This window comes from Schistocerca nitens, chromosome 6 (genome assembly GCF_023898315.1).
Source record: "Schistocerca nitens isolate TAMUIC-IGC-003100 chromosome 6, iqSchNite1.1, whole genome shotgun sequence".
NCBI classification, from domain to species: Eukaryota; Metazoa; Arthropoda; class Insecta; order Orthoptera; family Acrididae; genus Schistocerca; species Schistocerca nitens.
The window spans coordinates 363517371-363589459 of record NC_064619.1 but is presented as its reverse complement, the minus strand read 5'-3'; positions in this window follow the sequence as shown (position 1 = coordinate 363589459).

The following is a 72089-nucleotide window of genomic DNA, read 5'->3' as shown; positions in this document are numbered from 1 at the left end:
TAGCAACAGCAATTGAGAGATTCATACCTCATAAAGTGGTAAGAGATGGAACTGATCCCCCATGGTACACAAAATAGGTCCGAACGCTGTTGCAAGGTCAACGGAAAAAGCATGCAATGTTCAGAATAACGCCAAATCCCGAAGACTGGCTAAAATTTACAGACGCGCGAAATTTGGCACGGATTTCAATGCGAGATGCCTTTAATAGGTTCCACAACGAAACATTGTCTCGAAATTTGGTAGAAAATCCGAAGAAATTCTAGTCGTATTGTAACCTCCCCCTCACTTATCGACCTTAATGACAGTGAAAAATTAAACCGTGTGTACCTAATGGGAAATTTGGGAAAGCAATCGTCACCGAAGTTAATTTGTCGGTAAAGAGGGAGGAAAGGGTTACATCTTAATGAAAGGAAAAATGCAAATGAAACTGGTGGAAATTAATTTTGAAACGGGGTAAAGTTAATAAAGAAAGTAAATGTGCGGCCGTTACGTCAACAATTAACTAGCGGTAATTAGATATTTGAGATTTGGGGGAAATCACGGTCGCCTGTCCTAAGGACAATTACTATAGTAACTGAAAAAGAAAGGTTATTACACATATAATTAGCACTAGAAGCGTGGCAACTGAAGGTTGACACGTGTAGTGTGAAAACTGAAAGTTTGTCAGAAGTAATAAATTTCGTTACACTCTGACTTAATTTAGCAAAAGAATTAATAAAACCGGAAAATCGAAAGTTAATTTAGTGACTGAAGTTAATAGTGAGCTTTCTTTCTGAAGCACATCGAAATCCAGCAGAATACGGTTAGCCTTGGACTACCTCAACAATCATTTCAAAAGCAACTTGACTCTACGCAATTTAGAAACAAGAGATTTAACTTTGAACTTGAATTAAATGATTCTGAATAATTAACAATAGTAAAATTTAGTACGTAACAAGCTGAGCTGCAGTCACAGGTAAGCTAAAATATGCTAACAAAACTCGCACTCTTAATTTGTGCTTGTGTAATCTAACTATTGTAGCCAGCTATGCTTTAACTGCACTTGGAAACTAAAGTAATGAAATGCAATGATAGTACTTTAATGCTGGCGTCTGAATTTCAACGACACTCGGTTTCATTTCGGAAAAGGAAGGGACCCTGCTTGGTAATGCAATTGGGACAATGAGCAACAAAGGTTCATGCTGAGTTGCTGTAATTTTGCGAGGCAAACGGAACAATTAGAAAAGCTGAGGTCTGCCATACAGTTCTGAAACTTTACGTGCTTTTAGTCTTCCTTGTTGGTTGATTGAAGGTTTGAAGCCGTCGATCGAGGAGGTGGCGACAGTCACTCATTGTCGGCCGTCGCTGTTGCAGAAGCTGGATGTTGGCGCGCGTTCTTCTCAACACGGTCACCAGACGAAACGGGCTCTTGATGTGCGCCAGCTAATGCTTCCCGTCCGCGACACCATGTCAGAAACTATCATCGCAAGTCGAGCGCAATTACATGCTGCTAAACCCCGAAAGCGCGGCAACTCGCGGGAACGTCACACCACACACCTGCTCCACTCGCTACTCCAGCCAGACTCCAACTGCTCTGCCCGCGCTCCACGCGGCAGAGTTAACACTACCAAAGATCCTACACACTTTGATTCTTCACACGACCTATCGATGTAATCGTTCGATAGCAGTTTTCCCTAGGCAAGACCCAGCGTAAAAATACAAATAATATTTACGAAACAAACCAATTATACACCGACATATATATATATATATATATATATATATATATATATATATATATATATATATATATATATATATATACAAATAGTAAAACAATTACAATATATAAAGGCACAGAAATGTCATATATTCAGGTAACAAATTAAGGAAAAAACTTACAGTACAACAGATGGAAATAGGAGGATATGCATTTCCGGCGTTACAGTATGTAAAGTACATAAGCGGCAAGACGCAGTCAATACCTTCGCTGCGCAGTGCCGATCGTACTGTTACCGACGACTGTGCCGCTAAAGCGGAGTTATTGAACGCAGTTTTCCGAAATTCCTTCACCAGGGAAGACGAATGGAATATTCCAGAATTTGAAACACGAACAGCTGCTGACATGAGTTTATTAGAAGTAGATACCTTAGGGGTTGCGAAGCAGCTCAAATCGCTTGATACGGGCAAGTCTTCAGGACCAGATTGTATACCGATTAGGTTCCTTTCAGATTACGCTGATACAATAGCTCCCTACTTAGCAATCATATACAACCGCTCGTTCACCGATAGATCTGTACCTACAGATTGGAAAATTGCGCAGGTCGCACCAGTGTTTAAGAAGGATAGTAGGAGTAATCCATCGAACTACAGACCTATATCATTGACGTCGGTTTGCAGTAGGGTTTTGAAGCATATACTGTATTCAAACATTATGAATCACCTCGAAGGCAACGATCTATTGATACGTAATCAGCATGGTTTCAGAAAACGTCATTCTTGTGCAACGCAGCTAGCTCTTTATTCGCACGAAGTATTGGCCGCTATCGACAGGGGATCTCAAGTTGATTCCGTATTTCTAGATTTCCGGAAAGCTTTTGACACCATTCCTCACAAGCGACTTATAATCAAGCTGCGGGCCTACGGGGTATCGTCTCAGTTGTGCGACTGGATTCGTGATTTCCTGTCAGGAAGGTCGCAGTTCGTAGTAATAGACGGCAAATCATCGAGTAAAACTGAAGTAATATCAGGTGTTCCCCAGGGAAGCGTCCTGGGACCTCTGCTGTTCCTGATCTATATAAATGACCTGGGTGACAATCTGAGCAGTTCTCTTAGGTTGTTCGCAGATGATGCTGCAAGTTACCGTCTAGTAAGGTCGTTCGAAGACCAGTATCAGTTGCAAAGCGATTTAGAAAAGATTGCTGTATGGTGTGGCAGGTGGCAGTTGACGCTAAATAACGAAACGTGTGAGGTGATCCGCATGAGTTTCAAAAGAAATCCGCTGGAATTCGATTACTCGATAAATAGTACAATTCTCAAGGCTGTCAATTCAACTAAGTACCTGGGTGTTAAAATTACGAACAACTACAGTTGGAAAGACCACATAGATAATATTGTGGGGAAGGCGAGCCAAAGGTTGCGTTTCATTGGCAGGACACTTAGAAGATGCAACAAGTCCACTAAAGAACAGCTTTCACTACACTCGTTCGTTCTATGTTAGAATATTGCTGCGTGGTGTGGGATCCATACCATGTGGGATTGACGGAGGACATCGAAAGGGTGCAAAAAAGGGCAGCTCGTTTTGGATTATCCCGTGATCGGGCAGAGAGTGTGGCAGATATGATACGCGAGTTGGGATGGAAGTCGTTAAAGCAAAGACGTTTTTCGTCGAGGCGAGATCTATTTACGAAATTTCAGTCACCAACTTTCTCTTCCGAATGCGAAAATATTTTGTTGAGCCCAACCTACATAGGTAGGAATGATCATCAAAATAAAATAAAAGCTCGAACAGAAAGGTTTAGGTGTTCGTTTTTTCCCGCGCGCTGTTCGGGAGTGGAATGGTAGAGAGATAGTATGATTGTGGTTCGATGTACCCTCTGCCAAGCACTTAAATGTGAATTGCAGAGTAATCATGTAGATGTAGAAGTAGATGTAGATGTAGACTCTCGTACTGTAAGGCAACCAGCCGCCTATAGTTTCGCGTCGTAACGTCTCTAAAATTTTCAGTTGTTCTTGCTGTTCCGATCAATAATGCGGCTCTTTTGAGGGTTAGCTGTGTAGTCCATGCTTCTCAACCGTAAAAAACTTAGTGTTCTCCTTGCAAAGCCGTTGTGGGTCCCTAGTTTCGATAGGAGGAATTTGACGAAACAGTAAACAACGTTCCTTTAAACGGGGATTTTGTGCTCTGAATTACGTTTAAACTTTCTGGATTGTTACTAGTCAAATATAACTTGGTTCAAACCAAAACCAGTAAATTTTGCTGTAAATTATTATCGCCATTGATTTTGCAGGAATATAGTCCTCTTGGTGCCGATGTAGAGCAACGATTGGTCGAGCTCTGATCTCAGTGGCGACAGTGGCGTGCCCTAACAGCCACGTTACCGGCGCTCCACTAGCAGTGTCCCTTTCCGCTGCCCTCGTGGCAGAATCCCACAGGACTGGGTCCCGTAGATGGTCCGCTCCGAAATCTGCGCAGCACTGTTCAGCCGCGAGGGAGCTCTTAAATATCCCCAGGTGTCTCTCGGGACTTTTGCCGCTGCTGTAGTGGGTGGGTTAGATGGGGGTGGGGGGTGAGGGGGTGAGGGTAGAGGTGGGGTGGAGGAGAGCGGTCACGCAGCCAAACGGCGGCGGAAATGAGGCAGTCCATCTTGCGGCGCGCCGCGGCGCGGGATTACGTTATCAGCGCAACAGGAAGGCTGCGCTGTTAGTGCACGCGGCCATCACTGCCGCTATTTGTTACGCAACAAATAACTCACATTTTTCACCTGAGAATTCAGAGCGAGGCAGAACTCATTACGTGAGATCAAGAGAATGAGGGATTTGTATTTTTTTTTGTCCGTATGTGGTTACAATAGAAAAGAAAGTTAAGCAAAACGAAAAATCAAACTCACTATCTCCATCAGGGTCTAGCGTTTAAGCACTGTATTACATTGCTCGGCATTACATATATAACGACCTGTCTTTCCAGGTGACCATAAAAATATACTCATCTTCATCTACATTGTTTTCAGCAGCGCCCTTTTTAATAATTCATTAGGTGTTATTAACAAGCTATCACAGTTGCAGTACATATGTTTACCGACTAGTTTCTAACCAGCTGATTCATTCTGAAGCAAGGCCTACTGAGGCTACAAAAATTTGATTCATATTTCTCATTGAACAGAAAATGCACAAGAGTAAGTACAATATTAACAATTTAAATTCAACAGAATTAATTATTTGAGTCCAGACATATCTGCACAGTAGGTGCCCGAGCTTATCACAAACATAAAAATAGCGATACATGCTTCACAAATTGTTCGCAGATGACTGTGAAAATCAACATGCACCTACTTAGCAAAGGAGAAACTGTCTGGAGGCCGCCACTGCCAACAGCATCAAGAAACGTCCGCAGGCACCACTGTCACATCTTATGTACAAGATCACGTCCGCAGGCGACGTGCTTGTCGCGGTTTAAATGTGGATGCGTTGAACCACCTTTATTAAGTTTTTAAATGAATATAAGGGATCAAATGCACAAGTGTTACACAAATACAAATAATACGACTATGTGCTGTGTCGTCCGAACAAGACATAGCCAGTGAAAGAGCACTACAGGCGCAAAGATGTGAGCTGGGCCACTGCCATAGAGGCTCGCCACTTGTGCGAGTTCTACCAGCGCCACAGGCTGCAGTGAGGATGAGGACACCGACTTCACCTCTGCCAGTGGCCGGTGGAGTACAATCCGCCAATGACCGGATGACAACGGTTAGAAGTCTACTCGGGAGATAGAAAAGCAGCTCTCGCCAACTTAGTCATAGATCATCGTTCAGGCCTGACATAGAAAGGGAACGTCGTTTAGTGAACCCTTGAAAGCGAACAGACAATTGTTGTAAACTGCATTTGCTATGTACTGTAAAGTTTGGCACTTTGCCATTGGCGGTCTTTTTTGTGTTATTTTACATGTAATGTTGTGGACATCGTTATTCATTAAGTCACAAAGATAAGTAAACCTGTATAATTCATACGTGTGACTTAGTTGCTAATTTTTTGAAATGTAGTAGAATCCTCATTCTCGCAACCTCTTATATGACCCTGGGGCATACCTGTGTAATAGTGGCAGGGAGAAATCCTCTTAGCGATGTACATCATCAGAAGCCGTTTCACTAACTCACAGACTGAGTCTACCATAACAACAGTGGCAAGTTGGCCTCCACAGCAATAGCGACGAGAGCTTTACAAAACTGGCGACGAAGCTTTACAAAACTATGATTACAGGACCAGAAAGCCACTTTAACATGTATCGTGGAAGGACTAGGCCCAAGGTTATGACATCATTCATTATTTGGCAAGTGATTCATATTTATTAAATAATTTTTTCAAAAAGCAACAATAGTAAAACACAATTAAATAATGTTTCAGAAATCAGCAGTTCTTAAAACAGTGAGTGGAATGTTTAAATTCGAGGCAGCAGAATGGCTTAACCAAGTTAACGATCGCAAAATATTTGAACAAATGCGACATCTTAAATGTCGCAGGTTAATACAACAGTTTTATATTACAGAACGAAGACTGAACAAGGTCCTTTAAGAGACCTAAAAAATTTAAGCAAAAATTTAGAATATCAAATGTAACAACGACTAGAAGAAATTTAGTAACAGGTGAAATGTTTAAACAAATTTAAATGTCCCAAGCCAACAGAATGGTCTTAAATTAGAAACCAAAATATAATCCGGTCCTTTGTGAGACCTGACAAATTTAAGGCAAGATTTTTTTAAAAAACCGAAATGTAACAACGACTGGCACGAACTTAGTAAAAATATGTAAACAAATTTAAATGTCCGGAGCTAACAGAGTGATTTTAAATTAAAGACCAATATATAAGGTGAGAGAGCTGATAGAATGAAGCAAATACAAGGGAGCAAATGGTCCGGCTGACTAGGAAACACTTTATATAAAAAAGGGCACGCCACCAGAAGGTATCCATATCAAAAGGTAAAAAGAGGCGAACTCTGAATGGATTTAGGCCCACGCGAACCGGTGAAGAGAAGATTTAAGTTAAGCAGCAGAGTCACTGCGCTTCCCACAAAAATGCCGGCCAGTGATACCGTGCCGCCGGTGCGCTCCTCCTTGTCGGGCCTATCAATTGCACCTGTAGACTGGAGAAACAGTAGCTGACCAATCAGGAAACAAAAGTATGCTCGTAATGAAGCGTCGTGCGACAACAAGTGCCTTGAAACAACATTCAGGTCAATTACTACGATAGCACACTTTAAGCAAGCAGCTGCCTGAACAAGCAGTCCAGAATAAGGTACAACAACTACAACAACAGCCGACAAACGGCGATGAACAGACTAAACTAAGAATTTCAAGAACGGTACATTTCAACACTGGAAAGAACCACGAAGAAGTATATTAATGTAACCAAGCTACAAACGTAGTTTAAGTAGACTTTAAATAAATATTTCGAATTTCCGTTCAATGTTGGAATACAGGTTCTGTTAATAATACAGGGTGATTCAAAAAGAATACCACAACTTTAGGAATTTAAAACTCTGCAACGACAAAAGGCAGAGCTAAGCACTATCTGTCGGCGAATTAAGGGAGCTATAAAGTTTCATTTAGTTGTACATTTGTTCGCTTGAGGCGCTGTTGACTAGGCGTCAGCGTCAGTTGATGCTAAGATGGCGACCGCTCAACAGAAAGCTTTTTGTGTTATTGAGTACGGCAGAAGTGAATCGACGACAGTTGTTCAGCGTGCATTTCGAACGAAGTATGGTGTTAAACCTCCTGATAGGTGGTGTATTAAACGTTGGTATAAACAGTTTACAGAGGATGGGTGTTTGTGCAAAGGGAAAAGTTCTGGACGGCCGAGAACGAGTGATGAAAATGTAGCACGCATCCAGCAAGCATTTGTTGGCTGTTCCCTCAGCTCGAACAAGAAGCACAACAATTCATATTTCAGCAGGATGGAGCGCCACCACATTGGCACTTATCTGTCCGTAACTACCTGAACGTCAACTACCCGAGCCGATGGATCGGCCGCCAGGCAGCCCGTGACAGAGCACTTCATCACTGGCCTCCAAGAAGCCCTGATCTTACCCTCTGCGATTTTTTCTTATGGGGGTATGTTAAGGATATGGTGTTTCGGCCACCTCTCCCAGCCACCATTGATGATTTGAAACGAGAAATAACAGCAGCTATCCAAACTGTTACGCCTGATATGCTACAGAGAGTGTGGAACGAGTTGGGGTATCGGGTTGATATTGCTCGAGTGTCTGGAGGGGGCCATATTGAACATCTCTGAACTTGTTTTTGAGTAAAAAAAAAACCTTTTTAAATACTCTTTGTAATTATGTATAACAGAAGGTTATATTATGTTTCTTTCATTAAATACACATTTTTTAAAGTTGTGGTATTCTTTTTGAATCACCCTGTATAATGGTCAAATACCAGTACAGAACAGCCCGCGCACCCCAGTCGCGCTTCAACAATCAGGTAAGGAATCTCGCTTGTCAACATAGAAAATCTCACAGCTGTCCAGCAGAGCACACGGTGTACTAGTAGATCAGAATATGGAACATAATTAAAAGAGCACTTTAGCCATAAATATTCGTGACGGCACAAGTAGCACCTGCGACCTCCGTCACATTCCCACCACTTGCACAGACTGCGAAACTAATAATGTCAGGCATCCAGAATGAGATTTTCACTCTGCAGCGGAGTGTGCGCTGATATGAAACTTCCTGGCAGATTAAAACTGGTTCGCAGGAGAGCTTCTGTAAAGTTTGGAAGGTAGGAGACGAGGTACTGGCAGAAGTAAAGCTGTGAGTACCGGGCGTGAGTCGTGCTTCGGTAGCTCAGTTGGTAGAGCACTTGCCCGCGAAAGGCAAAGGTCCCGAGTTCGAGTCTCGGTCGGGCACACAGTTTTAATCTGCCAGGAAGTTTCAATGTCAGGCATCGTCTGGCATGGAGAACCACTATTAAGGAAGAAGGTTGGCCACGGCGAAAATAGCTCAGTTACCGGAGGTATCTTAAAACCAAACAGGAAGGAACTATCACCACCATCGTTACACCGGGCGATCACATTTAACTTAATTTTCAAGAAAGGAAAACCTGGCGCTCAGCGAATCCTGAGGTGGCAGGCTCAAACAGACCACACTAACGGTGTATCCAAACTTCCCGGAAACCACAAATCCACAACTCTTGGAAGAATCACATGGGGAAGGGCAGTAACAACGGAGCCAGCTAACGCCGCCAAACTAGATAACACAACACGGCTCGACAACAGGATAGAGGTGCCGCTTCAACACACCGGAATCAGGTGATCGTAACCAAAGTCGTTCCAGTGGCCACGGTTCCCTCAGAGCGAATCACTCAAGACAACGACAACCGATGCCTGAGAACACCGACTTTCTTTCTACTCGTCCCAGATGACTGTCCGTTCATCGCTCGCCCGCCTCGCAAATGTTTCAACACGGAAGAGTCGGCGCAAGATCGACACTCGGGGAAAAGAGGGAAAACGAAATACAGGTTCGATGTGCAGACCGCAATCAATACCAGCCGACACGGCTCATTATGTAATGTTTCTAAATGCTTTAGGTATGCAAACTTCTTATGTATATAAATTTTAGATGACAAAAATCTCTATGTATGGCGCAAAATTTGTAATGGAGCTACAAATGTGATTTTATTTTTATTGTATTTTTTACTGATTTTGATGGGTTAACACAGTGCTGAGAGTCCTCTCATTAAATTCGGTGCGCCTATTGGCCAGGGACGCGTACCGAAAGATGAAACTCTTGGCTCATGTTCATATATGTAACGTGTATACACGAAACGACTATCTGTATTTGTGCAATACTTGTACTTTTGCCATTGCCATTCGCTATAGTGATGAAAACGTTTGATAAACGTGCTCCAACGCATTCACTTTAAAACGAGATACGCTCACTGGCTGCGAATGTGAGTCTGTACTTGAGGCGTGAGACTATCGCCAGCGAACGTTTCCTGGTGCTGCTGGCGGTGTTGGCCTTCAGTTTGATTTCAATTACTAGCTACGTGCTTGTTGAATGGGACAGTCTTCTGTGAATATTTTCTAAGGCATTTATCGTCATTTTGAAGTCTGTGATTAAGATCATACACATTCTGAGCCGGTATGTCTGAATTCAAGTACTTAATTTCTGTTCAATTTAAACAGTTTATAGTGTAATTCCACGTTTCTATTCTCTGTTCAGTGGCAAATTTGTACTTTTTTGTAGCCTCAGTAGGCCAGATTTGAGAATGAACGACCTGGTTCGAAACTAGTCGCCAGACATATGTACTGTAAATGTGACAGATATTAATAAACGCTTCTTGAAATATTGATGCCGGTTCTGAAGAAATAGTCTAATGTCATGAAACTATAAATGTAGTGCATGATTCTGCAAACTGAAATGACGGTACCGGTACACAAAGTGGGTATCACACACGCAAAATATATTTTACGAATTACCACATGTGAGTGAATGGAAGAAGTGAAGCGGTTCTCTTGGTAGGGCGTTCGGAGCACAATTTTTGTTCGAGCATACCTTGAGTAATCATTCTTCCTACATTCCTGACTAATCGGCTATTAATAAAATATGGAACAGGAAGGACGGGGATCGCAAGCAACGCACCTTTTCACCCAACCTGAGCAACTGGACCTTCGCGGGTTAGAACACCTAAACACCTAGCATGACCCTATAGCTATACTGCAGATGCCGTCGAGGACGCTCATCTGGGCCAGTTTTGGTGCTACTTCCATATCTACTAAACGTGAGTCAACACAGGATACTGCAAATGTCCCTACGAAGTAACTATGTGGCTAGTTCGACGTCATATGGTCTCTTAGATTTTTTTATAGTAGGGAGACGATCAAGTAATGGAGGGAAGGAGTGGATACCTAATGTGGTCTGGGTCAGGATCTTATGTCCAAGGATGAAATGGGTAACCGTAATTCACTTTTAAGACAAGGTGCGTTTTTATAATTGCTGCAGATGGTTCAAATGGCTCTGAGCACTATGCGACTTAACTTTTGAGGTCATCAGTCGCCTATAACTTAGAACTAATGAGACCTAACTAACCTAAGGACATCACACACATGCATGCCCGAGGCAGCATTCGAACCTGCGACCGTAACGGTCACTCGGCTCCAGACTGTAGCGCCTAGAACCGCACGGCCACTCCTATAATTCCTGCATTCAGCATTTAAAAAAGAAAAGTTTCCAGGGAACTTCTCCTTTATCCTGACCTTATCCCGTAATTTCACAGATCGGCATATTAATGTGGATTCGGAAACGCTCGTGAGTGAGTGTGACCCCCCTGCTCCGTAGCATGGCGTTCATGCACCCCATTTCTAGTTTTATCCTATGTGAATGTGTATCAACGTTTCTAAAGTGATTAAAAAAACACATGTATATGGCGGGACATGAGTTCCAGCCCGGTATTCATCAGACAGGTGTGGGAAATTACCTATGAACCACAGCCACTACAGTGTGGACTAGCCCACCAGCCCTTGACATTAATCCGCCAGGCGGCAGTGATGCAGCGACGGAGCACCTTACCGAATCCCGGAAGCGGCGAGTTAATGCGCTCGGATATATGAAAGGGTGAAAATTTGGTAGGAAAGTAATATTCCAGTAACTAGGGTTTTCATAAGCGGAGTAGATACGAGTGTTTCGCACCCACTGCAGTATAGACGCCTCCACCACTTCGCTACAGTACGTTCTTACACACTGTGCATTCATGTCGTTGCTGCACGTTCCCTTATATGAACAGGCCACCATCAGAGAATTCACCACCTGATTTTTAATTATTTCTTGGAATCCAGAGAAGAACTTCATTGGTCCATATTTGTTGACACGTATCATGCTCACATTTTTTTTCGTTTTAATCATAACTACATATTATTAACTTGCTGCAGTATGTTTATTTGTTTTGTCATCTCCTAGCTAATGTACTCATCAATTTCTGGAGTCAGTGTTTCAGTGTCATCAATGAAAACCGTTAGTATTCAGTAAGGCAAACTTTCCTTTTCAGTCACATACAAATTTTCGTTTTCAGTGATAACCTATATTTAGATCCACCTTCAAAGACCCTTTATTACGCAATTGCACTCGATAGTAATGATTACCCTTGCCAGATTCATTCATTCACATACCGTGTTTCGTCATTCTCATCACGAAGGAGATCTTCAGACGAGTCATGTTATACACTACCTGAGAAAAAAAGCGAAGCTTCTAAAAAAGGAGGAGGAGAGTAAATGATACTTCAGTTGTTGGGAAGGTGCGTGATTACAAAGTTGTATCAAATTTACAAAGGACTTGGTAATACGAGCCCCCTTCTCTCTGAATGTGTGCACTGATTCGATTGGAAAGGCTGTCACTAATGTTTTATATGCACACCTGAAGCAAAGCGGCCCACAGATCTTAAAACAGGTACTTCATATTCTCACTACTGGCACTGGAACAGAGTTGAAGTCCTATCTGGTCCCACAAATATTCTGTTAGAGAGATTTGGGGTTTGGGACTGGACAGTATCATTCAGATAGTCTACGGGGACACGTGCCATGTGTGGAAGAGCACTGTCCTGTTGAATAATGGCACCATGATAACAAAGCATGAGGACACAGGATGGCCATGACTTACCCTTGGGACATCTCAGTTCTCTCAATCACATACCAGATGGTTTTCCACAACATGATTTCAGGAGCAACATCGCTGCACCTCTCAACAACTCACTGCAAGAAACGTGCCGTTCCCTGGGTCGTCCATATATTTGTCGACAATTGTCATCTGGGGTAGAAAAGAACAGCGATTTGTCACTCAACACAATGCGGCGCTTTTCATCAGCAATCTATGCTTCCTGGACAGGGTAACACTCCAAACGCAGCCGTCTGTGTTGTGGCGTTAATTGCAGCCCGTACACTGGAGACAAATTCAAATGTCCCGTTGCTGCTATTCTCTGACCAATAGTGTGAAGTGGCACAGACAGTCCATTACTTGTTGTAGAATAACAGGCACAGATCTGAAGCGACTGCGTAGTGCTTAGCGCACAATACAGCGATCCCCCTGGTGGTGGTCGACCAGAACCTTCATGAAGAGTTTATCTTCCTTCATAGTCCCACTCTTCCTTACTAGCTGTTATTATCTTAATACTTCACCCAAAGCATTTTAACATTATAAAAACAACAATTATCGGTCTGTATACTGATAAAATCAGGATCTACCTCATAAAGATCTTAGCATTCGGCGGGATTTACATTTCTGAGCCAAAGTTTCGGATATTTCTTTGTTATTTATCACCATGCTCCCTTACAATAATGTCCTCCTCCATAGCTGAGTGGTCAGCATGGCACAATACCTTGCAAGGGACCCGCGTTCGATTCCCTCCTCGGCAAAAGATTTTCTCTGCTCGGGCACTAGGCGTGTTGCCTTCATCATCACTTCATCCTGATCGACACACAAGTCGCAGAAGTGGTGTAAACTGAAAAAACTTACACCAGCGAACCGTCCACTCGACGGAAAGCCCTCATCACACAACATTTCTTTTATTACATTATTTGTAATATTGCATGTTTACTACCAAGTTACACACAGAAAAAGGATAATTATAATGAGTTACAGTTGTATGTATGAAACGTAATCACAATAGAAAACTTCTGTCTGACCGATGTATCGTTTCCAGATAGAACATGATAAAAAGTATACTAGGTAGAACATCGTCTTTTTTAATTTTTAGTAACATAATCATTCATGCGCTGGGAAACGTTATTAAACTGCAGAATGTGTTAAATTCGTTCATGTGTAGCTTTACTAAAACTAATGTATCGAGGGGCCAGCTGCCTCCATTTTCTGTATTACTCTTCCTTAGGGCATCTCCGTCTCCACTACGCTCGCGACACACCCGTAACAGGTGATCTACTGTTTGATGCCCTCTCCGCACGTACAAGAGCACACTAGTAAGACAGTCCGGTTAACATTCTTGTAAGATTAGATGAATGCGGTAACTTCATAAAAGAGGACGTAGAAAAATCAGAAAACATCTTTCGTGATCGTCCCTTTCGTAGTTTGACCCCATTTTTCTTTCGAAGTGCACCTCTACTTTCTTCTGTTCACAGACGAAGGGATGCTGTTGTAGTTTCCTGTTGTGTTTTTGAGTTGCATGTTTGGTATTGTAGCAATTGATAATGCAGCATTCTTCTACATCTTGTTGCGATATGTAGAAATTATCAATATCCTGCATTATACACACTAGTAAGCTGATACAGACTTTCGCCCCAGTATATAAACCTCCATTCTGAATCCTAGAGCAATGCATACTGTACATGAAAATTTCTTCTTCTAGTCCTGTGTTTGTGAATTGCCTTTCTGACCCAAAATTTATTCTACTTATTAACCACGAATATCATTATGAAGTAAATGTACTGGCTTGTAAGGGTAAGAACCTTTATGTCCCAGAAGAGGCTTCTGCAATATGTTCGGTTATCAACTTTGCTCCTTCAACAAAACAAACAGTATCTCACTTAACAGCAATGTGAAAATTTCCCTCGAGTATTTTAAGCTCCATCCAAGTTTTTCAGTTGGATCCTTAATCCAATACAAATGGTACAGCTGACGTACAGTATAACGTACAGTATATTGGTCAAGCCTTTACACCGGAGACTACTCTAGTTAAGAAGAAATTTTCTTGGATTACCTTAGTAAAACGGTACGTAGGGTTTCGTCCTTCCTGTACCCTGTGAAGCTCTCGTAGATGATGTCCCCTGAAGTAGATCTCGTAGCGCACTGGATTCCTAAAAAAATCCAAGCAGGCCACCTGCCATTGTAATTAGTCTTGCCGGTAGCTAGTTAATGTGAAATAGATCATGGAATGTAATTACGATGCATTCATTTGTGACTACCATGAAATAGTTTAATATTGTGTAACGATTTGTTTCACAAAATTAAAGTGTTCCGACAGCATGCTAAAGCCAAATATTATATCGGAATAGAATCTGACTGTATTCCATCGCCGACTGTCGCATATAAACAGGCTCAATGTAAGATCTATCGCCGATTGGCGAGCTTGGCGCATAGCCGAAATCTCTTGTTTGGGTCGTAAATCTTCGTAGCCTTTCGTACATAACTGTTAAGTTAACAATATTCATTTGTTTGTTGTATTTGCGGTATTACTGCTTATTGTTATTATTGTAGTGAATCCCTGGTGACCATTAGGCTTTTCCAACTACCAGTAATGTCAAAATAAGTTTTTAATCATTAATACTTAACAAAGTAAAACCGGTGCTTCGCGAAAGAGTGCTAGTGGTTCCCCTACGTCTTACAATGTCGACTAAGATGCGTTCTCAGTGCATCGTTCCCTTTCCACTGTTTTGGTTCATCGTTGCGCCATATGGTCTGTCTCTATGGGAATTGGCTTGCTGCTCATTGCCGGCTTATTCTGCAGCACTGCTGAATGCTCTGTGCGGAATTTCAGTAAACGTAAAATCTGAAAAATAAATATCTCCCAAAACAAGTAAGACCCCACAAATCCCACAGCAGATTTTATCACAGAACAGAACTGAGTAAAAACATGCAAAATATTATAGTAATCTGCAGGTCAACACAGTGAGACACATTTCCAAGTGCGAAGCAGGCAGAACTGTTTTTTGCTTAAAGTGTGCACACAATGTACCACCTCGCTTTGTACGGCCAGAACCTCAATCAGTGTATGCACACTGAGTTCTATATTTGTAATGGTTATCATATGTTTATATATAATTCAAAGTTTTTGGCTATGATCCAGTTGTATGGCTTTGCCATATACAAACACAAACAATAAAATAGCAGATGTTTTCAGATGCGTTTGGTTACTTCAAAAACTTTATTGCTTTTTGCAGTTTATGGATCTGAAAACTACATCTGGAACTGATGAGTACCGTTTTTTTCCGTAGAAATTTCTTCCATAATTCAATTTTTCGATATGCTGACTTCATACTTATTGCTCGGTCCTCTTATTTCGCTTCAGATTTGATAGGTGTTGATCACCTTCTATGCACTTCAGAAGCCCATTTGACCACTTGATTTGTAGAATTCCAATATTTTTAATGTGCTTTTGATCACTGGAGTGAATTCCTTTTGTATCACTTTGCCTTCAGTTTCAGTCATTTCTGACGTATCGCCATCACTTCCAGGTGCCTTTTACATTTTATCTGGTAATGTCTACAGACTGTCATCATTCTCGTCAAGTATTTGTGTTTTTGATTCATACAAAAAGTTAGCAACTTTTCGAATGCTCGAATAAGTACTTCTTTGTTACAGTTAATCATATCAAGATCTCAGTTCTAAGCAATAGCAGGAAACAATTTAGCTGTTTTGAGAAACTGTGCAGCAAAGATTCAGTAAAATCTCGCAAACAACATTTCAAGAAGATGCAATGTGATTTTACTATTCAGGTAACTCATAGTCTGCAATAACGACTTATTTTTAAAATGGTAAACCCGAAACTAAATTTTATTCTTAAATTCCGACAAAGGGTACTTATCAACGTTTACTTCCTGACTGAGTGCATTTAACATACATAGGTTAGCATATACTTAACACTGTTAACTAGCTGAGTGAATTAACGAAGCTTTACGGTGAAACGTCTCAAAAATACAAATTTTAACTTTCCAAAAAGAGTCAGTTGTGTTACTAAGATTTAAATCAACAAGCTATGGGGCTCTTAAGTATAACGACCGCAGAAGTAATCTGTGTTCCAGCATAATATAAAAGTAACCATAGGAAGCACTTTCTACAGCACTTTAACATTGTTGAGAAAGGTCCATGTCATTTGTACTATTATCATGCCATGTAAATTCAGTGAAACATTGGTAAGGGACACAACTTAGCACTGTTTACTTCCTTAGCTAAACTGTCACATTTACATGATTAGCAACATCTTTTGAAGCTTATTTACGTTCAGGAATACATTCAGGATCTTTGCAGTTGTTCACATTATTCTAGGATTGGTACAAATCATTCCTGAAAAGTAAATTCCTGTCACGTATCCCTACAACTCACTGCCACGTTTTTGTCACTAACCACTGCTTACATGCTCGTAACTTGACTAAGCTACCATTAACGAGAATCTGAAACTTGAGCTGGGGCTGGCGTCTCTAAATTCATCGTAGAGCAACCAAGTAATACGCATAACACACATTAGTTACTATGTTTTACATGCAGTAACTCTTTCTCTCATCGGTTGCCCTTGCCACAGTTTGTAGCCCTTATCTTCGTACAATATAATGCAATTTTTATACAATTATAGTGAAATATATTCCGTGTGAAGCGCTGTTCCCCAAACGACCACAATGACGTAGAAATAATGATTTGGAGCTAAAATGTAAAATGCTGCTCAAATTGTGTTTTTGTAGCAGTAAAAATTTCAGGATTTTAGTCGCATTTTCAAGTTTAGTGGAGGCTGTATCAGTATTGTATACGATGTCTGCGTACTTGTTATGCCTCTTTTCTTTCCCTTCTCTTTATTTTTATTTTCTACGGCTATTGTTCGTCCTTCGTCAAGTTGAGATTCACTGTCTCACACACAACGCATCATTCATATTCTGAAACTATAAGATAGTGCACACTATATGATTTAACGTAAACGTAGAACGTAAACTACGTGGTTTGTTTGTGAGAGTGAGTTTATGGTTCAAAATGGTTCAAATGGCTCTGAGCACTATGGAACTCAACTGCTGAGGTCATTAGTCCCCTAGAACTTAGAACTAGTTAAACCTAACTAACCTAAGGACATCACACACATCCATGCCCAAGGCAGGATTCGAACCTGCGACCGTAGCAGTCTCGCGGTTCCAGACTGCAGCGCCAGAACCGCGCGGCCACTTCGGCCGGCAGTGAGTTTATGGATGATGAAGGAGGCACACTGCCTTATGAAGAAAGGCGACTGACAGGAAGGACAGGAAGATCAATACACCATACGCAACTTTGAAAACATTACTAACATAGTTCGAGAATATCAAAAAAAATGTCGATTACGACGGATTAAATAAAAATATTAATATTACTTAGCAATGGACGAAGAATGTTGCTACAATCTGAAGTTGCAACTGTATTAGAGAAGAGTGATAATATGATCTACAACATTAAATGAGAACGGATAAAAGTGATTCAAGGATTAAAATTACTAGGCTGATCTTCATATCTACATTTGCTCTTCTCTAAGACAGTGAACAAATTGGTCTCTGTTTAGCGTACCGTACGTCAACTATCTCGCCATACAGCAATGAAGTAAAAAACGATTATTGCTCTTTGCATAGAGGTGCGTTTTACGATCTTCCGTTACGCTTGTTTCTCAAATCAGAATTCAGAGACTTGTGCCGGCGCCATTATGCAAAGCGTGGAATCAGAGCAGAAGCCTGCCTCCGGAATACGAAAGGTGCGTGTCAGGCTGCGGTTCGCCACCTCTTCGAGCTAGGGGGATACGTCCATCGCGGGACGGTCCGCTTATGGAATGCACGCTCATGCAATATACATAGCGCTGTCCGCCAGCGCCGGCGCTCCGACAAGACGCCAGCCAAACGGGTGCTTCCGCGCTGTCGCCCCTGCATAATGCTGCGCCGCCAAGCAGCGAGGCCGGACGAGTGTCTCCGGCTGCCTATCTGCATCCCGCGGGCAAGCAAGAGCCCAAGTCACGGGAATGACTGGCACGTACGTCTGCTGCGGTTACAGAGCCGGTATCAGCACAGCACTAGCAATGCAACCTGTGCTGTCACAAAAGCGAACTACGAGACACTATTTTTTCTGCCGCGCTGTAATACGACAAAGCAGGCGAAGGACGTAAATTTTGTATTGGTCCTAAGCAAATCACAGGCAAACCGCGGAGCCGGCTTTTAGACGAGCGCACCGGGTAAATGTGCCGCAATCGCCAAAGGGTTGACTACAGCCGGCTGGGATATAATAGCATATTATTATCTAACCAGAAAACTCGTGATTGTTTTTACTTTAAGCATGAAAGACAGAAAAGTTTTAGAAAAGGGTTGAAATAATGCCTAAATTTAGTTCTTTAGCTGCAAGTCGCTAAGTAATCTCATTCTCAAATATTGGGTGAATATAGTGTGGGTATTTTCATGCCGCCAGCTACGCTGCATCAATACAAACACACTGTTTGTAATTATAATACTCGTCTTGCAATGTTCCAGAACTGAACTAGGAAACAGTCTCTGTTACAAGTATTTTACTAACAACAACCGGTTTCGCGTGGTTAGCGCATCTTCAGATTATATGCAATTAGTAACACAGTCATGTTACTACCTATTACCGATCAACAGGATAACTAAGCTAAAGATGAGAAGTAAGGTGAAGTGACTCACTTGTCTCGAAGAGAGGAGACCACATTAGTCATATTTAAAAGCCATTGGTATAATGACGTTAAAGCGAAAATGGCACTCGTCTGTACAGACATATGAAAGCGTGAAATAGCAAGTGAAAACCTCTAAGTTCAGTGCGTGAAATTACATATTAATAACAAATTAAATCAGCAGAAGCGCAGAATGTGGAGCCAAGAAATAAACTCACCGAACCATGGCAGTATATAGTGCGAAGATAAATTAGCGATTACAGCCGTGTACTACAGTGGTAGACAAATTCTACTCTAGACAACATATGTGTTCAGCGGGTGGGCCGCAAAGTGCATTGAAATGAAAATGAAACTTAACTAAAGCCAAGTGGCGCCGCTGTTAGTAAGAAAGGGTTGAAATTTACTAAGTACCAAACATATCCTTTTGTTCTTTCAGGCTTCCCTATGCCGATATTTGACGATTGCGGTTTTCGCTTTAACGCCATCATACCAACAGATTTTAAATATGGGTAATGCACTATCCACTGTTGAAGGCAAGTGAGTTACTTTGCTCATCATCTTTAGCTCATCTGCGGTACTGATTGGTGTTGGATAGGTTCGCGAATAAAATTATTATATGACAAGAATGTTACAGATAATCTGAAGACGTGCTAACTGCTCAAAACGGGTCATTATTAATAAAATACTTGCGACAGAGACTGTGTCTGTTTTTTGAACGTTGAAAATGGTTCAAATGGCTCTGAGCACTAAGGGACTTAACATCTGTGGTCATCAGTCCCTTAGAACTTAGAACTACTTAAACCTAACTAACCTAAGGACATCACAAACATCCATGCCCGAGGCAGGATTCGAACCAGCGACCGCAGCAGTCGCGCGGCTCCTGATTGAGCGCCTAGAACCGCTAGACCACCGCGGCCGGCCTTTTGAACGTTGAACCACAGGTACTGCATGAAGACAAAATGGAGTGGAGTAAAGTCTATTTAATGTAGAATTGCACCTCTTAATTAGTATATTACGACAGCACATTAAACTTTTTAATTCGGGCAATAATTACGCAAAATATTGAACATCAAATTCTTCTTCCATTGCATGCGTTAGAAAGGCAACCTGTAACCGGTATTGGGTTCTGGGATGGCGTATACTATTATACCTTGTTAAAAGTAATATGTATTTTTTGAACTGTATTCGAAATCCGTTACACCTTGGCCTTTGAGAGGGATACTTAGAGTTCTGTGTTTTTCGTACTGTACATGAAGTTGTACAAAATAATTTAAGTTACTGAGATAGGTTTATAGTAGCGTCTATATATATTCAAAAAATTTAAGCAGGGAGTAGAAGTCTTGAGTTTTTAAGAAGGGTCTGTTTTTGTAATGTATTAGTAATGTACTTTTATTATCAGAAAGTAAGACGTTAGCGAGCAATCGTTAACTGAGATTTTATCAATGTTAGCCTTTTATGCCAATGCTTCAAACTGATTCGCAACAAATAAATAATGGAAATCGAAACTTTCTAGCAATTAAAATGAAGAAAGTGAAAAGAGGATACTTGATGGAGTTCAAATAAGGATTCACAAAACTTCTTCTAGTTAAGAAGGTACTTTTTGAAAGTGAAAAAGACAAAATAGAATTTCTGGAAGAAATGACCACTGTTAAATGAATAAGAATTGTTATATAAATTTTGAGGACAGTAGGAACTGATCAGTTTCGTTATAAATAAAATATGTGATGAAATATTGTGAGCTGAGTGCCTCAGACTACCCAATAATGTTACTGAATTCTGTAATCGACGAACGAGGATGGAACTGACATAAGATACAAAACCCTACCCAAAACGGCAAGTACCAGGTGATAAAAAAATCAGTATAAATTTGAAAACTTAATAAACCACGGAATAATGTAGACAGAGACGTAAAAATTGACACACATGCTTGGAATGACATGGGGTTTTATTGGAACCGAAAAAAACAACAAACTATTGCTAGACGCCTGAAAGATCTCTAGCGCGCGTCGTTTGGTGATGATCGTGTGCTCAGCCGCCACTTTCGTCATGCTTGGCCTCCCAGGTCCCCAGACCTCAGTCCGTGCGATGATTGGCTTTGCGGTTGCCTGAAGTAGCAAGTGTATCGTGACAGACCGATATCTCAAGGATGCTGAAAGACAACATCCGACGCCAATGCCTCACCATAACTCCGGACATGCTGTTCACAACATTATTCCTCGACTATAGCTATTGTTGAGGAATGATGGTGGACATATTGAGCATTTCCTGTAAAGAACATCATCTTTGCTTTGTCTTACTTTGTTATGCTAATTATTGCTATTCTGATCAGGTGAAGCGCCATCTGTCGGACATTTTCTGACCTTTTGTATTTCTTTGGATCTAATAAAACTCTATGTCGTTCCAAGCATGTGTGTCAATTTGTACCTCTCTATATACATTATTCCGTGAATTATTCAGTTTTCAAATTTATACTGACTTTTTGATCACCCGGTATTATGAAGCTGAACAGTGTCCAGTACTTCAACAGGCTGCTAAATTGAAATACATCATACACATACAGCATTCGGGTAAGACATGTACAGCATTACCATAGGGGCACAAAGTATTAGCATACGTTTTTTACATCGTCATCACTGTCATTGTCGTCATGTATTTGAAATCTACACTGTTCCATCTATTATAGACCTCCGGAAAATGCATTTGTTTGCCTCAGCTCGTGTTGTACCCATGTCCATTTCATACACGCGTAATTACGCCTTCTTCTCCAGTCTGTTCCCTAATCCATTAGTTTTCGAAATAATCTTGTTAATTCGCTGCATGTATATTTCCATTGAATACAAGCTCATTGATTACAAGTCCCTGTCAGAGAGTCACACGTAGAAATGGCAATATAGCTCGACTGTTATCTTTGCATTTCATATAGATAAGAAACTTAGTTTTGAGAAACCTATATAATTTTATAAGCAACTCCATGGCATTATTACTCTGCTGTTTGTTTCTTGTCCTATCCTTCCAGCAGTTGACTTCAACTAGCCTACATAGGAAAACCATTCAACCAGTTCTTCGACTGAATTGTTAATTTGTGCTATTTTGTTTTCGATGAGTTCATTATAAGCTATTTTAGTCCGTTTTTTCTGTATTTTTGTCTTACTGTTAAATTTGGTGCAACAACGACATACATAAGCCGTTGAAAGATATTTGCTCTGCAGTAAATCATCATTAACGAATAATTACATTGGTTCGATTAGTAAAAATCCTTCTCCACCATCCAGTTAAAGGTTCGGAAAACGACCTTGTGGTAGTATTCCTCTGCCGGTCTCCGCCTGAGATTAGTTAATTACTCATTGGTTCGACTGTGCCTATATGGCTACCTGGAATAATTAATTCATATGTTGTCACCAGATTTATGTTACTCTGCGGTTCCTCATCAATCGAAACCGAAATACTTTGCATTGGAGGGCATCTGTCCTTTCCCATAAGCAGGACTCGACAGTAATTTCAAAACCGTGGATCGATTCCAGGGGTGTGAGAGAAGTGATGAGAGGAGTACGAACTTTCCATTGTATTTTGATTAGTCGTGCAAAATACTTTATAAACACAGGAGTCCTCATAAAAAGGATATATGTTCTTAAAGACTCTTATGCACATGCAATGGAGTGAAGGAAGTACAGGATTCCTCTCGTTCTGGGAGAAGTCAGAAGTAAAATTACGCAAGGGAATTCCTAACGCACGGAGTGTTTAACTTCATATTACAATTTGGTTTTTTAATATATCCATTATGGATCATAAAATGCAACTTTGATATACTTTCGCCATATATTTGAGTATAAAATCCTACCGGTCACTTTCTTTCGATGTCTAATACGATTTAGATTCCATACCATTAACTAGTATTCGAGTCACTAGATGCTCATCATCAAACGTAGGCGTTACAGGGATATTGTATAGACCATGTGCAGCTAGATGTTGTGGTCACGTTACTGGAGGAAGTAACAGATTTTAGTTATCGCTAACGAAACCTTTATGAAACGGAATGCTTGTTACGTTTTGGGTACTTGCAGTGCCATGTCTCGTGGTATCCATTGCAATTACGTTCTGGTAATATTCATTTATCGGTCATAAACAAACACAGACACTATTTAGCAGCACTTGGTTTTACGCTTATTCACGGTAAGTAAACAAGACTATGAATGTGAGAGCTATCACAGATTGCCACATTATAATCATTGGCCTGAGATACATTGTATTACAGAATAAATACTTACAAGCATAGATGATGGATGTAAGTGTGATATCTGATATTATGGTTAGCACCAAAAGTGAGCGACGGAGTACATGGTTTTACTGTATGGCAGGTTGGTATGTGTTCCCTCATTGAACTTAAGAAATCGCTCAATGCGGATGGATATAAACATTCTACAGCAACCTGTATTGCTTACAGTAGAGGGAGAATTCCCTTAAAGGATAATGAAACATCTGTAAGACAGTAATTTGATGAGAACAAAATACCGGAGATGAATTGGCTTGCGAGAGTCCCGACATAAAACCAATGGAACACATTTAGGCTGAGTTATAATGTCGACTTCTGATTTCGGCTGTAGAAGAATAATCGGTTGCCATTGCTCCGCCGACATTCAAGCACCTTACTGAAATTTTCCCCAGCAGATTTTACGCCATCATAAATGTGAAGGATTGACGTTCCCCACATTAACCCTCACACCAGTACCTGGGAGGGAGGCGAAAACATAGTGAGTTAGATTAAATTTTAAAATTCTGAAACAAATTAGTATTTATTAATCTTCTAGCAGAGTCTATTAATGTTCCAAATTTTTCAGTCTAACTTAACCCAAAAGTTTAAATCTTAGAAGTGAATGCCACTTTCCCAAAAGAAAATCATATTCAACACTTTCAGGTTCTGGACCCTATTTACACATCAATTACTCTCTGAAATTATGTTATGCCTCAAAATCAAGAACACTTAAAGAAATTTCCATTTTTAAAAAATTGAGGTTAGTACACATTTTGAAAGAGTATTTGTATTGCTAAGAGTGTGTTAAAAATTTGTCTGGTTCTAGACACAACTTAGAAATCAGTAACTGTTTAAGAAGAATTCTGTTTGCTTTTTAATTTCTTTTGGTAATGCTCGTTACGGAAAATGAGTTGGCATTGCTAGGGTTAATGTTCAGTAATAGATATATGAATACATTTAATAAGAGAATGTATTTGTTTGGTTCAATGCCACATTTCTTTTATTACGTGCACAGTGTTCATGGAAGTTGTCAAGGATCGACTGGCAGTTATGAAGCAAAACACATATCGGCGAATGCGTAATAAAATATTCATCTTCAGTAACGTATAGGTATATGTGTGATGTACACATACTTCACACAACACACAGCATTGAAAAGTTACCTTTTGTAAAGTAAGTACTGTAATGTTTTGTTTCATTTGGTTTTAGGGCGCGAGAAACAACTGGGGTCATACGCGCCCAAGTCAAAACTAGAGAACACAAACACAGAGACGAGGGACACGACTATATGTTAGTCCCAATGGACAGAAAAGGCACGTGGAAAAAGGGTTATAAAAAGCACCATTCAAAAATGGAAGTCCATAACTAAAAATTAAATGGCCTTCGCCATATTGCTTCGGCGGATAAAATGTAAAACGCTGTCGACAGCCCGCGCGTCATTCGCTAAAACTGCTGAAATATCAGATGGCCAACCCAAGGTGGAACGTAAAGCGGAAAAAAAGGGCATTCCAACAGGAAGTGGTGGACAGTTAAAATTTGGGCTGAATGCGTATAAAATGGTGGAGAAGCGCCACTGAGCAAATGACATTGGCTAAAAAGGCAGTGCCCAATACACAGGCGAGTTAAAATAATCTCCTCCCGGCGGTAGGACCGAGAGGATGTCGTCCAAGGTGCCGGGAGAGGCTTAATAAGCCGAAGCTTATTCTCGTGAAGGGAGGACAATTGGCGATGCCATACGGACACCACCTCCTGGCAGACCGAAAGGCAGAGATCATTGGAGGGAATAGAGGTACTCGCGGGCTGAGATATGAGAACTGCAGCCTTGGTAGCAGCGTCAGCAGCCTTGTTTCCTGGCAGACCTACATGACCAGGGTTCCACAGAAACATGACATTGGCTCCACCAAGTGTGAGCAAGTGACAGTTTTCCTGGACGCGCTACACTAATGGATGAGCAGTGTAAGCGCACATAGACTTTGGAGAGCGGTGAGTGAGTCTGAGCAGAGGACACAATTGGGAAGGCCGTGTCGCCGGATGTATTCCGTGCCTGATATTGGGCGAAAAGCTCGGATGTAAATACTGAGGAGGGTGCCGGAAGCTGATATCGAAAGACACGGGTGCCAATGACGAAGTCACACCCAACCCCACGGTCAGTCCTAAAGCCAACATTGTATACAAAGATACTATTGCTAAGTTCCATGCGAAGGTCGAGAAACTGAAGGTGATAGATTGAGGCTTGAGTAGTGACTTTGGGAAGCGAATGAAGGCCATGGTTAACACGGGCCGTTTCACAAAGCCAAGGTGGTGAAGAGTTCACACCCACTGGGAAAGTTACAGGTAGCGTGAAGCTAAGCCACCGTAGCAAGTGGCGAAAGTGGACTCTAGGAGGTAACAGAGAATAGGGACGAGCCCCATACTGACGATCTAAGGAATCATCAATGAAGGAAGCATAGGAGGGGTGGCCACGCATGGCAGACAAACGGCATGCATACTTGCTCAGGAGACAGTCACGGTGGTAGGACAGTGGTACTTCAGCAGCTTCAGCATACAAACTCTCAACTGGGCTGGTGTAAAAGGTGCCTGTGGCCAAACGTATGCCATGATGATGTATAGTGTTGAGGCGGCATAAAAGGGATGGGCGTGCAGATTCATAAACAAAGCACCCATCGTCGAGTTTTGAACAGACAAGGGACCGGTACAAATGGAGGAGGGTAGCTCGATCGGCATCCAAGAAGTACCATTGAGGACATGTAGGACATGAGGGAATGCGTAGAGCGGGCTGCCAGGTAAGAGACATGGGAGGACCAAGAGCGTTTCCTATCGAGCATGAGGCCCAGGAATTTCGCAGTGTCAACGAACGGGAGGGCAACAGGCCCAAGATGTAGAGATGGTGGGAGAAGCCAATTGCGCCACCAGAAATTCATAGAGACTGTTTTGTCAGTGGAAAGCGAAAGCCATTGGCGATGCTCCAGGAGTGAAAACGATCAAAACAACGCTGAAGACGCCGCTCAGTGAGACAGGTCCGTGGAGAACTGCAATAGATGGCAAATTCATCAACAAAAAGGGAGCCAGAGACGCCCGGCAGGAGACAGGCCATTATAGGTTTAATGGCGATAGAAAAGAATATACCGAGCGAGGTGGCGCAGTGGTAGCACACTGGACTCGCATTCGGGAGGACGACGGTTCAATCCCGCGTCCGGCAATCCTGATTTAGGTTTTCCGTGATTTCCCTAAATCGCTCCAGGCAAATGCTGAGATGGTTCCTTTGAAAGGGCACGGCCGACTTCCTTCCCTATCCTTCCCTAATCCGATGAGACCGATGACCTCGTTGTTTGGTCTCTTCCCCTCAAACAATCCAATCCAATCCAAAGAATATGACACTCAAGACGGAACAATGAGGCACACCATTTTCCTGAATAAAGGTGTCCAATAAGGCAGAACCCACATGCACCTTGAAAACTCGGGCTTGTAAAAATGCCCGACGAAAACAGGGCAGGCGCCCACAGAAGCCCCATGTGTAAAGACTATGGAGGATACCAGTCATCCAGCAGGTGTCGCAGGCCTTCTCAAAATCGAAAAACACCGCCACAGTTTGGGATTTCCGAAGGAAAAAATTCATGACATGGGTGGACAAAGTAACGAGATGCTCAAATGCTGAACGTCGCGCTCGAAATCCACACTGTGCATTCGTGAGTAAATGGCGAGGCTCGAGCCACCACACCAGCCAGCCATGAATCATACGTTCCATCACCTTGCAAACGCAGCTGGTAAGAGACATGGGGCAGTATCTGGAAGGAAGGCTCTTGTCCTTACCGAGTTTAAGTATGTTTATGATGATGGCTTCACGCCAGAATCCAGGAAATGTGCCCTCATCCCAGGTGAAGTTGTATGTGTTAAGCAGAAAGTGCTTGCCCGCAAGAGAAAGGTGCTGCGACATCTGAATGTGGATAGCGTCAGGCCCTGGGTCGGAGGACTGGAATGAACTGGGAGCATTGTAGCAATCTCGATTCGTAAGAGATAAGGTATCGCCTGTGCCACCTCCACTTGTTTCCGATGGATGAAGGTAGCGTAATAGTGGGAAGAATTCGAAACTTCCGCAAAATGGCGGCCCAAGGTATTGCAGATAGCAAAAGGATGGTTCCAGAGAGCCGCCGGAGGTTTGCCCAAATGTCAGAAAAGGTGTGGAACTGTTAAAAGAACTAATGAATGAAATCCAACTAGCTCTTTTGATATCCCGAAGAACTCGACGACACTTTGCACTCATCTGTTTATAATCAATGCAATTTTCCAGCGCTGGGTGGCGGTTAGAAACGCGGAAAGCACGTCTCCGTGCGCGAATTGCATCGCGGCATGCCTCAGTCCACCAAAGGACTGGGACACGACTTGATAAAGAGAAAGTGCGAGGAATGGGACGTTGGTGAGATAGTCCACCTGGTCATCAGAACTGACGAAAAAATGTTCTGCGGAGGTCGCCAGGGAGGAGTAAAGCTGCTAGTCAGCCTTACTAAGCTGCCATTTGGACTTGGAGGTGGATGGGGTAGGAGTCAGCAGACAGTGAGCACACGGAAAACGGTCGCTTGAGTAGGCGTCAGAAAGAACGGACCACCCAAAACGATCGACAAGCTGGGCAGTGCAAAAGAATAGGTCCAAATGGGAGCCAGAAAGGAAAGTGGATGCCAAGAGGGCAATTCTCTGGCAGGTCCTGGGAGAATCCCAAAGGGGATGATGCACATTCAAGTCACCGACTAACGAAAAGGGGGGAGGTAGCTGGCCAATAAGCTGAATGAGATCTGCCCTGGTGACATTGAAGGACACAGGGACATAAATGGTACAGAGGGAGAAAGTCATGCGGGGAAGGAAAAGGCGAACAGCTACAGCTTGAAGACAGGTAGTCAGGGTGATGGGTTGACTGTGAAGGTCATCTCAAAGATCAGTATAACGCCCCCCTGAGATGAGATGCCGACATCAAGGTGAAGGTCAGAACGAATTGGTAAGTAATGTGAAAGCTTAAAGCGGTCCTGCGGGCGCAATTTCGTATCCTGAAAGCAGAGAACAAGGGGATGCTGTGATGATAGAAGCATCCGTAAATACTCTTTGTGGACCGAAGGCAGCGAACGTTCCATTCGAGGACAATCATGAGGAGGAAGAGATGTAGGTGTGTCAACTCGGTGTCCGCCAAGGGACAGCTGATGTAGAGTCGCTACTACAGGGAGCAGAAGCAGGAGGATCCTGCACCATTTGGTCCACAGAAGCATCGACGTGCTTGCGCTGTCAGTCTGTGGAGTTGAACGCTGAAAAACGGTTGGTGGTGCACACCAGTGAGACAGAGGTCGGCCAGGCTAAGTGACTACGTGGCGACACCGTCGAACAGGATCTTCGAGCTAGTGAAGGAAAGGACCATTTGTCTTTAGCGAATTTCTTCGAGCCCTTGTGGTTAAAGGAAGAATTGGGTGTTGTTTGACTGGAGGGACAGAGAAAGTCTTCTCAGGAATACTCCTTCCGTCCTTTGCTGCCCGCCGGTTGTGTAGTGGATAGCTTCACCCCTTTAGGCGAGAGTTTGACTGTTTGTTGCACAACAGGACGGGGGACAGCAATGCTACTTTGACACTGGGTGACTTCACAACCTCAGAGCCAAATTTGGGGTTTCATGTCTGCGTGGCCACGTCCTTCACGGAACGAGGGATAACAAGAACTGAACTATGGATGCCAGATGGGAGAACAACACAGAGTTTGCGACTAGCCAGTAGCTTGCGAGCTACTGGGTAAGGCGCTTTTTCCTTTGCCGGAATCTCTTGAACAGCCCGCTCATCTAGATACACGAGACAGTCCCAGGAGGAGGCGACATGGCCGGCATTGCAGTTGACATAGCGCGGAGAAGGAAGCAGACATTCGTCCTCGTCTGCATCCCAGCCACAGGTTATGCATGTGGCTGTGTGTCGACAAGACGTTCTTGTGTGATTGAACAGATGACACTGGTAGCAGTGCATTGGATTCGGAATTTACGGCCCGACTGTGATGGTTTCATAGCCTGCTATAACCTTGGATGGCAGCACCATCCTATCAAACGTGAGTAAAAGAGTGCGGATGAGCACCAAGGAGGAATAAACCTTTTTCATTACATGATGGACACCAATGACACCCTGATCAGAGAGGTAAGATTGTATTTCAGCCTTGGTTAGACCATCAAGCAGCCTGGTGTAAATTACACCACAGGAAGAATTCAAAGTTCTATGTGCCTCAAAATGATCTTGGTAGCTGTGGAGAAGTGAGGCAGTGAGTAGTTGTTGTGCTTGAGAATCAGAAGCCGTCTCCAAAAATAAAGAGCTGTGCTGTAAACGAGAGCAGGATTTCACAGGGCCAGCAATGGCATCAACACCTTTCTGAATAATAAACGGATTGTCTGTGGCGAAGGACTGACCATCTTTAGTATGTGGTACCACAAGGAACCGTGGGGCAGTGGAAAGGATCTTTGAATCAGTAGCCTCATTATGTTTACGTTTCGTTGGCGTCGATGGAGAGGATGATTGACTCATGGCAAGGAAATCCCCCAAAATTGCCAGTGTCTTCGATGGCGTGCTCCTTCCAACTGGAAGGCCCCCTTCACAAGGGGGTCACACCTTCCGTACACCTGATAGAGGGACCAAAGGGCAGTCTGGGAAGGTTACAGCTCAGGCAATCGCCCCTCCCTAGGCCTGGCCTGTACCAGGCGGTATGTGCGATGCCTACCTGTGGACACAGGGATTGGAATTACGTGTTACCCAATCACCTTTTATGCATCATATGCATGGGTTTGCGTTCAAGAGTGTACAGGGAGGACGAGGAAAAGAGAGGATCCTCAAACGCCGAAGTGGAGGAATGAGAGGATAAGGGAAACAAAAAAATGGAAAAGGGAGCCAAAAAGAAAGTTGAGACTGTTCACAGGTCAGTGACAGTATGCAGAACATCCCCAATAATATCCCAAACATGTTCCTCAATGGCGGGGAAAGAGAATAGCAAGAGGATAGGCATAGAGCACGGAAGCGAAACAGTGCTGCAAATGCTGGGGCCCCGTGGTAGCCAAGCACGAACCCGCCAAAGAGTTGTGAACCCCCTGGGGGGTACTGTAGTGTTGAGTGCATCTGTCATTTCACTCTACTGCCACTACTTAGAGCAATTTTCATTTTGTTTACTGAACATTCACAGCCCACTTTGTTCCCTTTTCCCCCTGTATGTTTCTGTTTGCCTCTGAACGCGTGTGTAACGATGTTTTGAATCTGCCTCTGCTTAGCGAGGGTTCACAGAATTCAGGGTTTGCATTGCCAATTTAATTTGATACCAGGAAGTCATAGAATCCAGAGAGTATAACGAATAATGAAAGGGTGAGAATCTGGTCAGTCACTTCCTGAAAGTAGTTGATACTCCTCCCATAGACTAACGGAAAGTTCCGCACCACTTGTCACCGAGTGGGCGGTCAGAGCTTACGTGCAGTCTGGATATCTTTGGCTGGTGTCGCCATTCTAACTATCGGTTGTTAGTTAATAGGAGTCCACTTTTAGGTTGGCAAAGTATTGGTGTTATGAAGGTTGATTTTATAGGTTGATTTATATTTTTCTTTCAGCTGTAATATTTATGTAAGCGTTACGCGATCTCTTTTTTACTAGCCACATTTACTTACATTTTTCCTTCATTTTACGTAGTTCTGTGAACAGGAAATGGGAACCTTTATTACAGTAGCAGCTCCGCTGGATGTATTCGTTTTGCTATAGATTGTTGAAGTATCCATCATATTTTAGTTCATCATGCAGTCTCACTCCCTAATAACCCAAACGTTTATCTGTGAATCGTAATTTTCTTACATCTTCACGAATCGTCTTAGTGTTCAATGACGTAGCACTTCAGAGTTAACTTCACCATTTGATGAGACGCTGTTTGCTGTATTAAAGGCGGGCTGCTAAAACTAAAGATTGCAATGCCCAGAGTAAGACGAATGCGTGTGTGTAGTAGAAATTCCAATAACACTCCAATTTCTGGGTTTTCTTGGAGACAGAGCTAATCTGCACTTCAGCTCACCGCGTACCTGCCCCCTCCCAACCCAAATGCTATTAGAGCATATTTATCTTGTTCAAAGGAAATATTATAGTGTGTAAAGTGAAATGAATACCTATATGTGATACAAATTCCCATTACTTTTCCATTTCTCATTTTTTCTGGAGATAGGCCTAATTTGGCCTTCAGCGTACCTCTTCACTACTAATACATTACTGGAGCCATACCATATTGCTTAAAGTGTATATCTCGAAGTGCTGAACTGAATGATGTTGGATGTTACGTAGTTTTGATTTCTGTTTCTTAATTTATTTCAGTTAGAGTATTTTCCTATTTGCTACCTCAGCACCTCTTGAGTAACAACGTTCCAGACCTGTGCCTTCAGTCACATAAGTGGTGCATCATACTGAGTAAAATTATTACCTGATCCTGTGGGAATTTTCTTCCAAATGCTGATTCAAGGGTTTTAATTCCAGTTTGCGTGTTGGCTGTGTAAATCAGAGGCCGCCGTGCAGTACTGCACGCGGAGCTGATTTCCTCAGCTGACGCAGCCGCACTGCCGATCCGCAGCGCTGGGCTGCTCAGCCCGCGGCAGCCCACCGTACCGAGTGGGCTGGGCCACCTCTCAGATACACACCCCACACTGCGTACCAGGCTCTAACGCTCTAAGCGTGCTGCTATCACCCCTCACTGAGCGATTTCCCTATACACCGTGAACAGCGTTTAACACGAAACTCGTGGGATCTAAATGTTTTTCTTTGTTAAAAGAAATTCATTTTACACTATTCATGCGACATAAATAATCGGCAATATATTAGAAGTAATTTTTTGAAATGCTATTTGCTGGTACAATGTACATGTGAAAAAGTCGCTAAGAAATCCCATTAAATACATTTGTTAACACTTCGAATGTCTTCATCTAAGCAAAACGATGGGTTGTATTCACATAGACTTCTAAGCCATTAGACACGTAAATTTAATTTCAACACATTGAGAACCGAATTTGAAAACTGACTGATTAGTGTTATGACACTGGTAGTAACAGAACCTGCCCAAAAGCAGCATTGTTTACTCTGTTTGAACAAGTAAACAAAAATAAGAATCAAATTTCTGAGAGTTGGTGGAACTGCATAAAGTAGGTACTGAATACCTAATTTTACTGAGAAGCGGATTGTCGTCATGTCAGACATTTTCCTTTGCCGCTAAATAACAATCAAGTAAGCCATTACGCCGGGTCCGAAGTGCTATTTTATGTCAATGGATTACTTAAATTAAGCGATCTTATGTTAAACGATTGTCACTGCACTGACATCAAAGCATGATGACCTGAAGTGCGATAAAACTGGCAATATCTATAGTCCAGTAATATTTCACAAAGAAAGAGATTCGTTTATTTGGTTTCAATAAATCAGTTCTAATTTGAGAATGGTTTGCGCAGATGAAAGCTGCAAGACCAACCGATACACTAATAGACAATGGATTTAGAGAGAACGTAAAACAAAACGTGCTGCGAAAAAACATTTTCTCCGATATTGGAGTTGCTGTGAAGAAATAGAAGAGAATCAGCATTGTCCGGGTCGAGGAGCTACCGTCGTGCACTTAGAATGAAACTTGCAGGACTAAAATTTCTCTGATGCAAATCTGCGTGACTGAACGCACAAAATTTTTCTGGCTATCTTCTGGAGAGTTCGAAACATTTGTCCATTTCCATTCCAATAATAAGCTACATTTTTACCAATTTAAAATTCTGGTGTAAGTCCCTACCTAACTGTTGGAGTTAGACCGTCATCAATATCAGTCCACAGACCAGGCTTCTGTATTTTAGTTCATGGTATAAAACACAGACTTTTAATGCACCGTTTAGCAAATCATTAGAGAGTATAAGTACTACTGGAAGAAGAAAAATGTCCCGTCCTCAAAAAAATGTTAATTATTATACAGTATTTGAGGCTTCGTCAAACTTGCTCTCAGATTCTACCTGGACTGCTTGACAAACAGTTCACGTGTATCTGGCTATTATTAACGGAAGAATATATCTGAGACGACCGTCTCTTCTGCGGCCGAATTTAGTTTTATTTTCTGGAAGGAACTTCGCTGGGAGCATAATTTTGTGAGTGGTCACTCAAAATTATTGATGCAGGACTTACTGAATTGCGTGTTTTACCTCTCCCATGACCTCACGCCTCTGAGATTCAGACATCATTTTCAGATGGGGGAATGGTGTCCACAGGAAGGTGCCTTTTCCTCTACATAATTTTTCAGATGGATTCGTAAAATTTATTTCAGTGGCTTCTCCGTCCTTAGGTTCTTTACATACATGTTTCAGGAGCTTCATCTTGAACGGCAACCGGAGTACAGTGTAGGTGTTTTTCCGTTTCCAGTTCTTTTGAGGTCTCCTTGAAGGTATATAAGAAATATCCGAGATTTACAATTCCTCAAGTAATTTACGTGCAAATGAATACCAGTTTAATATAAAAACACGAGAGCATGCATACCGTTAGAACAAAACTAAATTCGTCCATCAAAGTGACATCAATCCTACTATTCTCTGTTTTTCATTTATCAGAGGGCTTTTTACACACACCGAAAAGTGCGCTTTGACCGATCGTGTGTCCCATCAAGTATCATTCGACTGCTCCAGTGTTCTCTCTAGGCTATGAACAAGGCAACTTTGCTTCGGAAATGTCACCATTTCCCTCACTGCAGTCGGAAGAAAATGAAGTTGCGGGAAACTGGATGACGTGTTCCGTCCATTAAACGCTTTTCGCAACACTGTGTTCAGCATGTGACAGGAACAATGCAGTCTCGAAAGTCCACGAAGAGCAGCGATAGTGTAGGTACCTTGTTCAATCGTAAAAGGTACATGTTTGAGTTAAATAGTCTCAAAAATTCGTTTCTGGTATCTATATCTGTTTTAGACTCTTCTGGAAACCGGGTCGTAGACAAGAAGCGTCATCTGAGATCCCAGTTAAGAAAATAAGAAACAGTACGCGTCAGGTAACGAATCCTCTTTGCGCTACATATCCATATATCTGTGTCGCAGACCATTCACCTCCTTCGCGTAATAAATTACTTCAAGCATAATTTCCTTTCTAAGGTTTTTCCATTTCCCGTGATGTGTCATGAGGCAGTTGTAGGGAAAGGTATAACATGTTTAGCAGATACTTTTCGTAACTCGCTTCTGTGTTGATCAGCCTCTGAGTCAGATTCAAGAATCAAATGGTTCAAATGGCTCTGAGCACTATGGGACTCAACTGCTGAGGTCATTAGTCACCTAGAACTTAGAACTAGTTAAACTTAACTAACCTAAGGACATCACAAACATCCATGCCCGAGGCAGGATTCGAACCTGCGACCGTAGCGGTCTTGCGGTTCCAGACTGCAGCGCCTTTAACCGCACGGCCACTTCGACCGACGATCCAAGAATCCTTCACCTCCAATAGCTTCGTAAGATCTTAAATATCGTGCACATATAGCCAAGCAATTGTCAGTAATCTTGCCCTGGAAAGACATTTTTGGTCAACCATGCCACTTATTTGTTAGCGACGCGCGAATAGCGTGAAACACACGAAGTGCCAGATGACCTTTTAGCATGCAAGTAAGGTTCATTGCACTCTACACAAGAAAAATAGTTAACACTTTTGCCATCACCAACTGCTATAGGCTGCCCAAATTGAGATCTGGATCAGGTTATATAGTTCTGTACTCACCAGACATTAGTTTTTGTTTTATTTGCCGTTTTATTGACACACTTTCCTTTCTTTCCAAAGCACTTGCACGTTCCGCACTTATCTTCCATATAGTAAGAAAAACACGAAAGTCTCTTATACCATCACTTCCGTTTGACACACAATAAGAAAAAGAATTTTTGCAAAAAGTTACATTCTGACTTCTGTTGACGGTTTTCTATAATTTATTAACGATTCGCGCCTCATTTATTCGTCTCTACTGTCATACGATTGTTACTAATTGTGTTGGAGCAGCAATGTTGCAAAGCACCTACATTCCTGGAAATGGAAAAAAGAACACATTGACACCGGTGTGTCAGACCCACCATACTTGCTCCGGACACTGCGAGAGGGCTGTACAAGCAATGATCACACGCACGGCACAGCGGACACACCACGAACCGCGGTGTTGGCCGTTGAATGGTGCTAGCTGCGCAGCATTTGTGCACCGCCGCCGTCAGTGTCAGCCAGTTTGCCGTGGCATACGGAGCTCCATCTCAGTCTTTAACACTGGTAGCATGCCGCGACAGCGTGGACGTGAACCGTATGTGCAGTTGACGGACTTTGAGCGAGGGCGTATAGTGGGCATGCGGGAGGCCGGGTGGACGTACCGCCGAATTGCTCAACACGTGGGGCGTGAGGTCTCCACAGTACATCGATGTTGGCGCCAGTGGTCGGCGGAAGGTGCACGTGCCCTTCGACCTGGGACCGGACCGCAGCGACGCACGGATGCACGCCAAGACCGTAGGATCGTACGCAGTGCCGTAGGGGACCGCACCGCCACTTCCCAGCAAATTAGGGACACTGTTGCTCCTGGGGTATCGGCGAGGACCATTCGCAACCGTCTCCATGAAGCTGGGCTACGGTCCCGCACACCGTTAGGCCGTCTTCCGCTCACGCCCCAACATCGTGCAGCCCGCCTCCAGTGGTGTCGCGACAGGCGTGAATGGAGGGACGAATGGAGACGTGTCGTCTTCAGCGATGAGAGTCGCTTCTGCCTTGGTGCCAATGATGGTCGTATGCGTGTTTGGCGCCGTGCAGGTGAGCGCCACAATCAGGACTGCATACGACCGAGGCACACAGGGCCAACACCCGGCATCATGGTGTGGGGAGCGATCTCCTACACTGGCCGTACACCACTGGTGATCGTCGAGGGGACACTGAATAGTGCACGGTACATCCAAACCGTCATCGAACCCATCGTTCTACCATTCCTAGACCGGCAAGGGAACTTGCTGTTCCAACAGGACAATGCACGTCCGCATGTATCCCGTGCCACCCAACGTGCTCTAGAAGGTGTAAGTCAACTACCCTGGCCAGCAAGATCTCCGGATCTGTCCCCCATTGAGCATGTTTGGGACTGGATGAAGCGTCGTCTCACGCGGTCTGCACGTCCAGCACGAACGCTGGTCCAACTGAGGCGCCAGGTGGAGATGGCATGGCAAGCCGTTCCACAGGACTACATCCAGCATCTCTACGATCGTCTCCATGGGAGAATAGCAGCCTGCATTGCTGCGAAAGGTGGATATACACTGTACTAGTGCCGACATTGTGCATGCTCTGTTGCCTGTGTCTATGTGCCTGTGGTTCTGTCAGTGTGATCATGTGATGTATCTGACCCCAGGAATGTGTCAATAAAGTTTCCCCTTCCTGGGACAATGAATTCACGGTGTTCTTATTTCAATTTCCAGGAGTGTATTTTAGAAGTATGAAGACGTCACAGTAAAAATTACAACAACTTAAACCATGTGCATAAAAATGGACAAGGCGATTTGTGCCATTAGGTAAGACAATAAATCGGCAAAGTTGTATGCTCCTTTGGATTTAAGTGCGACTTCCTGATTTCAGACATAATACGTATGTCTGTGGGTACGAACACAAGAATCACTGTACGTTAGAAAAGGAAGATATTCTCTGGCTGATAACTATCTAGATTGCACGTGAAATAATATGAATAGGCCTGTAAATGGGAGCAAAACAGCCGCAGAAAAAGATAACGAAAATCTAGAAAACACAGCGAACATATTATTGTGTGACTGTGTACATTGCAGCAATGAAAGAGTTAACTTTTAATTGAATTATGGCAGCAGACGCATCGACTGAAATTAATAATATTTCTACGCTGTAGTAGAAAGACAAACACACTTCCGGATGTGTTTACTGATGTTCTGAGCAAGAGTCACTAACAAAAACAATTTACTTTGATAAATAGAACACAGATCTGACGCAGGTACCCTCACTTCACAAATAAAGCCAAAATAATATCTTACGACGTGACAGCGACGTTCAGATGCTGCAGTTACGACATTGAGTTGCATGTGTTGACTGAAACGTTCTTCCCAAAATAGCTCGAATTACTCAACATGAGGCAACGCCCATGACATGTAGTTTTAATTAAATTTCTAGAGTAAAATTTAAATCATGAAAGAGAACTACGAAATTAACGATAAAATAAAGTATGTGCTCCCAATTGCGGGAATATAAGATGAAGTACTGTGTGGAGAAGCTTGGCTTGCGCAGTGGCGTCATGGTATCGCTTCTTGCGTCAGTGCGGAGCAGCGTCGCTTCAGCCCGTGAACCGAGCGGTTTTGAAGGGTTCAGAGGGCAACGGTGGCCCACCGCACTCAGATCACAGAGAGGTGGCCAAGCTCCGACCGTGCGGCGACGTCACGGACTCATGTCGTCCGAGGCTGCTGAAGCCCAGTACGGAGCAGTGCTGAGCCCCGTCTTCCACCCGTGAGATGTGCTGCTTTGCAGGACTCTGGCGTGAATACCCCGCAAGCTTGACGCGCATCCCTGACTCTATTGATTCCTCTCTGGCATCTGGAATTCGAGCAGTTTGCGTGGTAGCTGTAGCACGTTTTCTCCTTGAGGATATGTATGAGTGACTTGACAGGTTCCTGCCATGTCGTTATTAATGCTCCCCATACATCAAAATCTGTGCTGTTTTGGTTCATGTGTTACCATTTGTCTTTCCAATTTGTTTAATACCAGTGTTCAAGTTTGAGACCATTTATGAGAAACTTAAATGCTGGGTACCAGTGTTTCTAAAATTATTTTCCTTCCGGTCCCCATAAAGGCTGAAGGTGTTCCCTTCATATAAACTCATTAATTTTCAAGTTTTTATCACAAAGGCTATAAGAAAAGGACCCCACAAAAAAGTGAAAAGGAGAGGTGCTACTGTTGTCATTTGTAACAGAAATTGTTGTGAATGCTTATTATCTTTGCTTTAAATGAAGATATTGTCATTGACATTAACAGTGTGAATATACACTGACGGAAAAAAAATCACAACACCGAGAAGGAGTTGTGTGACAGAAACAAAAGTTGGTACACGTGTTTCTAGATCTGAGAGAAAATGTACCTTCAAAATTGGTGCCAGCCGCATAGGAGGAGTGTTAGTAGCGCCACTATGAGGACGCAAATAAGGTTTACTTTAAATATAAATGGTAACGGTCGTCAACGTTAAATTCCTTTGACATTGGACGTGGTGAGCTGATGTTCCCACGAGTGCCCTTAAGGCGTTAGAGATGCCGTTATCAGCACTTCACTGCGTTTGAACGAGTTTGCGTAATAGGACTACAAAAACCTGGATGTTCCTTCTGCCACAGAGCAGGAAGGCTTGGCAGGAATAACGCCACAGGAAATTATGGCTGGCAGCGATGATCACTAGAACGTACTGTCACGGCAAGGACGGTCACGTTGCACCACCGAGAGAGAAAAATCGTTAATTGGCGTACGACTTTGGCGCAGCATATTATATCTACAGCATCAATTTGAGTAGCAGTTGTCACATCAGTGACGCAACGAACTGCTACAAATCGGTTACTTCAAAGACAGCTCCGAGATATATGTCCTGTAGTATGCATTCCAGTGACCTTAAACCATCACCATTTGCGATTTAAGTGGCGTCAAGCGAAAGCTCATGGGAGGGCCAGGTGGAGGTCGTGTTTTCTGACGAAAGCTGGTTCTGCTTCGCTGTCAGTGATGGCCGTGTGTTGGCTATTAGGAGGCCAGTTAAGGGCCTGCTAACAACATGTCTGCGTGCTAGACACACTGGACCTACACCAGGTGTTATCGTCTCGTGAGGGGATTTCGTTTGACAGCAGGAACACTTTAGTGGTTATCGCACGCACCGTGACTGCAAATTTGTAAATCAGTTTGATGATTCGACCTGTAGCGCTGCCATTCTTGAACCGCATTCCAGGGGGTGTTTTCCAACACGATGAAGCTCACCCACATCCCACTTATGTAATCAAACATGCTCTACAATGTGTCGACATGTTGCCTTGGCCTGTTCGATCACCAGAGCTGTCTCCAATTGAGCGCATATGGGACATCATCAGATTACAAGTCCAGCTGCATCCAGAAACAGCATTAACTATCCCTGTACTGACAGAAAAAGTGCCATAGGCATCGAACTCCATCCCACTGACTGCTATACGGCACATTTACGAAACAATACGTGCATGTTTGCAGTCTGGCTTTCTATATTCTGACGATAACCACGGTTATTTAAGTAGCAGCATTACATATTTTCCACGGCTTATCTGGTGCTTGGATTAACCTGTGATCTTGCAATGTTAATCACTTAAATATATCACCTAGACAAATGTAGTCCCAGATTTTCTCTACTTTACGTTAATTACTTGTTGATGCTGTAATTTTTTCAGTCAGTGTAAATGAGCTTCAGGGAAAAGAAATTACTTTGTAAAAAGTTTATCGGAATTCTGATTATGATGCAGGCTCGACTTTCTAAAAATAATGAAATAAACAACAATAGAGCACTTAAGGCGCTAGATATTGCAGCCCGAAACAGGTCCCCTCCAGTTTAATTTAAAAGGCCAGAAATTAATACATAGTATAATTAAAACAGGATAACATTGATATTTTTCGTTTTTTAAAAAGCAGACAAGTTTGAAATAAAATGGCAAAATTATATACTGAGTACATCTTTATATTTTATATTGAATACATCTTTATCATGCCAGTGCCAGAATAAGAAAAAGGAAACAAACTAGTGAGAACAATAACAATTATCAGAGAGCAGAGATTGACATTATATCAATGGGTTACCGAATTTAATTTTTCCTGGACTTTGCTTTTCATAATTACAAGCAAAGGAAGCAGGACTTTACTGTTCATTAAGTGGAACTTCTATAATGTCGCAAACAGTTTGACTGAAGTAACATAACTAATTCCTACGTGGCAGTCGTCGGGCAGGAATATTACTTGACATTATTATCATCACATTTCTTAAGCACCATTCCATCAGGTACAAGAGATCATCTTTGCGGTTTTATCGAAATATTTGTTACACAACCCCCTCAAATTGCTTAGGCGTTGTTCATTAGTGTAATCTCGCTTCCACCATTCGACTGTAAATTTTTTCCTTTGTTACCAAAAACATTGGAAATGTACACTAAATATTGCTCAATTACTGGAAATAATCAAGTAGTGTTCGTGATGAGACTGAACAATACTGTTTGTTGTTCGAATGGGGCTTTACGAAACCAACCTTCTAATTAGAGTGTTTCACAGATCTGATCAAGTCTACGCTAGCTAATTAAATATCATAGCGTAGTGTTACAGTCTGGGTTACTATGTCAGTGACTGGGATTGTATGTAACATTTTTGGCCCCATTATTCAGACGACGTCCAGGGGAAACCTGAGCTAAAAACCGGGCCAGGGCATTGAGACATTAATATCATTGATGACTGTAAGTATCATGGATCATGAGGTGCACGCCACGTGAAGTTTTCACTGTATTTTATATACATTTTACAATGAACTTAAGGTCCTTCAGTACCAGTATATGACCTTCAGATAAAGACCATATGAGTGAAACAAGATTAGTAAAAGTGCAAAGATTTCGGTGAGTATGAGGTCCCACAATTTTTTAAACCTTGTGAGTGAGGAGTGAACATACAGTTTCCTACAAAAATTTTTGTCTGAGAACGAGCAACTGAATTCCATACTGTGGGGTTAAATCACAATAGCCTGTATATAAAGAGCATTCATATGTATAATGTAAGAGAAAATGTTTCTTTTTGTACATAGAATGCATGAGTTCAGGGTTTACAGGAATCATGCGCCTCTTTAACATATGGAAAAAAACACATGATAATATGTTTATTTTAACGCAGTTGGTTTGAGAAGATTGGACTTTTGAATGATAGATGTGGACGAATTGTCTTAAGTCGTGTTATGAGAAAAACTGGAACCCAGATAGGAAGCAAGTGTCGGTCGTCGATGACAGGACTCACTGTACAGGGTTAGAGATCTGGACAGCAAGGTCAGTGAACTGATCGGTGATCACGGCACTCAGGACATGATGGTTTCATTAGAAGGAGACGCCAAGCAGCTCGCGAAATATGCGAAAAACAGTCGTATATATGCATCAATAACACACAAGACTTACATTAGATTGTTCTGAAATAAACCCTCGTTAACAGAAACATAAAATGTACCCAATTTCATAAATAAATCGTTGATTATTTCAGTGTGTTAAACAGATTCGTGGTTTCATTCGGAACCCAAAAATTTTTTTTAAAGTTGCAGGTCTGTTCACTGTCCAGCTGCAGGTAGTTTTCTGGTGTGTCAACGGAGATATATAAAAATATCTGTGAATTTGGTATAGCAACAGTCTCGTCAGTTGCTGTTGAATTTTATCGGTGGAAGTGGGTGATAGATTGTTAAAGGGAGGTAAAGGTGATAATGTAAGCGCTGAAGCAGATGCTGAAGTTGTGAAAGTGGATGCTACTGATTCAGATATCTCAGAGGAAGGAATAAATGCATTCATTTCTATTGAAGGAACTGAACCGATGGCTCCTGATGGAAATATACATTTTGAGTGGATGTGATAGCAGCGTTTTAGGTGGTTTTTTAAAGCATAAAGTGGCAAATGAGTCTGACAGGAGAGAGAATGCCACGAAAATAGAGGTAGATGAGAATTTGGCGGAATTCGTGTGTACAGAAAATTGCATTTTGGTACGATATAACAGCGGTAATTTGTGTGGTGTAGCCGGCCGTTGTGGCCGAGCGGCTCTAGGCGCTTCAGTCCGGAACCGCGCGACTGCTACGGTTGCAGGTTCGAATCCTGCCTCGGGCATGGATGTGTGTGATGTCCTTAGGTTAGTTAAGTTTAAGTAGTTGTAAGCGCTAGTGGTCTGATGACCTCAGATGTTAAGTCCCATAGTGCTCAGAGCCATTTGACCTTTTTTTTGTGTGTGGGTGTGTGGTGTATCGGAGGAGGCTGATTGAGTTATACGTGGTGATTCACATAATGCATCGATAGATGTAACGGAGGTTGTAAGTAACGAATCTTATGCGATATCAGCAGATATTAATGAAGATAAATATGATGAAGTTTGTAGTCAGTCGGCGGAAATAAGTTCAAAAATAGTTCAAATGGCTCTGAGTGCAATAGGACTCTTAGGTCATCAGTCCCCTAGAACTTAGAACTACTTAAACATAACTAACCTAAGGACGTCACAGACATCCATGCCCAAGGCAGGATTCGAACCTGCGACCGTAGCAGGAAATAAGTGACGTTTGGTTTCAGGGAGGTGAAGTAAATCGTGTTGTTAACTTTGAAGAGATTGTAGCTACTGATATCGCTATTTTAGAGAATGGGAATAGTATTTTTGATGGTAACGAGGATGATGAAAAGACAGGTCTTGTGGGTGATTTAAATCCCACAGACGTTTTAGAGGTAGATCGGGAATATATAGAAATGGCTAACGGGAAGAACATTGGTTTAGGAAATGAAATACTGAATAGTGCAGTGAGAATGGAAGTGAGAACTCAATCAGTGAAATGAGATGGTTTGGAAAACTATTTGAGGTCATTACTATATCACTGGTGGGCGTGACAAAAATTTCAAGTAGCAAATGGGCTTGAAGCAAGGAAAGATTAAATCATGGCAAAGAATCGGTCCAATAAATCGTTTGGTGATGATAATAAAATTGAGAGCTTGTCAGATTTTGTAAGGTATATGGAAAAGAATGGATGAGACACTCAAAACCATATTTTGAGGGAGCAGATTTTAGAGAAGGGTGAAATTAAAAATTTGTATGTATACTGAAGGGTTCATTGGCGAACGAGGAAAGAGATTAAAATTGGCACATTTTGAAAAAGCAAAAAATTGGGATTCGACGGTTGCTTGTTTAAGCAACTCATTTGAAAGAGAGCTCATTGTAAAATACACTGCCAGAAAACAATGCAACACCCTCAAGCTCGATGTTCAGTGGCAGCAGGATATAATATGTGCTTACTAATGGGCCGTAGAGTCATTGATTCGTTTGTCACGGACATCGGCGATCGAATGGGGATCCGGAGGCCTGGCTGTGTATTCTCACTTCTGATTCTGCAGGCAGAAACTGTGCTGACTTCAGACGTGAACAATGTTTGCATTATTTAGACTAGGGTACAACCATGCCCCACAGACGAGTACGTACTCGCGCTAAATGGACTCAACCATTTGAAAATGGCCGCATTTTTGGCCTGCGGGAAAATGGATGGAGATATAAACGGATTTTTGCACAATGTATTGGTGGTGTGTCACTGCTTTCAGCCGTTGCCTGTGGAACATCCTCACACCTGTAGACCAGGTTGTGGACGTCCATATAGCAGAGACGCACATCAAGACCGACGCACTGTGCGAGCAACAGTGGCAAGCTGAATCTCATCATGGGAGATAATCTAAGAACATGTTGCACCTGCCGCACGGAGTGGCCGCGCGGTTGGAGGCGCCATGTCACTACTGATTGCGCGGTCTCTCCCGCCTGAGGTTCCAATCCTCCCTCAGGCATGGGTGCGTGTGTTGTTCTTAGCGTAAGTTTTTAAAGTACTGTGTAAGTCTAGGGACCGATGACCTCAGCAGTTTGGTTCCACAGTAATTCCCAAAAATTTGAACTTTTTGTTTTTTGCCCCTGCTGTGCCATCAGGGATTATTGGGAACCGTCTGCTTTCAGGAGGATTAAGCTCACATACACTTGCTGTGTAAGTGCGACGGCACGGTAGTCTAGCATGTTCGGACAGAGGGCAGGCTGCCCTCTGTATTATAAATAAATAAAAACTGAGTGAAGTATACAACTATTAACATGTACCGGTGTCATGCGACGTCCGCCCAGATCAAATGCTGAGAACGACGAAAAGAAAGGTAGCACCTATGACTACTAATGTAAAAGCCATGGGTACCGTTTTCCAACCCAGTCACATTTTGAATAAACATCATCAGCAATGCTGGTAGAAGACTTCCGGCGTAAGAAGTCACCCTCGTTCCGCCAACGGTCATGTCACGGAGGGCGGAGGAATGGATACAGGTTCAGGGCACTCTTGTTATTTGGGCAGGAAACTGACAACAAGGAGAGGAATATATTAGAAATAAACAACGGCGTGATGATGCAGAAGCCAACGGAAACAACTACAATGAAGATATATAATGTGCATCCTTGTAAAATGTGGTCTGCATTTGGAATAATGTCAGATGATCTCTCCATAGGCAAAACAATTTCGGATTAGTTCCTCATATGTGTCTCCGGGAGGGGTGTGCTAAGGGGAGGTGACAATGTGAAACAGATGGGATAAACACAGGCAGGATAACATTGTACGAATAAGAGCACGACGTTTCAGAAGTTTCAACGTAACAACGTAGAAAATCGGAAATACACAGGCTCAGTCTAGATACTGTGGGTGTCGTTGAAATGAAATGGTAAGAAGACAATGATTTCCGGTCAGACCAACATAGGGTAATATCAAAAGCAGCAGAAGGTGGTACAGCGGGTGTAGGATTCGTTGTGAATAGGAAAGTGGGGAAGAGAGTGAGTTGCTGTGAGCAGTTCAGTGATAGGTTGCTGTCACGAGATGTGAAAGGTAACCAACGCCGACAAAAGTAGTTCATGATTACCGCATTCGCATTCTGTAGGGCGATGGTTGAAACCTGCGTCCGGCTTCCTGATTTAGGTTTCCCGCGATTTCCCTAATTCGCTCCAGGAAAATCCCGGAATGGTTCCTTGGAAAGGGCACGGCCGAATTCCTTTCGCATCCTTGACTCAATCCGAGGGCGTGCTCCGTCTATAATGATCTCTATGTCGACGGGACGTTAAATCCAATCTTCCTTCATTTCTTTAACAGTAGCTCAGGTACACATGCTGACGTCACCAGCAGCAGATGAAGAGGTAAAGAAAGTATATGATATTGAAGGGGTAGCTAAGCATGTGGGGAGAGATGAAACTCTAATAATCATGTGGAATTGGAACGTAGTTGTAGGGGAAGTATTAGAGGTAAGGTTTACGGGAGAATATGGGCATGGTAGTAGGAATGAGAAAGATTGACTTCTGCTATAAACTTCAAACTCTAGTAGTGAATGCTTCGTTCTAGAATCACGAAAGAAGGGGGTAATCGTGGAAGAGTCCAGGAGACACGGAAAAGTTTTAGCTTGAATACGTCATAGTCAGAGAGAGATTCCGAAATCAAATATTTGGTCTAAGGCGTGCCCTGGTGTCCACGTGGCACTTGAGATCAAATGAGACCCAAGGGACAGGTAACATTCCATCGGAACTTCTAACATCATGTGGGATGTGGCAAACAAGAGTAACTCCGTTCCATCTGACTTTCGGGAAAATATCATCCACAATTTTGAAGATAGCAAAGGCAGATAAATCTACATCCACGTCACTCTCCGCAAGCCATCTAATGGTGTGAAGAGTATCGTACAATCACCTTAACAGCTCAAGCATCCAAGCTGTTGGCAACAATAATATACAGACTCCCTTAGTTGACGATCAGTTCGGCCATAGGAAAGGTAAATGCACCAGAGAGGTGGCTGTGACGCTACGCTTGATAATGCAAGTAACGTTGAAGAGAAAGCAAGCGACGTTCACAACATCCGGCCACCCAGAGAGCGCATTTGATTATGTAAAATGGCGATTGTTCTAAATCCTGAGAAAAGTAGGAGAGACGGGTAATATACAATATATACAAGAACCGAGAGGGAATAATAAGACTGGAAGACAAAGAACGAAGTGCTCGGTTAGAAAAATGTGTGAGACGTGGACGCAGTTTTTCGCCCCTTCTGTTCAATCTATACATCGAAGAAGCTATAACAGAAATAAAATAAATGTTCAAGAGAGAGATTAAAATTAAATGTTAAGGGATTTCGGTGATATGATTCGCTGACGACTTTGCTACCCTCAGTGAATGTAACGAAGAGTTACAGAAGCTATTGGAGGAATGAACCGTCTAATGAGTACAGAATATGCATTGAGAGTAAATCGAAGAAAGACAAATGTAATACGATGTAGCAGAAATGAGAACACCGAAAAACTCAACATCAGACTTGAGGACCACAAAGTAGACGAAGGTAAGGGCTTCTTCGAACTTGGAAGCAGACTTATCTAAGACGAAGCAAGAAAGACGTAAAAAGAGGAGTAGAGCAGACAAAGAGTGCGCTCACTAACAAAAGAGGTCTACTGTTGTAAAACAGAGGCCTTAATTCGAGGAAGAAATTTTTTAAAATGTAAGTCTGCAACACACTTGAGTAGTGCGAAAACCAAAACAGGAGAGAATCGAAGCGTTTGAGATGTGGTGCTACAGAAGAATGTTGACAATCAGATGGAATGATAAGGAAGGTGGTGGTTCTCTACAGAACCGACGATGGAAGGAAAATATGGTAAACACTGACAAGATAAAGAAACCGGATGAGAGGGCATTTGTCAAGACGTCAGAAAATAATGTCCGTGGTACTAAACGGAACTTACATGGTAAAAACTGTAGGGGAAGACAGAGATTTGAATACATCCAACAAATAATTGAGGAGGGAGGGTTTAAGTGCTACTCTAACAGTTTAGAGCAGGAGAGGAATTGGAGGTTGGCCGCATCAGACAAATCAGAAGGATGATGACTGAAAAAAATGCACTTTCAAGGCTACCACCGACAGTAAGTTTTGTTTGTAGGCGAGTGATGTATGTACACATTTATGCATAGACCTGATGACCTTCCTATTCCAGATTAAATTCGTCCACGACACGTAAGTCCCATCCCGGCCTTCATGATGCGGGGGTTTATCAGTTACAACTCACTGTCAGATATGGTTTTTCTGCAGTGTAAAGTAACCGGTGCCCGCTACATTAAACAGGTTGTTATTCCCGTGCTAGTGTTATTTCTTCGACAAGGAGGTCCACATACGGCTTCTGGGACGCAACACTCACTCTGTGACGTACATCAGCTGCCCTGACCAGCAAGATCGCCAGATCTTCCGCCAATAAAAAATGTGTGGGACATGATGAAGCGGCAACTTAATCGTTCTCCACCCCCTGCAAGAACCATCGCCGAATACAACAAATGGGACAAGACGCTTGGAAGAATCTATCGCAGGATCGCATTCGTCGCCTTTATGATCCTTTGCATGAGAACATTCGTTTGCGTTGTTGCCAGAGGAACACACAACGTGCATTGATGCGACTGTTTGGGCACATTTTATTGCGAAATGTGTGCCTTATTTTGTGTGAATTTACCATATATTCCTACAATGATGAAAAACCAGTCACCTCACTTGTCAATAAAATAATATTGTCTTTCAAAGTGTTGCTTTCTTTCAGGCAGCGTAGTACAAAAGAAAAATGAACGTTATCTTTATTAGATGGACTAATATCTATATTAGATGGACTAATGAATAATATAGATTCAAGAAGTGATTCTACCCACAAATATTAAGTTAAACGTGAAACTTTTTCTCCATATTACACAAAAGTACGGGAGACAATTACAACGAGAAATACATGAAAATCAAATTTCTATATACGACTCCACATCAGCAATCTTCCAAACATTATGATAAACTTCGCTTATTCACGTGAAACAGGAATGGAAATATTTCACGCCTCCTTTAGTACATCAAATCCTAGGTATAGCTTCGTCTCTGAAGTGAAATGTGTAACATTGTAAAAATGTTGTATAAAATTATTACGATAAGTCGCAAGACTCCAGGATTTTCGCCAGACGCATATTCCTGCATTTTGGTATACGAAAAATTTTCCTGAGATGAAATAACATGTATTCAGAGATGAATGTATGTGATATCACATTGCTAGAGTGAAACTATGAGTTTCAATACAAGACTCTGGCAAGCAAAGCACTTATCAACTCTTTTGAGGAGCTTGTACAGGGAAGATGATAAAATATGTTGCATCCATAGCAGTGGTACATGAATTACTCATACTTAGGAATATTATGTTTCGTGGATGACAAACATATGAGGTACTACTATCGGAATCAGACTTGAGTGTTAGAACACCACCAATATGACCATGACTCCAGCTACATCTATTAACCCATTAAGGGGCATTCACAGAGGGTGGGTTTGCTGGTAGTTGGGAGCTCCAGCGTTAGGCGCGTAATGGAGCCCCTTAGGAACGTAGCTGCCAAGGAGGGGAAGGAAGCCAGTGTGCACATCGTGTGCATTCCGGAGGGGAGTCGTTCCGGATGTGGAAAGGGTGTTTTCGGATGCCATGAGGAGTACAGGGTGCAGCCAACTGTAGGTGGTGGCTCATGTCGGTACCAATGACGTGTGTCGCTTTGGATCAGAGCAGATTCTGTCTGCTTTCAGGCGGCTAGCAGAAATGGTAAAGACTGCATGTCTTACTTCCGAGATTAAGGCGGAGCTCACCATCTGCAGCATCGTCGATAGAACCGACTGTGGTCGTTTGGAGCTGAGCCGAGTGGAGGGTCTGAATCAGAGGCTCAGGCGGTTCTGGGAACGTGTAGGCTGCAGATTCCTTGACTTGCGCCATCGGGTGGTGGGTTTCCGGGTTCCGCTTAATAGGTCAGAAGTCCACTACACACAGGAGGTGACTACACGGGTAGCGGGGGCTGTGTGGAAGGGACTGGGTGGATATTTAGGTTCGAGGGTCTCAGGGAAACAGAGAAGGGACGTCCGTCTAAAAGTGGGCAGGTAAAACACAGTAAGGCAGTTGTATAAACGATCGGTATTGTAGCTGTAAATTGTCGTAGCTATATTGGGAAAGAACCAGAGCTCCAAGCCATAATAGAAACCTAAAGCCGGAAATAAGTTCAGCCGAAATTTATTCAAACGATCTAACAGTGTTCAGAAAGGATAGATTAAATAGAGTTAGCGGTGGAGTATTTATTGCTGTCAGAAGTAGTTTGACTTGTAGCGAAATTGAAGTAGATAGTAAATAGTTTGGGTAGAGGTTATACCTCACAATCGGGCTAAACTATTACTTGGATCGTTTTACCAACCCCCCCTCCCCCGACTCAGAAGATATAGTTGCTGAACAGTTCAAAGAAAACTTGAGTCTCATATCAAATAAGTACCCCGTTCATACAATTATAGTCGGTGGTGACTTTAATCTCCACGCGATATGCTGGAAAAATTAAGCCGGCGACAGGCATAAAACGACTTCCGAAATTGTGCTGAATGCTTTCTCAGAAAATTATTTTGAACAATTAGTTCATGAGCCCTCTCTAAGCGTAAATGGGGGCGAAAGCATACTTGACCTTTTAGCAACAAATAATCCTGGACAAATATTGAGTATTGTGTTGAATACAGGAATTGGCGACCACAAGGCAGTTGCTGTTAGGCTGAATACCGTAACACCTACAACCATAAAAAAGAAACCAAAGTATATCTATTTAAAAAAGCTAATAAAATTGCTCTTAACGCCTTTTTAAGAGACAGTCTTCACTCCTTCCGATCTGATAATATAAGTGTAGAAAAATTGTGGAATTTTTACAAAGAGATAGTATCGACAGCAATTGAGATATGTATACCACATAAATTAATAATTTATGGTACTGATACCCGATGGTACACAAAACGGGTCAGTTGACTCATCAGGAGCAGCGAAAAAATCATGCCAAATTTTAAAAAAACGCAAATTCCTCAAGATTGGCAAAGTTTTACAGAAGTTCGAAATATGGCGCGTACTTCAATGCGAGATGCTTTTAATAATTTCCACAACGAAATTCTGTCTCGAAATCTGGCAGAAAACCCAAAGAGATTCTGGTCATACATATAGCCCACCAGTGGCAAGACGCAATCAATACCTTCACTGCGCGATAACAACGGTGAAGTCACTGATGACAGTGCCAGTAAAGCAGAGTTATTAAACACTGTTTTCCGAAACTCCTTCACCAAAGAAGACGAAGTAAATATTCCTGAATTCTAATCAAGAACCACTGCCAAGATGAGAAACATAGAAGTAGATGTCCTCGGAGTAACGAAGCAGCTTAAATCACTTAATAAAAGCAAGGTCTCCGGTCCAGACTGTATACCAGTCAGGTTTCTCTCACAGTATGCTGATAAAATAGCTCCATACTTAGCAATTATATACAACCACTCACACACAGGAAGATCCGTACCTAAGGACTGGAAAATTGCTCAAGTCACACCAATACTCAAAGAGGGAAGTGGGAATAATCTGCTGAATTACAGGCCTATATCACAAATGTCTATTTTCAGTAGGGTTTTGGAACATATATTTCATTCGAACTTTATGAAGTACCTCGAAGAAAACGATTTATTGACACATAGTCAGCACGGATTAAGAAAATATCGCTCTTGTGAAACACAACTAGCTCTTTATACTCATGAAGTAATAATTGCTATCGGCAGGGGATGTCAAATTGATTCCATTTTTTTAGATTTTCAGGAGGCTTTCGACATCGTTCCTTACAAGCGTCTTCTAACCAAACTGCGTGCCTACAGAGTATTGCCTCAGTTGTGTGACTAGGTTCGTGATTTCCTGTCAGAAAGGTCACAGTTCTTATTAATAGACGGAAAGTCATCGAGTAAAACAGAAGTAATATATACATGTTCAGAGTGCGCATGAGAAAGTGAATTCAACTGTAGGGTCAGAATCTAGCACACCTTCCAAGAAAAGAAAACGAACTGGTGTGAATGTAACTAAAAGAAATGAAGGTATTCCGAAATGGAAGAAGGTTCAACTAACTTACAATTGTTCACGAATAACAGAGGAGATAACCAAGACAGAAGACATAAAGAATTGAGATGAGGGTCTATCACCTTATGAAGTTTTTTCACTTTACTTTGGCATTTTTTCAAAAGTTACTGGATATGCAAATAAATATGCATAAGATATTAATCGCCATTCATTTCAAAAAACTGTTCCACTGGTGAAGCAATTTATAGGAATAATGGTTCTTTCAGGATATCATACATTACCTGCAACGAAACTGTACCTGTCAAAAGATGAAGACAAAGAATCATCGATTGTAAGAATTTGAATGAGTCGTAATAGATTCTTGTCAATCAAACAAAACATCCATTTGTCTGGTAATGACAGATTGGATAGAAATGACAAGTTTTCTAAAAACAGACCAATCTTTGATATACCCTAATCAATGAAAAAATATTCAATTTGGAATATTTTAATATACTTTTTCTATTGACGAGAAAAGGGCCCCTTATTTCTGGAGACATTCCTGCAAAAGGTTCATCAAAGGAAAACCTGTGAGATTTGGCTTCAAACTGTGGTGTTTGTGCAGTTCAAATGGCTACTTGTACAAATTCATTCCTTATGGTGGGAAGATGGCAGGATGTGAAACATCTGAATTTTCTTTGGGTGAACAAGCAGTTAAGGATTTGCTAAGGGGTTTTTTGCCACTGCCAAGAAAAAAGACAAGGACGGTTTTGAGTTTCTCTTTGGCGATAAAGCTGAAGTCATGGTGGTAAAGTGCAAAGAAAATTATACTGTAACAGTAGTTACATAACAACAACGGCACCATCTAGCCTTTACCGAATGCAAAAAGGTACAGTCGGAAAGAAAAGAAAAGTGTTTCTCTACTCCAACCAAGGGTAGTAGCTCAGTACAATTAACATATGGGTGGTGTTGATTTGAACGATGATGCTATTGCCAATTACAGAATTCAAATAAGAGGCAAGAAATGGTGGTGTCCTCTCTTCCCCAGTAGTTGTGAATTCATGGAAAATGTACAATCTTGCAAATGAAGAAAATATGTCACAACCTGAATTTCTATCATACGTATGCATGACTCCAATGAAATCAGAAGATACTGCAACCGAGGAAAATGCACTTACGGACTTCGCTCCAAATGCTCTCTTCCGAAAGAAATACACTATGATGATGTAGGCCCCATAATAGAGGAGGGAAACAAAGCAAGAAGAAGATTAGGGTTAAGTAAAAGATCAACAATTTACAAATGCAAAAAATGTAATGTACATCTCCATTCAAACTGTTTTCAAACATTTCATAAGAGAACGAAATAAGATTCCTTATAGTCAAAAAGTTGCGTAAACGCTGTAACCTAAACATTTTGCTGTAGTTTAATTACGACTTGTATATTTCCTTTTTGGCTATTTATGTCTATATTAGTATACAAGTATATCAAATAAACATAATTTTCAAAAAAACATTATTATTTCAATACCTGATCCTTAATGGGTTAATCGAAGGTGTACCGCTTACCATTAAATTGCAATATCGTGATGGCGTCAAGAAACGTGAAATGGGTATCAAGTGTATTGCATACATGGACGTAAAAATGATTAACATTTCAGTGGTACCCAGCAACGGAGGCAGAACTAACGCATTCTTCATTCAGTATACGGGGAAATATTAGGCAGCGGGTTTTTCATTCAAATATTCTTTTTCAGTGGTTGTTGCTTATAGGAAGATCTTGTTATACCTCGTCTAAGTACAAGAAATATCTACCAGCAATTGCAGGAAATCGGCTGTGGACAGATCGACATCTAACGAGTTTGCTGTATCGTTCCACAAGATTTATCCGTACACTGGCCGGGATACCAGGACAGTCATGCGAATATGGAATCGATTGGGTCCGGAGGTTCATATTCCGTGCAGGATCTCAACGAGAGGGGTAGAGAGCTGCATGGAATCTCGGGCCGATACAGGGCAGAAACCAGAGGGGTGCCGACAGTGGCTCGCCCGAAGGCAGTACTCGACACTTAAGTGACAACACCTCATCTTTTCAGACGAGTTCCAGTTCAGCGTACAGCATTATAATGGATGTATCTGCGTGTGGAGACTCCGACGAGCAGTAACGTTGTCTGTACATTCGTCGTTATCACCTGGTGTTATGATAGGTTGTGTTATCTGGTTCACAATGCCATCATTGCTGGTTCGTATTGACGCTAATCTGGTTAGCAGTTGTTACGTTCAAGATGCGTTATGGCTGGTTACTGTGCTTATCTTCGAGGTCTCATTCAACAAGACCACATGTTGCCCGTACCGTCCTAACCTGAGGCGACGCAATGTGAGTTCGACTGTTGCCCTGTCCAACACGTTCTTCACCCATTGAAACTATCGGGTCACGGTTTACACTCGTAGAGTGACACTGTACCACTAACGGGACACAGTTGAAGCAGGGCAGAATGACGCCTCCGTATCTGTCATCCAGACTCAGTTTGACTCGATACCCGGCAGGGTTAGAGTCATTTCCCAGAAGTGAGAGGTCCCTGTACTGTTCCACCTGTAAACCTCCACATAAGACACAAATTTAGTCATGTACTCACCCTTCCATTCTTTAAAGGTAAACTAAAATTCCCTCGATATTGCACTTTTAGAGGCCCGACGTGTATCTCATCCTTGATTATAGCATCATTCAGAGGTCTCTTGTTAAGAGGACGCATCATTCCTCGTCCCATTCATTTGGAGGAGTGTCAGGAACAGCGGGTATGCAACGAAGCAGGAGGCTCTCAGCGCTCGGCTGCCGCTGCTGCTGTATAAACACCGCGAGGGCTCGCTCGCGGCTGTTGCCGGAGTTCATGAATACAGATGAGCAGCCACGGGATGCGTGTTGAGTAGTATAAGGCACCTCTGCACTTCCGTGTCGACTCTCCGTAAAACAAGACTAGCCGAGGTCGCAAACTTTGCGAAGTGCGCAACTATCTTACAACTGTACGACACACTCATATTGTCTTTGCACAGCTACGCGAGGCTTGTGAGATACAACATGTTTCCACTTGACGTTCACAAGCGCAATGCTTTCGTATAAGGGGAAGTCAAATGAAACCCGAACATTCGTCACAAAGCAGTCACCGCACGCATAAAGATATTTATGCTACTGGGATAGCAGACGATCAGTTCCTTTTTCCTACAACGCGTCGGCAGATGACGGATTCACAAATAAACTCAATCTTGCATTTCCTCGTTCGAGTGAAATCGGCTTCCACGCATGTCCTCCTTCAGGTAGCGAAAGATTTGAAAAATGAAGGATCCTGGGTGTCCGGGGGCAGATGCAGTGTTTATGAACCAAATCGCTGAAGCGTAGCCTTCATCCAATTGGCAGTGATAGGCCGGGCGTTATCGTGCAACAAGTTAATACCGCCCGACAGCATTTCTGGGCGTTTGACTGTATGGCGAGTCCCAGTTTCTGCAAAGTATCCGCACTCGAGGAACTCGACTAGCAGAGAGACCAATCAGTCGACGAAGAAAATGATCAGGACTTTACCGGAACTTGTGTGAACAGCTTGAATTTATTAGGCGGAAGAGATGTCGGATGTTCCCACTGCTGGTTTGGCCGTTCGCCGTAGGGCTACCGAACGGAATCGCCCCGATGCACGACAATGCTTGCCCCAACACTGCCAGTCGGACGGAGGCCATGGTACTGCAGTTTGGTTGGGAAACATTGCAACATCCTCCTTACAGTCCGGACCACTCACCGTGCGCTATTCGCATTTTAGCGATCTGAAGACAGACATGCGTGGACGTCGATTTCTGTAAGACGAGGAATTGTGAGAGTGGATGTGGTTGCGATCCCGTCAGCAGCTAATCGCGTTCTATGAAACAGGAATTGATAGTCTCGTACCGCAGTGGGTTAAATGTCTTGACACGTGTGGTTACCACTTCCGACTGGAATTACATGATCATGTTGCGGCAGGTATTCGGTTTTCATTTGACTGACCCACATAGTTCATGTACTTCTTTTGGTAAACTTATAGCCGCTCTAAATGCACAGTGATGACCCGAAATATTGAGATGACACGTATATTATGGTATAAATCAACGTTTGGAACATAGTAAGCAAGTGCTACTATGAGATGAAGAGCTTAGCTCAGGTGACGAATTCGTGGCGGGCCGCATCAAACCAGTCAGAAGACTGATGATGAAAAAAAGGAAAAAATAAAATAAAAAGAAAGAAGCCGCTCCTTTGATTGGCCTCATCAGATGTCTACGCACAGATCACCCAATTCCCGTAAATTGTGGGCTGGTGGTGTGTGGGCGAAGACCTGACGCCCAAAGCGTCCATTATGCGTTCCATAAGGTTCAGATCAGACGAATGTAGCGGCAAAAGCATCAGAATTTACTTTCTTGCGACTCAGTTCACTTCCGCTCCATTCTGCATGGACAAGGATCCATCTGGAAGATGCCGTCGCCGTCAACATCAAGAAAGAAGTAATGCAGGTAGTCCGCAATGAAGTTCACTTTACGTAATGCTTTTCTTACCGCCTTGTGTCCGTATATGTTTCGGGCAGCCAGTCGTCTGCAAGCTGGCGTATATGGGCACAACCGTCGACCCGGTGGAACAAGAGGAGTGATTCATCCTAGCAGGATACACCTTTTCTCTGCTCCAAAGTACGTTCTCTATGATCCCGTCCTCCCTGTTATCCCAATTAATGTCGTTGCGTCAACATGAGAAAATAAAGGTCGTTTGCTGTGAAGGACTATGTTCAACAAAGTGTGCTGAATGGTGTGCACTGAAATACTTTTGCCTGAACCAGCATTTTACGCTGTCGTCATATCTGTCTCAGACCGCCGCCTATCTGGCTTTACATAGTAAGCAAGCCGATGATCACATCCTGTCAAGAGGTGTCAACATCAAATACCTTCTCACCTATTCATGGCTTCTCGGTCTTGGGACTACTTGCCATAATGCTCAGAATACTAGCACTCGAAGAGCCGACCAATTTCTCCCAGCCGTCAAGCCGTAACAGTCTCTCTTTATGGTTACCTGATATTATCAGTCAGTGCACTCCGCTGCTCGTGGTCTGGTGGTCGCGTTCTCGCTTCCCGAGCACGGGATCCCACGTTCGATTCCTGGCGAGGTCAGGGATGTTGGTGTTATCCTCATCATTTCATCATCATCCATGGAAGTCGCGAGCTTTGACTGAGTAAAGGTTGGGAATTTGTACGGTCACTTATAACCGAGCGGTTGAGCGCCCCACAAACCAATCATCATCATTATCATCATCATCAGGCAGTGCAGGAAGAGGTCTATAATCATGCATTGCAATCTTCTTTTGAGAACCAATTTATTTTTCATGATCGACATAAAAACATAGTTACCGGATTACTAATTTCGGCAGTATGTATTACCATCCTCAGATCCATAAAACTGAGCAGTGGTAGCTACATCAGACAGTGGTATAAGCATACAGTGGTGGTTCGCCTGGAAGGACACTACCTATTTCCTTCCCGATCCATCACCAATTAGATCTTTGGCTCTGTCTCTAGCAACCTAGGCGTCCTTCGAATTTTACGCTTGCAACGTGGGGAACGCAATGTAACCTAAAGGAAGTGCTGAACACATGGCACGGAAAATGAAAAGATACAAAAGATGAGTTCATTGAAAGAACTTAAGCTCGAAACTGGAATAATTTGAAAAGGGCCTAAACTACGTGTTTATTTTTTAGAGATGAAGCAATTCCAATACCAATACGTGTATATAATTTGAAGTCTCCCTTACCTCAGGACCTACTGTAGATATTTTGAAACGATTTTCACTAATAGGTACACCGGTTCAGGAGAAACGTTTGGTTATATACTTTATAACTGTAATAATGATTAGTGTGGCATATATGTATTATTATCTATTTCATATTTAATTTCCCTTTAGAATGACATCTCGTGGCAATGATTGGGACTACTAGCTGGGAAGCTACAGAAGAGGTGGTAGCAGGTCTGGGAGGATAAGATGGATGAATTGTTACTTCGAACCAAGAACGAATAGCAGGTAGTCAAGAACATACGACGCCATCGGCCACCTAAACGAGCCATCAGAGGACCAGATGGCCTCCTCTATGACGAACTCGCCCAGGCGGAGCTGTATGCTACGACTTACCAAGAACAGATGTCTACACCAGCGACCCCCGTGAACGACGTCCGCCTGCAAGAACAGGAAGCCGTCGTTACAGCAGAATGGACTGCTTTTCGTGCTGCGCCTGTGCAGAGCCGCCCACAACTCACCACACCAGCAGAGATCCGTAAAATTATCCGGGAGACTCGGAATAATGCGCCGGGCAACGACTCCATAAGCAACACCGATTTGAAACAGTTGCCCAGGAAGCCAACTGTGCTCCTTACCCGAATTCTCAACAGCTGCCTTCTGCAGGGATATTTTCCTACGGCATGGAAGACGGCTCGAGTAGTTCCAATACCCAAGCCAGATAAAGACCCAGCAGAACCCAACAGTTACCGGCCAATTAGCCTCTTGCCGACCCTTGGCAAGGTGCTCGAGAGAGTGCTGTTGAAGAGGCTCCATTAGACGCTTACAGCGCATGATGTTATACGAACCGAACAATTCGGTTTCAAGGACAAGTTATCTGCCGAACTTCAACTTCTACGGATCACCGAACGGATACAAGAAGGATACAACAAGCAGCACTTCACGATTGGTGTCTTCCTTGACATCGAAAAAGATTACGATAAGGTGTGGCGGCCCAACCTTATCGTCAAACTGCATCGCACTACCCCTATTGCGGATTTTTACATTAGACTCATAAACAGCCTTCGGCAGGACAGGAAAATGTATGTCCGAGTCGACGACAAAAACTCCGAAATGAAACTGATCTCCGCAGGAATTCCGCAGGGCTCTGTCATTTCGCCTCTGCTTTTCAATTTATATATAAATGACATCCCAACAGTCCCCCTTGTTACGGCGAGTTTTTATGCGGACGATACGGCTTTTCTGTCAACTGGACGACACTTGGACCAGCTAATCGCTAGGATGCAACGGCAACTTGCTGTAATGGAACGCTGGGCGCTGAAAAATAAGATAAAGACCAACCCGACGAAGACGGCAGCCGTTTTGTTCACACAGAGGAATCCAGTTCTGAACGACAGACTCCAAATAGCTGACCAATTTATCCCGTGGTCGCCGGGAGTGAAGTATCTCGGTGTCTACCTTGACAAAAAATTACTCTTTACGCAGCATATTGACGACAAGAAGACGGCAGCCCAGAAGATGGCCAGGTCATTAATTCCGTTCCTGAAGAGTAAGGATCTCAACCCTAAGACTAAACTCCAATTGTATAAGGCAACAGTGGAACCCTCAATGTTGTATGGCTCCACCTCGTGGGGCACTACGTGCGTCTCCAACTACAACAAACTCCAAGCGCTGCAAAACATTTGCTATCGATGGATCACAGGAGCTCCATGGTGGACAAGAAACGTCGACATCCGCACCGCACTCCACGAGACCACTATACAAGAGAAGGTCCATGACAAGGCTCTACGAGGTTTTGACAAGATCGATGCCCTTAGGGACGAAGTTCGACAGTTAGAATCCGTAGGAACGGTAAACCCTGCAAGATGGCACAAGTATCGAGTACCGAAGTCAGTAACGTTTCACCCCCCATAGGCAATATGTCATAACACGAGGAAGCAGTCACACATAACAGCCTTGACACATTTCACCCTCCACAGGAGATAGACATCACCAAAGACAGCAGGCTAAAGGACCCATTCCGTGCCCAAGCCTAACTGAATGTGTAATAAATAAAGTGTTTTCCTTTTATCCTTACATTCCATCCTAGAAGAATAAGTCATCAAGGTTGATCTCTTCAGTCCACACTACACACTATATTCAAAAGAAAAAAAGGTGGTATCTGACGGGGAAAGCAGCAAACTCCATGCTATGAACTACACAGTTCAGTCACATTAACGTGACCATCTGCCAAAAGCCTGAGTAACCACGTTTTGTAGGGCGGACCGCTCCAAGACGTGCTGGAAGAGAATCAATGAGGTCCTGTGAGATATCGACAGCACGTGGAACCACGTCGACTCCAGTGCTGTGGCCAGCTGCACTAGGTTTTTCGATTGACGATCCTTGGAGTGTAGGTTCTGCTCGAAGTGATCCCACAGATTCTCGATTGTCTTAAATTCTGGATGCCCGGAGGCCAGGATAGTACGGTTAACTCATCCATGTGTGCTTCGAACCTACGATGCCATCTACATCTACATCTACATTTATACTCCGCAAGCCAACCAACGGTATGTGGCGGAGGGCACTTTACGTGCCACTGTCATTACCTCCCTTTTCTGTTCCAGGCGCGTATGGTTCGCGGGAGGAACGACTGTCTGAAAGCCTCCGTGCGCGCTCGAATCTCTCTAATTTTACATTCGTGATCTCCTCGGGAGGTATAAGTACAGGGAAGAAATATATTCGATACCTCATCCAGAAACGCACCCTCTCGAAACCTGGCGAGCAAGCTACACCGCGATGCAGAGCGCCTCTCTTGCAGAGTCTGCCACTTGAGTTTGCTAAACATCTGCGTAACGCTATCACGGTTACCTAATAACCCTGTGACGAAACGCGCCGCTCTTCTTTGGATCTTCTCTATCTCCTCCGTCAACCCGATCCCACACTGATGAGCAATAATCAAGTATAGGTCGAACGAGTGTTTTGTAAGCCACCTCCTTTGTTGATGCACTACGTTTTCTAAGGACTCTCCCAATGAATCTCAACCTGGTACCCGCCTTACCAACAATTAATTTTATATGATCATTCCACTTCAAATCGTTCCGCACGCATACTCCCAGATATTTTACAGAAGTAACTGCTACCAGTGTTTGTTCCGCTATCATATAATCATACAATAAAGGATTCTTCTTTCTATGTATTCACAATACATTACATTTGTCTATGTTAAGGGTCAGTTGCCACTCCCTGCACCAAGTGCCTATCCGCTGCAGATCTTCCTGCATTTCGCTACAATTTTCTATTGCTGCAACTTCTCTGTATACTACAGCATCATCCGCGAAAAGCCACATGGAACTTCTACTATATATATATTGTGAAAAGCAATGGTCCCATAACACTCCCCTGTGGCACGCCAGAGGTTACTTTAACGTCTGTAGACGTCCCTCCATTGATAACAACATGCTGTGTTCTGTTTGCTAAAAACTCTTCAATCCAGCCACACGGCTGGTCCGATATTCCGTAGGCTCTTACTTTGTTTATCAGGCGACAGTGCGGAACTGTATCGAACGCCTTCCGGAAGTCAAGGAAAATAGCATCTACCTGGGAGCCTGTATCTAATATTTTCTGGGTCTCATGAGCAAATAAAGTGAGTTGGGTCTGACACGATCGCTGTTTCCGGAATCCATGTTGATTCCTACAGAGTGGATTCTGGGTTTCCAAAAACGACATGATACGCGAGCAAAAAACATGTTCTAAAATTCTACAACAGATCGACGTCAGAGATATAGGTCTATTTTTTTGCGCATCTGCTCGACGACCCTTCTTCAAGACTGGGACTACCTGTGCTCTTTTCCAATCATTTGGAACCTTCCGTTCCTCTAGAGACTTGCGGTACACGGCTGTTAGAAGGGGGGCAAGTTCCTTCGCGTACTCTGTGTAGAATCGAATTGGTATCCCGTCAGGTCCAGTGGACTTTCCCTCTGTTGAGTGATTCCAGTTGCTTTTCTATTCCTTGGACACTTATTTCGATGTCAGCCATTTTTTTCGTTTGTGCGAGGATTTAGCGAAGGAACTGCAGTGCGGGTTTCCTCTGTGAAACAGCTTTGGAAAAAGGTTTTAAGTATTTCAGCTTTACGCGTGTCATCCTCTGTTTCAATGCCATCATCATCCCGGAGTGTCTGGATATGCTGTTTCGAGCCACTTACTGATTTAACGTAAGACCAGAACTTCCGAGGATTTTCTGTCAAGTTGGTACATAGAATTTTACTTTCGAATTCACTGAACGCTTCACGCATAGCCCTCCTTACGCTAACTTTGACATCGCTTAGCTTCTGTTTGTCTGAGAGGTTGTGGCTACGTTTAAACTTGGAGTGAAGCTCTCTTTGCTTTCGCAGTAGCTTCCTAACTTTGTTGTTGAGCCACGGCGGGTTCTTCCCATCCCTCACAGTTTTACTCGGCACGTACCTGTCTAAAACGCATTTTACGATTGCCTTAAACTTTTTCCATAAACACTCAACATTGTCAGTGTCGGAACAGAAATTTTCGTTTTGATCTGTTAAGTAGTCTGAAATCTGCCTTCGATTACTCTTGCTAAACAGATAAACCTTCCTCCCTTTTTCATATTCCTGTTAACTTCCATATTCATGGATACTGCAACGGCCTTACGATCACTTACAGAGTCGAAAAGTTCGGGTCTGTTTGTTATCAGTAGATCCAAGATGTTATCTCCACGAGTCGGTTCTCTGTTTAATTGCTCGAGGTAATTTTCGGATAGTGCACTCAGTATAATGTCACTCGATGCTCTGTCCCTACCTACCGTCCTAAACATCTGAGTGTCCCAGTCTATATCTGATAAATTAAAATCTCCACCTAAGACTATAACATGCTGAGAAAATTTATGTGAAATGTATTCCAAATTTTCTCTCCGTTGTTCTGCCACTAATGCTGCTGAGTCGGGAAGTCGGTAAAAGGAGCCAATTATTAACCTAGCTCGGTTGTTGAGTGTAACCTCCACCCATAATAATTCACACGAACTATCCACTTCTACTTCACTACAGGATAAACTACTACTAACAGCGACAAACTCGCCACCACCGGTTGCATGCAATCTATCTTTTCTAAACACCATCTGTGCCTTTGTAAAAATTTCGGCAGAATTTGTCTCTGGCTTCAGCCAGCTTTCTGTACCTATAACGATTTCAGCTTCGGTGCTTTCTATCAGCGCTTGAGGTTTCGGTACTTTACCAATGCAGCTTCGACAGTTTACAATTACAATACGGATTGCTGCTTGGTCCCCCGCATGTCCTTACTTTGCCCCGCACCCGTTGAGGCTGTTGCCCTTTCTGCACTTGCCCGAGGCCATCTAACCTAAAAAACCGCCCAGTCCACGTCACACAACCCCTGCTACCCATGTAGCCGCTTGCTGCGTGTAGTGGACTCCTGACCTATCCAGCGGAACCCGAAACCCCACCACCCTATGGCGCAAGTCGAGGTAAAACACACGGCCTGTAGGGGCGTACATGGATCCCAAGGATAGATGTATACCTGTTTGTTGATCCACTGTGCGTTGCAAAATGACGAGATCATACAGGTAATGCCACAAAAGCATTTCCCAAATCACGAAGCTCCCTCCTCTGGCCTGGACTCTTCCGACGATTGTTGCAACATGTTTGCCTTCAGACGTTTGATGCCGCACATACCAACAGCTGTCCGATGGAGAAAAAACACGATTCGACAGGAAATGCCTTTTGTCGCTACTCAGTTGTCATCTAGTTGTGATGCTGGCATGCAAATTCCAGCCTTCGTTGCCGATGGACAGCAGTCAGTAAAGGTGCACGAACCATGCACTTGGCGCGGAGGCCCATAAGCAGCAACGTTCGTTGCACGTTCGCTGAGGAGACGTTTGTGGTTCATATGGGTGGTTATTTGCTCAGCAGTTGCGCCTCTATTCGCCAGTAAACATATCCATAGACGTCGTTCACCCCTACCATCTATGACCCGTGGTGCACCACAGTTGCCCCTGTGCTACTTTTGGATAGTTCCATTTTGTCATGCACGGGATACTTTAACCATCGCTGCATACGTACCGTTTAAAACTCAGCAGTCTCGAAAATGTTCCCAGTCTTGGACCGGAAGCGAAGCCAACATCAGACAAATCGCTGCGTTTCCACTGTACGAGAACGACCGCGCTGTTTTATGTATCTCCCCAGCACACTCCATATACCCTCAACCACTACTGCTGCTACGTGCCGGCTGTGACTGGTCGCGTAGTCGTCGCACGTCGCCGGCGGTCACATAAATGTGATTGAACAGTGTATAACCAGTCTAAGGCCCAGTCTAGCAAAGGAAATGAATGTTACTCACCTCGCTGCTTCTGCTCCGGAGCTCAGCAGATCCTGTGTTCAGATTCGTTCTTCTCTGTCACACTTTATCATTTTCTGTCTTGAATTGAAACTCATTATTCAGAATATGTTATTGCAACCTAAGAACTTCGTCACGAGAATGAAGTGGCACAACCAAGCGCTTATCGAAACGGTAGACTTTGAGACAAGAAACGTTGTAACTCTACTTAACATCAGCGTAGGTTCCAAACACGAGATTTTTTTAATCGGTTCATATCGAACGACAAATCACTACTATTAATAAATTTACAAATCTGTAATTCATAAGCATTATCTGACATGGGCAGAAGCAGACTCGAAATAGCAACTCAAATAAATGAAGTAACGTAGAGCGATTCCAGAATTTGTTGAGTTTTCATTGCCAAAACAACACCGCTCCAGAGAGCGGCGAAGTTTGATCAGAATCTGTACATCTATAGATAACTGCTATGCGTGATATACGTTAAAGAATCCCGCCACGTTTTATTGTCCGTAGGTAAAGGCTAATCTCCAAACCTCAGAAACTGCTGTAGGGATTTCGATACAGTTGTTAATAACAGATATATTGATTCACCATTGTCTCCTACTGCACCGGCACAACGTCATGTTATAGGACCGAGAACGTCGTCTGGGAACAACTTACCACAGTTCTGCAACGACGCAAGTGAAATTCCTCTTCTAATATAATAGCAGACCTACCATAACATTACCAGAAGGCTAATGGAACTTAAACGTCCTATCATAGACTAAGTACGTACCTATACGCAAGTTAACGCTTATCAATGAAGACGTAAATCTGTATGGCCTACGTTTTTCAAAGTTTTACACCATCATTTCACGCTGTTTGATGGAGGTAGCCTATAACTGTTTAATGTTTCTCTCGTAGATGGAAAACCGGTTAGTAAAGTACATTAGCATTCTGGACCATATTTAATTGATAAATATAAAATTTTCTGCCGTTTAACGAAAATGATTGCATTCAGAGCCTTTCAACCTTCTAACCATGTGGTCTTCCACCACGAAATTGCGCGGTTCCAAGACTACTTCAAATGGTTCAAATGGCTTTGAGCACTATGGGACTTAACATCTGAGGTCATCAGTCCCCTAGACTTAGAACTACTTAAACCTAACTAAGGACGGTACACACATCCATGCCCGAGGCATGATTCGAACCTGCGACCGTAGCAGCAGCGCGGTTCCGGACTGAGCGCCTAGAACCGCTCGGCCACAACGGCCGGCCCTAGACTACCGCCACCCCGTAACACCTCCCTTATACCAGTGAGTTAGTGTTTTGTCTCTACAGACTTGAACGTTGAAAAGACGTTAGACACTAAATACTCGTTTTTATTGCACCATATATTCTTCCAGCTACAGACAGAACTGCAAAAAGAGAACTGTCAGTATATGAGTAATTGACGGAATCAATAATTACAATGAAACGACGATATTATAAAGGAGAACCAAAAGAAATCGAATACACACCCAAAAATGGAGGATTTTTGCGCTTACACCTGGATGTGTGACCGAATTGTAGGGTGCCATGCAACGTATAATTATCTTCGTCTCTGGTTAGGATATTTTTCTCTAGAGACAGCAAATGATATTGCGGGCATTAAGCATGGTAAATAATTCGTCATAGGTTTCTTGATTACTGATGTAGTCTGTGGCTACTGTCTAAGTCTGTCTCGATGAATAAATACCTTTTACTTCAATCACTAATACTGAAAACAAAATACAACTTAAGAAAAAAAAGGACGCTCCATGATGGAATTAATCGCATTGTTTCGCAATCGGAATAAGTGATGAACATATGTAGACAAAGAAATGATTACAGTTTCAGAACGAAAACAGACGATTTATTCAAGCGAAATAGATTCATAAATATCGAGCCAGATATGATCTGACTGGTGCTTTAAATCATCAAAATCCCGAAATGTTTGGAGGGCCTTGCCACTAATGCTACAAAATTTCTCAATTGGGATGAAATAAGCCTGCAACTCTCACAGTCTGCCTGAATGCAGTTTACCTTCTTGACATGTAAGGCCAGTATGGCTTGCCATCAAGGGCAACGAAACGGGTTGTAGAATATCGTCGACGTACCTCTGCGCTATGTGAGGGCCATAGATGTCAACCAAAGAGGTCCTGCTACGAAAGGAAATGTTACTCCACAACGTCACTTCTGGCTGTCGGGCCGTATAGCTGGCATAACGTTGGTGCCTCATCACAGTCTGGGGCGCCTCCAGGCACTTCTTCGATGGTCATCGGGCTCAGTTCGAAATGTTACTCATAAGTGAAGAGAATTCTACTCCATTCAGCGAGGTTCCAGGCGTGTCAGGAGATTCTCCGACTGTGATGGGGCACCACTCTGACTGTCGCCCGCCATACGTCCCGCCATCTAGGAGTGATGATGCTCTTGGTGGCCATTTCATTTCACAGGAATCCATGGAATCTTTACAGCACAGCGGTACGTCGACGATATTCTACGCCCCGTTTTGTTGCCCTTCATGGCAATTCAACCTGAGTTTACATTTCAGCAAGATATTGGCTACTGCACACGGCTAGAATTTCTACTGCTTGTCTCCGTGCCTGCGAAAGCCGTAACTTGGCCAAAAAGGTCGCCGGTCCCTCCCACATAGTGAAAGTTTGTAGCACTGTAGGCAGTGCCCTTCAATCATCTCGGTATTTTGACGATCTAACGCGACAACTGAACAGAAATTGGCACGATATCCCGCAGGAGAGTACCTAACAACTCTATGAATCAATGTCAAGCCGAATTAATTTATCAAGTAGATGACATCTAAGTATTTTAGATTTTCGTCAAAATGCGGATAATTCCTTCGTAGTCTGTTTTTTTTTTTTTTTTTTTTCTCAGAGTGTGTGTATAGACAGAAACATCTATTAATCTGCTCGGGTGTACCGTCGCATTGAATTGTCTCACTAAAGATCCTGCACCAGAACTATGTCTTACCGAAAGAATACTTTACTGTGGCTCTAAATAAGCGTATGACTGCGTAATGTTAACTGCCAAACCGCTGCGAGGAGCACCTCTTCAGAAAGTGTCACATATGGGCCATATTCAATGTTACGTCTCGAGCTCTTATATGAGTACTGATGTGTTAACAGTTGTACACAATAACTAGGTGAAAAGGAGCCGCTCGGCTCTGTCTTTTACTTTAATATGTGTTCTGAAATGTAAAAAAATCTATACTTAATCGTATCAATTGTATAGCTTCTAAGTCACTCATTGTACTAGTATATTCTTAGACACTACTTTTGGTGTTCAGCTTTCTGGTTAGTTTTGTGACACGATATCTATATCGATCATGCAAGGAAAATAATTCTTTTAAATTGACTCCGCAACATTTACATTTGCTATTGTCACATGTTAATGTAAGAACTCCACAACAGTGCAACGTTTGTCCATGCGCTCTTCTGATTGTTGCTGTGTACGCTAATCGTAAATCCGTCAGAAGTAGTGCGCCACTTCCTGGATTACGGGAGGCGAGCCTCGTCTGGATCGAATCTGCCTCCCGGATTAGCGAACATTGTCGGTTAGTTGGCCTGCGTGGATGTGCTTTTCGGACGGTTTAACACATCCAACATGTTAAATACCAAGCCAGTATTAATGTCGCGCATCAGAAATACGCAACGCAAAAATTTCCAAAACGGTCTCTCACTTGAACATGAGATATGGTATAGAAGCAGATGGGGTTCACAGATTCCGTCCAGATCTATTGGTGGCATCAGGAAGGGCTTCTGGTCTCACACACTGTCACGAACATTGCCACAACCCTGTGACGACTGCCCCCCCTCCCCTCCCCCATCCTTAGCAACAGAAGAAGGCAAAGGAGAAGAAGGTACAGTTCATTGATCTTACCGGTAACTGTAGCCTTCTAAAGTTTAATCATTAGCTGAAATTAGAGCTGGTGGAATGAATAATGATATGCCTTTTTCTTTTCTGATTAAAATTTCCGCCTCTATCATGTTCTTAGTTAATGCGAGGGCGTAACTTGAACATTGAGCGGCCGGCCGGAGTGGCCGAGCGGTTCTAGGCGCTTCAGTCTGGAACCGCGCGACCGCTACGGTCGCAGGTTCGAATCCTGCCTCGGGCATGGATGTGTGTGGTCGTCCTTAGGTTAGTTAGGTTTAAGTAGTTCTAAGTTCTAGGGGACTGATGACCTCAGATGTTAAGTCCCATAGTGCTCAGAGCCATTTGAACCATTTGAACATTGAGCGAATTTAGGAATGCTGTGAAGAAGTTCTCGTTTTCTGCAAGATACACAATTATGTAACACATTTCTACGTATTTGCTGATTTGTTTGTTGAACTACCTTATTTTATGCTGCTAAAATTGTTTGCTCACACAACATCCTTTGCTTACGTAGGTACGCCCTATAACTGAATACACTTCTCGTGCGTTGTTCCTCTCTATGGACAACGTTTTATCGATGAAGACTACTTTTCCTGAGTGCGGATTGCACCTTTCTTATATGTACTCTCAGACATTCGAAAATATCTTAGAACATTCGAGAGTATTCGTAGAAGCTCGACAATATTACACAGCAATCTCGTCATCTATGCTTAAAAATACACTGATGTGAAAGAGAAAGGTATTGTTCTGGCGGGCAGTACGATGTGATGGCGATCACTTCAGACCGATATCTCCATAACCACAATTACCATACTGCACAAAGGGGGCACCACAGGTGCTATCAGAAACAAAAATCAGTCACTGGTGGTCGATGGTTCTGGACGTATGCTTAAGTTCACCCACCATTTGATAGGGATCATCTTTAAATTTTGTACTGTACTTTACCAACTGTAGACCAAAATTTTGTTTCGGATGAGTACAGTAATTATACGATAAAGAAATGCCCGATATCGGATCGTTTCTTTATGATGCAGTATATCAACACTATATAAGTTGGCCAGAAACAGTCTGAAAAGCTTATAAGCATCTTGTAGGGTAGGGTGTGCTGAGAAATAATTGGTAGGAAACACAGTGTATATGATGCGCAGATTGCGAGTTAATTGCCATTGAATTTAGCCAATCAGGCCGTTACGCGCCCAAAGAAGCGTCCCGCCACTGGTGACGGTCAGCTTGAACATGCGCGAATCTTGACGCTCACAACAGTATAGCCCTTTCACCTCATGACGTTATCGAGACACTGCGGTGGCAGGAAGAGTGAACAGCCACTACAATGTGGGCACACGTCCTAGCTTATCTCCGTCTTCAGAATACCAGCTTCGGGTTATAGATACGGGGTACGGAACACTGTTGGAAGCTCTCCGCTTGAATTCATTTACGGTGCTCTGATTCTGAACGTTCAGCAACTATATACTGTCATCTAAGTCATTTTATAAAGTTTAGATGCACCAGCACAACACTCAGGAAAATGGACTACATGGTAGAGCATCCAACAGCATTTCACTCCTGGTATTTAAACTCGAAGCTCCTAAAGATGGAACTAAGGCCCCGAAACACCTCATGAGTTATATTGTGGCTTTAACAGCGTCTGATTGGAACACTTATGACAAGTTCAAACCGTGTGATGTACTGGAAAACGAACTCGTATATGCGCTTTCTGTGGGCAGAGTTCCGTAACTTCAGTTATCCGAAGAAACCCTCCCCCCCTCCCTCCCCCACAGATACACCGCTGCTTCGTCACCTTCCGTTCCTGAAGAACTGAAGGGGAACCAATAAGTATACTAAATTTTTAGTGAACATAATATGTGATTTATAGTTCCGCCTTGATTCAAAGCCTTATTTTTCGAAGCTATGAGCTGAAAATGTCGTCTCTGCTATCTGATAAGTAATAGATCTAGATGACTAATGAGATTACCTCCAACAAGTACGAAACTCGAGCAACTGTTTATGGTATCACGCACAATGAAAATTACCAAAGAGATCGCTCCGCGCTTGTAGTCAATGATTAAGAGAAATCAATAATTAAATGAATCAAATACCGAAGATTATCACACTAAGGAGTGGATATATGAATAGATCATATGGCTTAGATGATTAAAACACGAAAAAATATATTCATTTCAGTACCGTTTATACAAACCGAAATAAAATTTCTAACTTCAGTGCTGCTTTGATTGGGCATGTATACGACTCAGCTGTTATTGGGAAGGAGGAAGCAGACAAATCATGTCATAATTATACGTGGTCATTGGTCGTCTATTTCTGTCGGCGACAGGCGCTGCGTTGGTGCGGCACGTCGCCTAGGAGCTGTGCAGCGGGAGTCAGCTGCCCTTTCTGGTGTTCCGCGGCTGTGCAGCGAGGGTGCGGACCGGTCTCCACGTTGTCAGGTCGCTGTGTGTCGCCTTAGCCGATGCAGCACTATGGCGGTGTCGGAAGGCGGATGTTGACTATGGATGGAACAGCCCCATGTCCTCTTGCTTCCGCACTGTCTCTAAAACTCTCTTCTTCACTCCTCGTCCATCTCTCAGCTCAAGGATTCCTCAAATTTTTTTCCTATCACAGCGTTGTCGTTAGAGAACTCAATTTGCCATGCCACCCAATGACTGATCGCCATTTCATGAACACACCCCCTGTGAAAGGTGTAAATTTCCTACCTTGCGCAGACTGGTGTGTGACTCACGAATTGGCACCTTGTTTTCACCAGCAATGGTGGCACATTCTTCCGATGTTTTTCTAATTTCCGAAGTCGTTGTAAAAGCAGCCACACAACACTTCTTCGTAACCGCTATCTATGCGTGAGGCCTGTAAAGACACACATTCATGCTTCGTCTCAGAATCTGCTGGCATCTGTGATTTATAAGGAACGTCCTCAATGACCACAAAAATCTTTTTAAGAAGTCTGACCTCTTTCAAAAACTGGAATTGACATGTTCTTGCTTTCTACGGCAGGTAAGGAAGCTGCTGCTGCTGCTGCCAGGCCACAAAAATTGAGTACATTTTTGATGTTCCATCCTAATGGCAGTATAGTTGCAGCAGTTTTCGGCACACGTTTCATTTTTCGCCAGTCTCTTCGCGTGTCCATTTTTGAGCAAAGGATGGGCGTCCTCTCTCCTACCCCCCTGTATGGTTGCAGAATGACCCCGGTGTCCACGTCTCTATCGCTCGTCGCAAGTGGTCTGGCTGGCTTTCTCCTGGGTTGTTGGACCAGACAAGTTTCAGCAAGAAGTGTTTTAATTCTGTTTGTAATAATATGCTGAAATTTTCAACGTCTTTACTATCACGTGGTGCATTTCATAACATACTGGGCAATCTGCAAAATGACTGCGGAAAGTGAGATAAATTTCTTGTAGCCGTTCTCCATCGTGGAAATGTACCATTGCAATTGTCTGTTTCAGTGTAGCTTGTAAGTTTAGAAGAAACGGCAAAGACGAAATGAGGTTCGACAGTGACAGTAAGCACTATGGTGGAAAAGTTAGTCCAAGTAGAATATTATCGCAATGGCAGTTGGCTAACTAGCATGTAACTATTTGTTAACTACATTGTCTCACATTTTGCTTTAGCGACATTGTTTCCTGGTTACGTGAGTTCGACCGTCTCTGGTTCCTACTTTTAACTGCTCACAGAAGCTGTTATCGTGGTTCTTTCCATACCAATAACTCAACTGGTTCTTTAAATGTATCTCTGCCCCAGATCGTGTCTGACTGGCTAACGTAATTCCCAATTAAATCGGAAACAGGGCAACGTACCGCATATTTTTCCTTTTGCAATCATTGGAACGTTATTTCTCCTTTGAACTGCGATTTCCTTAACCTTTAATATAAAGGGAGTGGAAGGACTTGACCCATACAGTGACCATTTCATTTCAACATATTTATTTTCATCATAGATATATCATTAAGAGAATTACAATCATAAATCAGATAATAATTTCTTTAAGAAACGCCATTCAGGCAACCTTTACAAACTGCTTGTTATATAAAAACACAAATTAATTAACCTCTATAAAAACATTTAAAAACCCGCCACTCAGGCCCATTTTACAAACTGCTTGTTATATGAAACCACAAGCGAATTAATGTCTTTGCAAACATTTAAAAAACCGCCACTCGGGCCAACTATATCATTTAAAACAAACTGTACATCAAATAACCATGAAATCAATTATTATTTCCACATAGATTGAAAACCGCCCCACCCGGGCGAGATATTACCAAACAACCTTACAAGGTTATAGGCAGTTTCATCAATAATAACCCAGTTATTTCCCCATAAAAATTGACATCCGCCAATAAGGCTGAATAGCAACCGAAATTTTAGAAAACGGTTTCAATTAAGACATATTCTTCTAGAAATTCCTCAAAATTCTTAAGACAAATATTTAAAACATTTAACCCGGCCAACCTTGCAGAGACCCACAAGTTTTAGAAAACTGCAGCTTGTACAATAACTGAGGCCCCAGATTGTGAGGCCGCGACATGGCCACGAACGTTGGAGCCGACTTAGTACTTATCTTCGAATTAAGATGTGGACTCCGTTTGTACTCCCACCCCCGTTCAGAACACCGAAATCGGAACCAAACGGCACACGCGAACTCAGGTGAAGTCCACCGCCCGTACGCCCGCTAGTAATTTAAAAGGGGAGGCTCTGCACTTCGGTGGCCCACTGCTTCCAATCTCTGAAACATAAATCAGAAGCGACAACAGGGAACCAAATAACCCTTCCTTCACCTTAATACTCAAACTTATACAGAAAACTGCTTCGACAAATTGACAATAATAAAACCGATTCCTTTAAGCAGAACCACGTACACGAGTGATGCAAACGGAACTGGCTCATTAAAACCCAAGCATCACATGGAGCACCGTATGTGGGCCTATAAGGTACCACACCGCAATCTTCGGACACGGAATATAGATCGTTCGGTAAGGTTGCGCACACGTATCAATGTTTTAGACACTTGGCAGCTAAAGTAAGAAAAATACTATTAAGGAGCGAAGCACACAGTCAATAAGAGGCATGAAATACACTCCTGGAAATGGAAAAAAGAACACATTGACACCGGTGTGTCAGACCCACCATACTT